Source organism: Caloenas nicobarica, chromosome 3, assembly GCF_036013445.1.
Source record: "Caloenas nicobarica isolate bCalNic1 chromosome 3, bCalNic1.hap1, whole genome shotgun sequence".
Taxonomy (NCBI): Eukaryota; Metazoa; Chordata; class Aves; order Columbiformes; family Columbidae; genus Caloenas; species Caloenas nicobarica.
Window position 1 is genome coordinate 101,028,479 of NC_088247.1, and position 72,089 is coordinate 101,100,567.

The window sequence follows — 72,089 nt, forward strand, 5'->3', positions numbered from 1 at the left end:
AAAGCAATCCTTGTTATTGCTGTCTTGATGGTGCTGATTTAAAAAATGTAGGTACCTTTCAGATATGACAGAACTGGGTCACAACTATTCTGCTGTTGCACAGCCATCACACTTCCATGAGAATTAGGAGATCCAAACTGAGGCACAATTAGACTTCTGAGAGGTATCATTGTCAGTGACCTGCTAATAATGGTGCAGCCATGACCTGGGATCCAACAACAAAAAAACAAAGCTGAGAATTAGGATGTGCTTAATCTCATCGAACTTGAGATGTCCAGACTTCAGATGGATACAGTTGAGTTCATCACCACAGGCATCCTTTACAGACCACAGAGAAGATCCATTGCCTCTATTGACTGCAGAAAAGGGCCAGTGTTACTGACCTAGAAAAAGATATCCATGCCCTTAAAGTCCCATTAAACAAATTAGTAAGGACAAACCCAGGACAAGAAATCCATGCCCTTAAAGATTAGTAAAGACCAACCATAGATTTTATCCTTAGCACATGAAAAAAAAAACAAAACCAAAAAAGTATTTATTGTAAAATCTAGAACTTAGAGATTACAGAACTACTATTTTGGGAAATATTCCCTTTAAGAAAAATTAATAAAACATAACAATTGCATACACAATAGTTACTCCACATATTGGTTTTATAGTAAATTATAAATTTTAACATAGGGAAAAGGTATCAATGTACTGTATGTCCTTATACTATACCTGATCTGTGATGAAAAGATACACCACAGTGTTTTATCTTAAGACATCACAAGAGTTATCTTAAAAGCTTGGAGTACAATATTGCACCATTCAGTTTACCTCGATATTAAGTATGTATGTGTGTGGGTATAAACAAGTTGGACACTCTCTTTTGGAAGAATTTGGTGCACTGACACTAAAATAATTTAAATTATAACATATTCAATTAAAAGAAATAGGGTTCCCATTAATCCATTGTCTGAAAGTGGAACTATATATCTTCAGGGCACCCTCTAATTTCCAGTCTTCCAAAGGCCTTGGTGGTTGCTCTTGGCAAATAATCACAACATTGTACTGGAAATGTGAACAAGATACTAATTTTCCCAAATGAAATGCTATAAATTTAGGCCAATATAAACCTGACAGAATTATCCGTCTCTAAGTTTCACACTGGGGTGTGGTGCTGCACAGCTGAAGAGCTGAGCTAATAAGTTAGCTAATAAGTTTCATAGAAAAATGAAAAATGCTGCTTTATGGCATCACATAAATTGGCATTAAAAATATGCTTGCATCTACGCCCCAGTTTTGACAAACAAATGCCAAAATGTGGAAGCCATACAAACAAAGTCCCACTGGTATGAAAGCAGGAGGAAAGCAACAAATAGGTCTGTCACGGAGTTCTGTATTAAATGTTTCCAGGGTTGATGTAAATTTCTACATTTTACCTGCTCAGGCTCAGAAGGGGTAAATTAACCAAAACCAATGCAAACACAGATACCTTCTACTTGCAGATTTTAAAAAAGTGATTTCTGCCATTTCCATGTTCTGATATCACTATAGGCTTGTAAGCCCAAAAGATTCTTTTGTTTGGTTCAACTTACCTTTGGGTCAACCAGAGGCAGTTACTCCAGACTGACAGTAAGGTAATTGAAACCAGATTTTAGCATTAAGAAAGCAAATTTAGATTTTGTTGTGACTGTATAAAGTCTTGCCAATATATTTATATGAGCAAAGCCCTCTTTCAGACTTCCAATTTATACCAGCAAAAGTACTCCACATTGCCACGAGGTACTTTGGTTGGAGAGATAGCATTTCTATGGAGAAAATGAGAGAGCTCGCTAGCTCGGATATGTTATTTGAGAGCGTGATATGTTTAACACTCCCCATTCACATACACATAAATGCAGAACAGGGCAGCACAGATCTGGGCACATTCATTTATGAATTCCAGTGCAGTAATCTCACTAGAGCACTCCTGTTAATTTCAAGAGTTCCTAATTCATAAATCAGAACTTCTCTTTTTAAAAAAAGTCAAAATTATGAGAGTTTTAAAATAAGAATCTAGGGGAGGAGGGAGAGGGTGGTTCTTGTATGTCTGGATTTTAAGGTTCATGTTTTCACAGATTTTTCCTCAATTCAAAAGCATTTGTCCTTTTAAAGTAACAAGAACCTGAGATTCTTATTCAGTAACATATATGCAAGAACACTGGTCCTCAAGGGAAATAACGGAACACAACAAAATCACAAGGTGCAACAAACTTGCCAGATACACAGTTTACATTGATGAAGGACCCTTCATTCCGAGTCCAGAAATTTTACCAAAGATTGTGATAATATTGTGGTCCTGGTACCAACATCCTCCCACAGGTGAAGCTCCAGTGGAGCCAAACCCTCCTGCGGCACTTCAAAATTCCCCTAAAAGTCCTGAACTCAATCTCCCATGGCTAAGGTGAGCCTCTCCCCATGGTAAGCATCTCTGAAATACTGTCTGATACATAAAGCAGCTCTGCCAGCAACTGTTAAGTCAATCTAAAACCAGTCACACCAGTTAGCAGTTGAAGCTCTAAACACCAACGTATTAAACAAAAGGCAGACAGACACCACCAGTACACTTATTAATAGAAAGCAGCTTCGCTATTTGCTGAGAATACTGTTAATGTGTTTTTGGTAAGCCCCGAGCACATCTGCGAGATTCCTTGGGGAATTCTGGTTGAACATCCCTTCAGGCTCCAGCAGGCCATAAGCTGAACAAGTTGGGCCAAGGAGCTTGCCGGGGAGATGCCTGCAGATGCAGCAGCTGAGTGGACATCCCAATGACTCAGAAGCAGCAAACTCGCTGCAAAGTATGAGCAGAAGAAACACACAGGCACCAGTAACGTCGCCAAGCCTGGATTTGTTTTGGCAGGATGTTGGCTTAGCTGCAGGCTTAGATTTCTGAAGAAGGGAAGGAACTGCCTCCTGTTGTCCCTGGGACCGTGCCCTCCTTTGTTTTTAAATAAATTGGATGGCATGCAGTAAATATCTGACTCCTGCTAGCAAAATTATCTCACAAGACCCTAAATACCAATTATCTCTGGGGCCAAAAAGAACACAATTTGTTTATTTATTACTTGTTTACCTTGCTGTGGTAACTAGAAACACTGGGTCAAGATCCCATCATGCCAGATGCAGAATGCAACTTGCTTTTCTTTTTCTGGCCTGAATTCCCCCACTCAACTCTACAGTAAATCATATCTGTGGTGCACAGTATTAGGGATGTAGCTTAGCCAGGGAGCATTTTTTCTAGTAAGGAACAGAACTCAGCATCAAAATATACTTCTCACCGGACAGAAAAAACAACTTTTCAAAATCTACATGTTTTGAACATTGACCATTTGCTAAAAACTCAATTTTTAATTAAGAAATAGGAATGGAAATACATTTTTTGTTTGGCTTGGTGAGAGTACGAATAGTTTAGCATGATAAATGAACCACTAGGTCGTGTGCTTGAGTATCAGTCCCTCTGGTACATCTACCTCTCCTAGAATCATAGAATGTCCTGAGTTGGAAGGGAACCACAAGGATCATCGAGTCCAACTCCTGTCCCTGCACATGACAACCCCACAGTTCACACCATGTGTCTGAGGGTGTTGTCCAGTCTCTTCTTGAGCACTGTCAGGCTTGGGGCCGTGACACCTCCCTGGGGAGCCTGTTCCAGTGCTCCACCACCCTCTGGGGGAAGAACCTTTTCCTGATGTCCAACCTAAACCTCCCCTGGCACATCTTCCTGTCATTCCCTCGGGTTCTGTCATTGGTCATTAAAGAGAAGAGTTCCGTGCCTACCCTTCCTCCTCCCCTTGTGAGGAAGCTGTAGCTGTCATGAGGTCTCCCCTCAGTCTCCTCTTCTCCAGGCTGAACCAGTGACTTTAGCTGCTCCTCATACGGCTTCCCCTCCAAACCCTTCACCAACTCCATAGCCCTGTTCTGGACACTCTCCAGTAGCTTTATATCCTTTTTATCCTGTGGCACCCAGACCTGCACCCAGTGCTCCAGGTGAGGCCGCACCGGTGCAGAGCAGAGCGGGACAATCCCCTCCCTGCCCGGCTGGCGATGCTGTGCTGGATGCACCCAGGACACAGTTGGCCTCTTGGCTGCCAGGGACACTGTTGGCTCATGCTCAACTTGCCGTCGACCAGAACCCCCAGATCCTTCTCCGCGGAGCTGCTTTCCAGCATCTCATCTCCCAGTCTGCGTGTACAGCCAGGGTTGCTGTGTCCCAGGTGCAAAATCCAGCACTTGCTCTTGTTGAAGTTCATGTGGTTGGTGACTGCCCAGTTCTCCAATTTGTTCAGATCCCTCTGCAGGGCCTCTCTGCCCTCGAGAGTGTCAACAGCTCCTCCCAATTTTGTGTCATCGGCAAACATGCTAAGCAATTCCTCAAGTCCTGTGTCCAAGTCATTTATGAAGATGTTGAAAAGTGCTGGGCCTAAGATGGATCCCTGCAGATCCCCGCTAGTGACTGGTCACCAGCCCAACATAACCACTTTCACTAGAATCCTTTGAGCCCAGCCCATCAGCCAGTTGCTCACCCACTGCACTGTGTGTTTATCCAGCTGTGTGCTGGACATCTTGTCCAGGAGGATACTGTGAGAGACAGTATCGAAGGCTGTGCTGAAATCCAAAAAGATCATGTCGACAGTCTTCCCTTGGTCAACAAGGTGGGTAACCTTGTCGTAGAATAAAATTAATTGGTCAGGCAAATGTGGCAGATGTGCCTAAAAAATCTCCATGCTATATAAATCCTATGTCAAAGTACTGCCCTTGATTTCCAGTGAATGAAACCACCAGCAAATCTGAGGATAGTTGCTTATTTTTATCAGATTACAGTAACTGGCATGGTGGTCTTAAAATCAGTGGACAGACCCTTCAGCCTGTAAAAAACTGGGAGAAGGCCAGGAGAGGGAAGGAATGTGCAAAAGATTCAAAGAAATTCAGTGTTAAATTTTAATGCCTTAATAACGAAGAATGCAAGTATAGGAGAGGTATCATGCAAGCAATAAAGACTAGATATTAATGATGTGATCTTCTGATATAATGATGATAATGATACTAAGAAATAAAGGTGTGTGCAAAGATCCAAAGACTTGATATTTTTATTTACATATCAAAATCTCTGCTTCTGTCAAAATCATCTAAATGTAAATATAGTCAGCTAGAAATCAGATATACTTCTTTATAGTCACTGATGAAGCACCTGCAGATTAACTCACCTGCTAAAAAAACCAATAGTAATTGTACAATTTATACAAGCTATTTTTCAATGTGAGGTGCAAGAGTTTTCCTTCTGCATATACAGTTAGAATAGTGTTTCTGGATGTTATATACGTACACATGCTGGACATAAAAATTACTCTGCAACATACTGTTTTCAGCGAAAGTTAACTTTAAAGTGCAAAGCCATTCTAAATGATAAAAATACCAAAATGGTTGCAAGCAAATTAAATTCTTCTGGTTTCTTCTGAATAGAGTCAGTGTGAGAGAACAGTCAGAACAGAGAGGTCTGTGAGCAAGAGCCTATCCTAAGGAACAAAACGCAGCTCACACTTAACATTTACTTTCTTTAGAAAACTTAAATAAGGCCACATATTTACATTTCAATATTTATTTAAGTCAAAATTTAATCCATTCATTTCATTAAGCCCAGAAATAAATTAAAAAGACAAGCAATTGCAACAGAATATGTTTTTAAGGGTGCAGGAAGAGCTTTTATTGACACTGTGAAAGGTAATAAATTCCTTTTGGAGATGTTACATGTCAGCAGTGAAAGACTTGTGAAAAACCACAAGCATCAGAACTTTAAGCATATGTTAGTTTAACAAAATTTGCAAGCTATTTTCATACTGCCTATAATTTTCTACAGTTATTAACATACTGTTAATTCAGGATAGTCTTTTCAGTTAGTAAGGCTAGGTTTTAGCAGCAGGCATGATTTTCATAGTTTCCATGGGTTACATCTGTCTGCTTCATAGGCTTCATAGCTTTGGCCCAGGGAAATAGTTATAACCCTTTTCTAGCTCTTAGTCCAAGCATGTTCCCTCCTTCTTCTTTGGGCAGAAGGCAAAACTGGCAGGGACAGGGACACTGTCATCTCTCTAACAACAGAAAACTCCCAGAAACAACAGAATCATCTCCTGGCCCTTTCTGAGCACTTGATTCAGACCTATCACAGTTAGAAGTTGGTGGGTTTGTTTGTTTTTTCTGTGTGTTTTTTAATTTTTATTTTTAATGTCATTAAATTATAATTTTAATGTCCTTAACATTCTATATAATTAATATACTTTAAAATACTCCAAGAAAATATTTTCCTCTGGTATAAATAACAAGTTATTACAGTAAATTTGTTGTCATCAGAATTATAACTCAGCTCTTTCCCATTTAGGTTTGTTCAGGGCTCCTATTCTCTCACAAGTTTCTATTTAGTTGTCTATTTTGTCTTTAATTTTTAAAAAATATTGGTCTTTCCCCTGAAGCCCCTGGAGTCCTCTCCACTCAGGGAAAGATAAATATAGCCCTTTGCTTGTTTTTTAATGGAAAGGAAAGAATAAGTCTTATGCCTTGACCGTTTCTCTTTAACAAAACAACACACAGAATCCTCCAAACCTAGAGTACTATTTTTGCATGGTCTGATATTTTATCCTTTGTTTTGTTCCTGGCATCAGGCTTTACTTGTTGGCACAAAGAAATCTTGTACCTCCAAGCTTGTAACTCAGAGGCAGGGAATGACGAACCATGAGCTTTAAAAAGGCCTGTTCATGGTTTGTTGCCGTAACTGTGCAGAAGAGTTCGTCCAAAGCCACACACCACCTTTGTACAGTGATTCTTCACATTTAATATCCATCAAAAAATTACAATGCTCATGAAAAATCTCAAGATAAATTAAAATATTACAAATAAGTACAATTAAATGAGAGATTACTTCCTATTATCATCATTAAACTTTCCTGCTAAGCTATTTTTTTTTAAAGGAGCCTTGATGTCTCAGTTACTATGATTCTGTCTGTATATGGCAAGGTGTGTCTCGGCTATTAGGTACTGGCAATACTGACTTGTTCATGGTGGCACTACTTTGCTGAAATTTTGTACTTTCAAACTGAGCAGCAGAGACTGTAGAAATTTTTAGATATATCTTTCATCACTCCTCACCATGTAATTTTCTCATTTCACCAACTATTAGATGTTTTCCCTCTATTTCCTTCTTGGACCTGCTGCAGAATGCTGCTGGATATGTTAAACGGACAGCTGTGTATGTTTTGAAGAGGCATCATAACACACCTTTTGTCCGACTACATTTAACTGGTTCCCTAAGATTTCATAGCCTAAATATATAGGAAAATAGTAGTCAGGACAGTAATTTGAACAGAAACGCAAGCACAGCATGCTCTTCATATTACACACATGCTGATGTTTCATCTACTTAACCCGCAGGCCATTCTGAAGGTAATAACATGCTACCTCAAGAGGCTAAGGTTTCATTACATTTTTAAGGACTAACAGGTGTGCCCCTATGGCTTGCCAAAATACTTCATGACGAACTGCAAAACTAATCTGTAAACTTGCTCCTCGCCCCCTGGGCTCACACTGCACCTGGCCAGTGAAACGGCAGTCGCGGAGCTTATGCCTGGTCATCTTTGTTCCACTGCCGCAGACCTCAAAGCACCAAGGCAGGTGGTTAATCGACACATTACTAGGGGAAAAAAAAAAAAAAAAAAAAAAAAAAGTCTTATGACTTTGACAGTGTGTTAAGTCACTCAAAAATGCAAAAGAAAGCTCCTATCGCCCTACTGCTCCTTGTGCTCCTACATCAGTGTGGCAGGAAGATGTGCCAGGGGAGGTTTAGGTTGGGCATGAGGAAAGGGTTCTTCACCCAGAGGGTGCTGGACACTGGAACAGGCTCCCCAGGGAGGTGTCAGGGCCCCAAGCCTGACAGTGTTCAAGAAGGGACTGAACAACACCCTCAGACACATGGTGTGAACTGTGGGGTTGTCATGTGCAGGGACAGGAGTTGGACTCGGTGATCCTTGTGGGTCCCTTCCAACCCAGGACATTCTGTGATTCCACGATCAGTTCAGCAAAAGCCACCAAGGCCGCGGTGACAGGGCCACAGCTCCACGGCCACCACAACGCAACGCACCGGGCAAGCCGCCGCGGCCCTCCCGGCCCGGCAGCGGAGCCGCCTCTGCGCCGGCGCGGTGGCCGCGCTGCCGGCAGCGCCGGGCGGGGAGGAGGCGGCGGCGGAGGAGATCGGCGGGCATGGCTGCACCCGCAGCGCTGCGGAGGAGCGTGGTGTCCCCCGCGGGCAGGCACACCGCCTCCCTCATCTTCCTGCACGGCTCAGGTGGCTGCTTTCCCCCCGCTTCTCTCCCCTGCTACCCCGGGGCGCGGGGCAGGGGCTCGGCGGGCGTCGCTGCCCGCTGGGAAAGGCCACAGGGGCGCTGCCCAGGGGAGGCCGCCCTCCTTCCCTCCGACCGCGGGGCCGGGGTGGCTGCCGCCGCCTCGCCGCCTCCTCCTGCGCGGCGGGGCCCTCCCGGGAGCGCGGCGGAGGACGGGGCAGGGCCGGTCCCCTCAGTCCGCGGCGCCCCGGTGCTGCGTGGGGGCTCGGCGGGACGGGCCCGCCGCCACGGCAGCCGCCGGGCTGGAGGGCGAGGGTCAGGGTGTGAGGTGAAGGGGCGTGAGGTGTGTGTGTCCCCGCGGCTGCGGCCTCCCCTGGGGACAGCGCTGGCCGGGAAGGAGCAGCCCCCTGCGGGCACAGCGTGGGGCGTGTGCCTGGGCTGGGCTCTCCCGGGCCTGAGGTGGGTCCGTGGGACGTGTTTTGGGGCCGGTGCTGTTATACACCAGCCTGGTTTGCTTCGCCATGAGAGCAGACGTGTTCCAGAAGGTGTTGTCCTAATTCATCCACTCAAAGCGCAGCCGTGTGCAAAGGATGATTTTCGTGATTAAAACGGCGTTTTTGGGGTCAGACCGAGAGTATTGTTGACACCTTTTAAAAGCCGGTGTTAACAGAGTGACTTCTGTCGGTTCAGAAGGCTCCCAGCCGTGTCCGCGCTGGCTCCATGGCCAGCACCTGCAGCAGGGAGTGACCTGCCTTAGTGACCAGTCCGAGGGTGAGGGGGAGTGGGGGTGTGTTTTACTGGGCCTTTTCCTTCAAGGATATTTCTGACCTGCTAAATAACAACGACAAAGTCCACAGGACTTCACAAAAAAAGCAAAGAAACCAAACCGACCAAACAAAAAACCCCACACAGTAATCATAGGTCTTTACAAGATCAGGGCCTTGGGAATCGCTTGTATTGAGCTGTCCGTGTGGACGTTGCAACGTGCTCAACTCTTTCAGTGTCTTTCTCGTAGTTTTGCTTTTAGCCGATGCTTCTGTTTAGTTTAAAAAATATGTACATGCTTATTAAATTAGTTTCATTTTCATAATCTAGTTTAATTTTGCTTTTCTCAAATTCTGTGACTTAAAGAATGAAAGTGAGAGTTCATAACGTGTTCAGCCCTCTTGTTAACACTTAACGTTTTAATGCCTGAGGAAATAATTTTCTCCCATGGTGGAGAAGTAAGGGAAGATTATGGTTAGAGGTTGATTCCACATGTGGTTAAATAGTCTACAATTTTTCATTTTTTGATATGATTTTATTCATAATGTTTGCAGCAGGAAAGTACGAGCGTGCTTTTATTTGGTTTTGCTTAGCAGTTCCACAGAATACAATTTAAACCAGCAGTAGCCACAGTGCTGTTGCTGTGGGCTGGCCTGTAAACCTGAATTGGTACCTTCTGTACAGTGCTTATGATGGGAAGTGGCAGGCAAATGGCATGAATCCATTTTGTTCATAATGCTTGCTCCAGACAAATTGTAACAATCGGCTAATGTAAATGCAAAATACTATAGAAAAATACTAGAACGTTCCTGGTACTGTACATCACATTCAGGTAGACGATCTGTTTGGTAGCTCAACAGAGGAGGCAAATGGTTATAACAAATGTATAATAATTTTTTAGACTTAGGTTTACAGCTTTCACAGAATCACAGAATGTTAGGGATTGGAAGGGACCTCGAAAGATCATCTAGTCCAATCCCCCCGTCGGAGCAGGAACACCCAGAAGAGGTTACACAGGAAGGCGTCCAGACGAGTTTTGAATGTCTCCAGAGAAGGAGACTCCACAACCTCCCTGGGCAGCCTGTTCCGCTGTCCTGTCACCCTCACCGTGAATAAGTTTCTTCTCAAATTTAAGTGGAACCTCCTGTGTTCCAGTTTGTACCAATGTTGTAACATGCACGTTACATGTTTTTAAGTTTAAACTTTGCACAGAAAGAAAATTTGGAAATTCAAGCTATATTTGAAGGGAAAATAATTAATATTTTACTTGGTGAGGGGAAGATACTGTTTCTTCCATTGGTCTATTTCAGATTTGGAAACAGACGAAAAGCAGAACTATCTGTGCATTGTTTGCTGCTTTTTAGTAGTGTTCAGGAGAACATAAAATGCTAAAAATCTAAGAACAGCCTGAAATGCAAACCTTTCAGAAGGCCTTTGGGTTTTGTTTGGTGTCACAATCTTTTCTCTTTCTTCCTCCACCTCCAAAGTCTGTTCTTACCATGTCAAAATGTTACCTCTGTGTCCAAGTGCTCACAATGGTTGCAGAGCATTTGGACTGTGGAGATTCTGGACAGAAGGCCATAGTTAAATTTTCTCTTACTTAATGAGTTTTCTGTGAATTTTTCATGGATAAACTAGCTTCGTTAACTGCAAGTGCTTCTGCTGATCTTGGCAAAGCTTAAGAAATGCAAATAAATAATTAAATATGTGTCCTGTACCATTAAGGAGTTTGTAAAGACCTAAGTCAGTCCCAATTCTGTTAGCATTCAGATAGTTGCTTAGGTTGACCTACCTGAGGATTGGTCTTGTGCACGTACTTGAAAAGCCTAGGCTTCTGCTTTCTAATTGAAAGAGGAGTGTATAGAAAACCAAATATTTATTCAAGCCTCCTTAAGATGTGGTGTACATAAATTACGTGACAGCAACCCTGAGGAAACCCCGGAGCATCTGTTAAGAATCAGAGGTGTGTTTGGACTTCAGGCCTTGCTACTCACATAGGCAAGGTGCATGTGGGACTGTGTTCTGAAGTATCCAGTTAAAGATGTAGCTTTAACTTTAATGTAGCACAGAGTAAAATTTGTGTCAGTTTTGTGGCCCTGTTGCTTATTTGTCACTTCGACTGTTTAGGTCAAACAGAAGGAACTTCACAGTTATGCCACCCATGCTCAACAGAAAAAAAAAATGCTGGATTTGAATCCTTTTGCCTTCCATTTTAATTCTGAAGATGCATTAATTGTATGTGTAAATAAAAACCACTGATGTTTTTTTTGAGTGCTAAAGCAAGAACAAATCTTCTCTATTGGGGAATTATAATCATTGTAACAATAAATTGGTATATTCATGTGGCATTGTTCAGATGAACACACGTAATGTGGCAGTAAGCCTGGCTTAGGGCAGTGATATTTTTAGTTGTGGTTTGGCCATCTTACTATGAAGAATAGAGTGAGTTCTAAAGTTAACCTGACTGATTTGAGATAAAATAATAGAGAATACTGATAGCTCAGATTAGCAGTTTCAGTTGATAACATGTGGGAGCCTCAACTTCAAACAAGACTAAGGTGCTATGGCCTGAGTGGCAGCAGTGAAATTCCAGTTTGCTGAATCCCCAACAAATTTTTAGGTTGAACATTGTTATGTGTTGTATTACTGCCTACCACAAACTATACTCCTTGATGGGACAGTTTCCTCAAAATCAAAGTGTTTTTTCACTCTTACTGGAGAGCCGTGTGTGCATGCTGTTCAGAGAGGTAGCAATGAAGTTATGGTTGAAGATATCAGTGATGCAAAGACAAGCTCTAGAAACTGTCTGTTGTATATATGTATAATTGCTTGAAAGGAACATGTGCTGTCTACATAAGGATTCATTCCGAATATCTGTTTATAGCACTTCAGTCTGCAGGGGTTTTGACTGTAGGGTGAGTTGATGAGAGTAGGAAAAAACACATGGAGACTCGGATCTCAACCAGCTTTCCAACAGAACTGTGGGATTAAGGTTTTTGGGGAGCCTGCCAGATGTTTTAACCCAAACTCATCTCTTTAGTGCTTCTATAAAACATTGGTGGTGTCTCACTAATACTTCTCTTAAAGCCTATGTGTGATGTTAGCATAATTAAATGTGAAGACACTTTTTATTGCTCTTGACTAGGTTTTGAAGTGAGTTAACATAAAATTTTACAGTAAAAGCAGGTATCTTTTGTAAGGGTAGCAGGCACTTTATCTCACTTTTGAAGATGCTTATCAGTATTTTTTGTTTATCACTGTTATCAACAAATAAGGTAAGTTGCAAGTAAGAGGTAAGGCCTTGTGCCTGTTTAGGAGATACTTAAGCCATTGGATGTAGTAAAATATTTATTAAACTTATGCTGTGAGGTCTCTGAAGTGGTCTGTTTCTAGGAAGTTTTGAGTCCATCTTGCTTGGAAAGGGGATTGAGGTTATTCTAGAAGGTTCTTTTTTTAGCATTTTTGAGGATTAATTTTGTGATTTAGAAATTAGGGCAATCTGGTACAAATATATTGGACATTGTATAGTTTTCTTACTAAATGAACAGGATAATTTGTGTTGTAATCTTCTGTGTGATACAGGTGATACTGGCCAAGGAGCAAGAACATGGATAAAACAAATTTTAAATCAAGACATGGCTTTCCAACATATAAAAGTAATTTACCCAACGGCTCCTACCAGGTATTGTTTAAAATATTTTAACTGTAGGATTAAATTACTCTATTCCAATACTGTAAAACACATTTGTGAATATTAGTACAGACTTTCATAACACTTCCTCCTCCTTTCTCATGTATATGTTTTTTGGCAAAACTGGAGTTCAACAGTGTGTTGCTGCCCAGGGACTATGATTTTAAGTGGTTAAGGCTCTAAATGGTTAATACTTCACAGAAGTCACAGTCTGTAATTCAAATTCAGGTATTATCCTTATAGTATCTTTCCATCTCCTTGATAGAAGAAGAGACTCCAATGTGTGTTGTAATGACATTGTAGAGCCATGTTCTCAATCACAATCCTACCTATATTGACTTCCATAAATTAACAACTAAAATATTCTCTTGTATTTAATGACAAGTTTCAGTTCTGAAAGTGGTTAGTCTTTTTGGCAGGTAAGATGTGAAAGATCTTCAGCTGCTAGAGAAAGGACTGGGAGTTGAAAATTAACATTCCTTCTAGTTTGAATCCTGACTCAACTGTTTCAAAGAGAATCATGTTCAATATTCACTGTAGGCACAAATCTCGTTATTAAATGACACTGTGTGTTCAGTGGTAGACCAGAAATAAAAATATTTACCCCTCAGAATTTGGAAGTTAATGAAGTCAAACCTAAAGGCCAAAAGTTGGACACCTACTTCCGTATTTAGCTACATAAAGACATGGCCTTATATTTCAGAAATGTTTAATTTTTCATAATATAAATTCATTTTAAGGTGTCTGTGGCTCTAAGTTAGGAAAATGTTTCCTTGAACGGTAATGGGGCTTAAGTTTCTTTCTGAATTTGTACATAAGTGTAGATGAATGCTGAAAGGAAAAGGAAATTGTGACATTCTACACGGACTTTCGAGGTACAGAGGTTTGAAAGTCAGAAAAAAAAAATCTCGGAGGGTATAAACAAGTATAATAGCAGATTTTGTCTGGCACTCACTAATACGTGAAAAAAACTTTCCTTGACCATGTATTTTTATGATCTACTTAGGCAGGAAAACCAGTTGAGAGATTGCAGTGTGAATGTACTCACTGTGTTACAGAAAACTCAAGCCTGTGTGTGGAAGTCTTTGAAGCAGTGTGTTTTGGGTTAGTAGGTAGTGAATATGATTTTCTGTAAATAATGTACTCATTACTTCACTGGTGACAGGCTAAAGTGATGGCTAGAGTTATCAGTGGCACATCACACATGCTGATGGCTCCATTTCTTCCCTGTCAACACAGCAGGTACTGGAAAAATGCAGGAGTATTTGCTTCCTTATGGAACGATCTTTCTTCACATGTTACACGCAGCCAGAGCACCACAGACCACATCTGTTAGGCCAGTCCTTCACTCTTCCATTGCGCTGCTCTTCTGGGTCCAAATCCTTTTCTCAGTTGTTTTGGTTTCTTTGGCTAGTTGCAGATGTAAACTATGCATAATTATTAACCAGCAAGATCTCCTGACTCAAATGAGTGGTGTTTATGGGGCATTTGTTGTTGTCTTAAGACTTTGGATCTCAGTACTTTGGTAAACAGATGGGGAGCAAAATACCATTGTAATTAAGAGATGAGAGAAAACAGCTCCACTGTCTCTTACTTTTTTTAGTCGAGGTTACTCGTGTTCTTCTCTAGAGCATGTAGAGGTCATGCATGAGTTGATTCAAAAGTGGTTTTTAGCAAAACTGAAAAGCTGTAGATTCAAAGAATAAAAAATACCCACACTGTTTGTCTTTGACTGTCAATATAAAGTGTGCTTGGGAACATTAGTGTACAGCTGATAAGCACCATTAGCTGACATACTGAAATAAACCAGATGCCCTTAAGTACAATAATCTTTGCCACTGTTTGCAGCAATGCTGAAGTGAAGTTTGTGAAGATATATGTTATTGGTTGAAACTGAAATTACAGAAGCCTTTACAGACCTATTTTATGTTGTCGTGGTATTCAAGTCCAAAACACATTGTGCTTTTTGAAACATTTATAATAGTTGCTCTCCTTTCTTCCACAGAAAGGAAAAACAGGGCCTAGAACATCCAAACTTGAATGACAGACATTAAAATAATTATATCTGCATTAGGAACTGATATAGATGATCTGATTTTGTGTATGCGTGCATGTAGGTATGTTTTGTTAAGATTTCCAAATGCTTCTGGCACCAACAGGGGAATTCAGCATCCTTCATAATGAGACCTATAGGTAGATGGCTACAGGTGTGTAGATCTGCTGCTGAAGGTTCTGATCCAGTCTTTGATCAAATAGAGACAGAGTGATATTCTGGTGGAAAGCTGTGCTGATGGGAGCGAGAGCCTCTGTGGTGGCACAACCTGCCGCCGCGTTGTCGGTTACTGGAGCAGAGTGCAGAGCTTGCCAGCGGGTTTTTACACAGATGATGAAATCAAGGAAAAGCTTAAAGTTAGGCGAGACCATACTAGGATTGCTTGGCTAATATGCTCTTCTGGCAAAATACTGTTAATGTGGATGGAGTTCATACTCTGTAAACTCCTGTCCTTTCCAGCATAGCTTACCACATACACATTCAATGCTCTCTGGCAAAGTAGTTATGCCAGTAAAAGCAGGTTTGATGATATAACTGCAATGTTAGAGGCTTTGGCAGGATGAACTGCAGGTCAGGAACACCTCTTCACGTTTTTGATGGATATAATTCTGCGGATCTATAGATTCGGCCTTATACATTCTTCACGTCTATCAAACAGAGTTCTGAAAAGCAGAATTCACATTTTTGAACAAAGTGTTGAAAATTCTTCTTTTTTTCTTTGTGGAGGTTGAATGGAGTTTATGTTTAGGTTTTGTTTAGGTTTTATCTCAGGAACTAAAATATATGTATTTTTCATTTACTGCAATGTCAGAGGTTCAGAGATGTTTTGATTCAAGAGTCAATATGTTTGAAAATTATTTTGGAAAACCAGTGCAGCATATAATCTAGAAGAATTCTAAAACATGTTCTCTGGCTTCATTAGCCTTGATTTCAGCAAACACTAGAGAGGATACTTCCATTTTACAGGTAAAAGCATTAGAATGTTACTGAGCTACGTTTTGTAACACTTTTTTCTATTCTTTATAGGTCTCTGTAAAAAGTCACCCATTTTTAAAAAACATTTAATTATTTCTGTAATGTGGAGGGTCTGTGTAGAGCAGTGGTGTCAAACTCATTTTCACGTCCTTTTCTACTTCCTACATTTATACAGTCCTAAAATTACATTTGGCCCTTTGAAGGCAACTGTGAGGCTGATGTGGCCCCTGGTGAAAATGAGTTTGACACCCTTGGTCTACAGAATGATCGCCAGACATCCCCTGGACAGATAAGTGTTTGCAGCATTTTGTCACACTCATCCCCCATCACTTTGGAAAGTCCTATGAGTCTCATAAGTGTTTGGTACCTGAGCAAAAATAACAGAATTTAAATAGTGCAGTTTCCTACTAAAAAAGAAAAACTTGCAAAATTTCAAAGTAAAATGCTTGATAAAAAACATGCTTAGATAAAAAAGGGAAAAATGGATTTGAAGTCTCACTATGATGTAGTGAGAGTACTGGCACCTGAATTTGGAATATGTTTGGAAGTAAAATGCATGTAGCTGGGGCATGCAAGTTTTGCTTTACAAATGAAAATTTTTAGACTATGCTCAGAGAGGTTTTATTTTTTTCTCTGTAATGCATTCAACTGGGATACTTAAAAATGAGAACTTGTTTCTCGTAGGTTGTTCATTTATCTCGCTTTCTTTCAAGATTAGTGCTTCAGTACATAGATTCAACTTGCTAAACACAACAAAATTCTATTTCCCTTATAACACTAATTTATATATTTAATTAAAAAAAAAAAACCAGCTCAAATTGTAGCCCTAGTAGCTGATGCAATCCCTAAAGCCACGTCTACAGTAATAGTTTTAAAGGAATGGGTTTCCTTTTTCCTTTTTTATTTGGGTCAGGATGGCTACAGCTTTAAATACTGTTTCAGCTGCTACAACTGTGACTTAAACATTAGGTTTCTATTGAGTTTCTAAATCAGAACTGAATACCACCCAATTTAACCTTTTTTTTTTTTAATAGAAAGCGATAGTTTAAATTGGCATTGCAGGAGCTAACGTGGTGAAGTTAAAACCATTTAGGCTCCACTTGTTTTAATAAGTATACCTTACCTTCTATAATTCCCTTAAAAAATCTAGGTCAAAGATTCTTTGCGTTGTCTGGCATTCAATTCTGACAGTCCTTCTCTTTAGCAAGTTGAAGTAAACTATAAATACTTCTTGGGCTATTTCGTGGATCTTTCTGACATTCACTTAACATACCTTTCTGTGGCAAATAAGTCTCCATCCAGAATTTGTTGTCTGGTTTTGGTGGTGTTTGGGTTTTGTTTGGTTGGGGTTTTTTTGTTTTGTTTTGGTTTGGTTTTTTTGTTTCCCCCCCTCTTCCCCTTATCAATTTGTTCTAATTTCCCTTGTCTCTAAGTATGTGGCTGGGAAGGGCTGCTCACCGTTATATGGCCTGGTACTCCATCCTTTCCCCTCAATTCACATCTTTGCTGGGCTGGTGGTGGAAATGAGTTTCATCTCATCGTAGTCCCCCTTTGGCTCTCTCACAAAACCACCAGACGGTTTGGCACCATCCAGCTGCCTTGGCAGCCTCTCCTCACAAGAGACCTGGGACTAGAAAAAGCAGTGGGGGTACTGCAGCTCAGGCTAGAGGTGGATTGGCATCGGGGAGCGTGCGCGGTGCCTATCGGATGAGGTTTGGCTCAAGCAAACATTATTAATCCTTCACTTTTGTAAGCCCTAACCTCATTCATAAATTTAACACAAAGAGATCTTTTTAGAGGTTGAGGCTTGAGGTACCAATGGAAAGGGGCTTGGTTGGTGTCATGGGATGGTTCTTTCATCTCCTCCTGCAAGTAGAAATTTCAAGATATTTTGCATAATAATGACAGAAGCACGCTTGGATGAACTACTTATTTTCCTTTTATTTCTCCACTTGCACTAGGTGAGGAAAACATATCAATATGCATACATGCAATGCTTACATCATATACTAAATACCATGTGGAATGCAATAAATACTTGTCAGAGATACTTTAGTCATGCTTCGGGAAAACAAAGTAGAACATGGTGGCAATAACCTTGGATTTCTAATCCCTTTAACTACATGGCGCTCTTGGACATCCTCTCATTTTTCTTCTCTCAACTGTTTTCCAATACAGAAGAACTGGAGACAGTGGTTTTTATATGGCCCCTCCAGCAAGCAGTTGTGGGATTCTGTGTCATCCTGTGCTCTTGCTTTACAATCTTTTCAGGGGTGTCTCTGCTTAGCTGGTGCCTTTCATCCATCCTCAGTGTTATTTGCCACCAGCTTGTGAAAGGTACCACTGAATCCAAGAGTGTCTTTCAAACCCTGTAATGGAGAACTGCTTCAGATTTGACCCTGGTTTACCTCTTGCCATTTTCTTTCAGTGAATTAATGAAGTAGCCACTATTAGCTGGTTGCTGAGAAACCAGCAGTGTCTGTAAAAACTCATTTACAGTCTTCACAACCATAAAGTTATCGCCATTTCTCTGATTAGTACAAATCCCCACAACTTACACCCACACCCCCCACCAAAACCAAACCAAACCAAAAATAAAAATGCAACTCAACAAAACAACAGAAACAAACTCGGAATTTGACCTGCTGAGTTTTATGTCAGCTTCTATTGCAGCTTCGTCTTGAATGAGTAAGATTTGTCCAAAGTAAAAAAAGTTGTCAGCATATTATTTCCTCAGGTAACCATTGTGTACTGGCTTGGTTAGCTCCCATTTCAGGCAGGCTACATCCAGAACAACTCTTATCAAAAGCATTTGCATGTGTTTGAGTGAACAGGCGCAGCCTGAAATGACTCCTCATGGAGGTGACTCTTGCCTACCTTTTTTTATATTTATTTTTTAAGTATATTTCCAAGTTATTTATTTCTATTTAGATTTCTGACACATTTTATACTATGTTACCATACTGCTTCCTTGCTAAGACGTGTTGAACCTCAGTTTTAAGGCAGGATATACCTTGGACTAGAGATTTGAATTACACTTCTGATTTGAATAGGTAGATTTGGTGCCTTCTCCCACTCTTTCTTTTAAAATTCAGTTTCTGCTTCAAGCAGACAGTGGGAATTAAAAAGCAGAATTATGAACCAGATTTTCTATTGCAGTATACAAGTATCAGCAGTGAGATGCTAGTAGAGAATTTGGGACTGGAGAGTAACTTTGCTTTCATTGGAAAAACCTGACGTCAGCTTTAAGAGAGTCAAACTTGTTTCTAGAACTTAAGGAGTCTAGGAGTATTCTCTGTAGATTTTCTTGATGCGTAGACTTCCAAGAGACAACATTACAACGTCACATGTGACTCTGTGCCTCCTAACTGAGAAGAGATGGGTCCAGACTATATAATGTGCGCTCCAGGAAGGTGGAAAGAGATGGTGTTACTGCTTCCTGCTTTCATTTTATTTTCCTCATTGTTACACAACTCACATTAACAGAAGCTAACCTATCTTCACTTCATGAAAAATTACTTCTATTTGAATAAGTTTGAAGGATTGAAAGGATGAGAAATACAGAGATATTGCAGGATATATTTTTCTTGTAAGATGTACAAATATTATATGTAGGATCACCCTGAAACTGCAGTCTCGTGTAAGAAGTGTATGTGTGAGAAAACAACTGTCGATACATGCACACCCTAAAAAAATAAGACCTACAAAGTAATCGGAAAACATGGTCTAGAGTGATTTGAGGATGTTGGGAAGCATTTTAAAGATTCTTTTCTTCTAGGTGCCTGCAGTTTCCTAAATGCTGTTTGATATTAGCATGTCTTCTTTTGTCTTTATTTTTAAATGTTAAGAGTTAGTTCAATTTGTAGAAATTGTGTTTCAAATGTCTCTTAAAAATGAATACAAGTTTGGAAGTCCGATGTATTCAAGAGAGAGGGTTCTTGATTCTTCTTATACAGATTTGATCTTTTGAGTGCTCCAGAGCAAGCAAAACAAAAACATGCACTCCTTTTAAAACTAAACAAACAGAAACAAAAAAACCCCACATACAACTTGGACGGCTGTATATTTTCATTCCAAGTTTCAATAGCACACGTTTTAGAGGCATGGAGTTATATTTTTAGTATCATTGTTAAAAGACAATAAAGAAAGTGGAGCACAGAAGAAAGAATCATTGGGACTAATGTTAAAAGTTTTGTTTTCGCTTAGGAAAGCAAAAAATCCAAACTTAAAGCTGACCGTTGGATCTGACATTGTTCTTAACTGACCACGCTGATATTGCTGGATGGAATTCTCACTCCACTCTATATTTCTTTGCTCTTGTGTCACTGTAATGTACGGAATTTTTTAAAAATTTTTTTCTTTTGTGGTTTAATTGCACGAAAAAAATTTGTGCTGTATTCTTGGAGCTGTACAGATGGTTCCATGCCAAACATATTTGTTTACCGTGGTAATGTCTGAGTTGTAGTGTGCCAGCTAATAAAGGGATTTATTTAAGGAACAAGGTGAATGACTAAAACAGATGTGCCAGTTGGGTGAACCATTAGAAGAATCTTACTTCTCATCTTTATGTAAAGGTTATTTTTAATGCATTTCTGAGAAATCAAGAGTGGTTGCAAGGATGTTTTTGAGACAGCTGAAAGCACCTTGTCCATTTGCTTGGGGGTCTTCTGCTGTGGACTTAAAACACATTAGCCTTTCATCTATCTCATTGAAAAATTTCAAAGACAGCAGGTACAAGTCCTGAGTTTTGGCATTTGATCAAGTATTATAATCTCATAGTGGATTTTGGCCTGTTTATAAATTGTATGATTCTGTTTTTCAGTCGTGGGGAAGCCTGTTTTAGTATTTCTGTAATGTAGATGTAAATTTCTGTAATGTAATACAAATATGCATCTTCATTCCCTGGAAATCCTTCATCAATGTGCTGGAATAATCCTAAATCCTTACACATCTTTTCTCACACAAATACAAGGTAGTCTGGTTTTACTAGAAAATAAAGCATTCTGACTGCTAAGCATTTTAACCAGGGTTGATCTCAAAGTCCAAAAGATCTAAAGAAACTAAACCGTGAATTAAATGCTGCTTGCCCAAGTGACTTCCTGAAACTCCACTGGTTCACTTGTTGATATTTTTGAGCAGAATGTCTCCTCTTAGCATTTGGAAGACTTGCGAATTAGAGATTTGTAATCTTTTATTCTTAGGTGTTGATCAATTCATTTGGGAAAAATCCTGGAGACAGTGGTAGCACTAAGGAGAAGTTAAAGCAAGAAAACAAAAAAAATAGCAAAAGCATTTAAATATTTTTTAAACGTAGCTTTAGTTTGTTGAGTGTACAAAATATTTCCACTGAACTTCCTTTAATCTAGTAGGTGCCTTTTAATAGACAAGTAAGGGCTAATTAAAAAAAAAAGTTGATTCTGGTGCTTATATATGTGGTTTGTTTTGAATTAAGTAATGAAGAAAATCTGTTCTCTCATTTTCAACTTGTGTGAATAGAATATTGCTCTTGTATGCTCCTGGTAGTGGCAGCATTTCTGGTTTAGAAATAGCCATTTATGTATGTGAAGCCTCTCTGGTATTAATAAAGGCAGAATTTGTTCCTCCATTAAGAATAATTGAAATAGTGACTTTCTCATTTTAGGTTAGTTGTGTTTTTGTTTCATGCTAGTACTGAAAAAAAAAAATCCAGAGAGAGCACAGAAGTCAGTGTTAGCTTTTTCAGTGGATTCCCATCCAGCCAAATTTGTCAAAGCCTGTCTGTTTGTAAGCAATGATCGTAATCTGATGTGAGCCCATCTGAGCTTAAGTAAAATGAAAAATATGCCCCCTGATTAAACATTGCAATTTAGGATTTTAGGGGGCTTGCTTTTGAGATGAAGCATTGATCTCATAGCAGTATGTTTGGTGTTAAATTATAGAGCCATTGCAAGGCAATTAGATCACCTTTCTTGGGATTTCATGGCTCTATTCATCTTCTTTATTTAAAAACAAAGAAAAGGCTGCTTTGAATTGTAGCTTTCTTGCTTATCTGAGGTTTGGGCAGCATGTTAGACCATTGAAAATATTAATCTGACAACACAATTATGGCGGCGGGGGGGGAGTATCATGTCTCTAATTTGTGTCTGTGCACCATTTCTTTCAGTTATTTTTATGAGGTACCTGCCCCATTAAGGTGAGGATGGCTATATTTATTTAACAAAAGAAAAATCAACAGAAGGAATACCTAGAGGTTCATAATACCTATCTCCTGTCAATTTCGACAAGAATGAGACAACTAAATCCCATGAAGTCCTGCAAATCTGTCTTGTTTAGCAGTTACTTCAGTTTGTCATATTCCAAGGTGGACTTCATCCCTAACTTTGCTTAGGATTAAGAACATCTTGACAGGGTTAAGATTTGAAGTGTTTAGCTGACCTGACGAACCTTGACATTGAACTGACTGAAACTTGCATTTCACATAGCTTCCAAATACTGTCTTCATTCTCGAAGGCCAGTGTTTTGAATGCAAGGAAATGCAATGTGACTGGATGTAAATTGAGTTAGACCTGAAAGAGGTTCCTTCTCTCCTTTACTGGAGAGATACTGTATTGTTTTTATTTATCAGGTATGCTGAAGGCTTTTGATCTTACGTTTGGTTAATGATCTGTTTTCTTCCATTCCACCACTGCAGGCCATATACACCTCTGAAAGGTGCCATGTCCACTGTGTGGTTTGACAGGTATAAGATCTCTAATGACTGTCCAGAACACATTGAAAGTATTGATTCCATGTGCCGGGCTCTTACGGACGTGATCAATGAGGAGATTAAAAATGGCATTGCAAAGAATAGGATACTAGTAGGTAAGAGAGACTTACTAATGTGTTTATTTTAATGGTTTTTAATTGCTAAGAGATAATCTACTTTAATTTATTATACTCCATCTGCAAAGCTCATGAGTATGCCTTGCAACCGCTGAACAGCCTCTTCAGCAGCCAATCCTCAAGAATACGGAATCTTTATGAAAACTTGTATCAGGTGGGGAATGTGGGTAACTGTAAGCAGTGTCCTCAAAAATGTAACTTAAAACTGTTTTTATTGTAAATAGTCACTTGTAATCGTTATTTAAAATACAGAGTGAGCAGTGTTATACTTTCAAAAGTACAAATTTTTACTGTTTCCTTTTAGCGCTTTTCAAGAATGGAAAAGCATACTTTCCCAAAATTACTTGTATTTTAGAGAGTGGAGATGTGGCATATAAATAAGCATGAGCTTTTCCTTACTGCTCTAATCAGTTTGGGTTAAGTTAATTCATAGGGAAAAAAATTTGCCTGTTATCCATCACTAAAGATTTGCACTTGATAATAAATGAAATATTAGGTGTTGTAGCTCATATGTGTCTATCTTCCTGTCCTTCTTAGTTTCCACTAATCACCAGTAACTTTCACAGTACTTCTGTGACATAGTGGGATGTTGAGGCACAGGAGTTGAAGGCAATGGAGTAGCCTGTGTCAGAGAGAGAATGAGAATTCACAAGTCCTTGGCTCCCTGTCCCATTCCTAGACCACAAACTATTTCAGTTTGGGGGAAAACCTCTTAATGTGGGAACTTATAAATCTATGGCTGACTAAGTCATGCCATCAGAATCCTGCATGGTGGACCACTACCATTGAGCCTGCAGGTTTTCTTGGTCCAGCCCCATGTTGCTCTTTGAAGGCCTCTGTTTACTTTCTTTTTCTGGCTAGTTGCCCTGGCTGCAGAATGCATTGTTTTGGATGGCTGTCAGCACAGGCTCTTTGATCTGTCTCTCCTGTGTTATACCTGCTGGCTTGGAAACAGCTGAAGAAGCGCAGGTGCCTTTCTGTAGAGTGAGCTGGGAGATGTTCTGCGTACAGATCCGACTCGTTACTAGGATTTTCTCCTTTCTCTGTAGCCTTCAAAATTAGAGATAGTAAGACTGGAATATGAAATTTGTTTTACGAGTCATAAGCAGAGTAAGGAAGTTGGTATGTGCCGATTGTTTCAGCCTGTAGGTTCTTTGGAAGTCCCCATCTCTCTGTTTGCATTCCTCATCTGTAAATCAGAAATAATTGTACTTATTTTCTCACTCTTGAGAGCTTTGATTTCAGGCTTCCAGAGCAAGGCACTGTTTCCTTGCCTCTGTGACAGAGACTACATGTCTTTGTCCTCACAGCTGGATCTAATATTTGTGCAACAAGCAAAATAAGGCAGACCTGAATTAGCTCCATCCAAAGTGCAGAAGGGGACCCACATGGATGCATAAGAAATTTGCCAGTGGAAAATGAATTGTGTCACTTGTGGCTGCACAAGATTAACTATTATCCTAGAAGAACTTTGTGCCTTCTTTGCACTGGTTTTGATGATTAACCAGTGTGTGGTCCAGTGGAGAATGAAACTTATGGATCTTGCAGGGTTTCTGTGCATAAAGATGGGGTTTAGTATCAGTCAGAGTCAGCCTAATGTGACATTCTTAGTTGTTTTAGATGGGACTTTGTGCAAACAATTGTCCATCTTCTGGCATTGTTTCTTACAGGAAATTAGGAATTCTGTAAAGGCACCTGGTAGCTTCATAATATTTTTGATCAAAAGAGAAGAGGCTAAGGTTTGATTATGAAGATATAGTCAGTATGTCTGCACCAAACTCCAGCGTTCACTGAAAAAGGAAAAATGGGTGGCCTGAAATTTTTCTGAGTTTGGGAGAGATTGGTGTACAGGAGATAATGGAAGATATGGTCACTTGCTTAGAATGTCAAACTAAGTCCTATCAGATCTTTTTAGATTTCTCTTTGAAAATGTCAGGAATTTCCATCTGGTACAAGAAGAGGCTTGAGGTAACAGGTGGGGAGCAAACAGTGGATTTGTGACTGCTGCTATGATTGAGTTGGAGAAGGCACCTTTCTTGAGGTGAAGGGAAAAATAAGACAACTAGAGGAAACCATGGTGAAGTTTTGCTATGAATGTTTCCTCTGTGCATTCAGTTGTGTTGAGTCATGTTGGATATCCATAATGGGGATACTGGGATGTACCTTATTATGGGAAGTAGAGACAAAATAGTTGAGAGAAGAGACTGGATGACTTGGGAGTCTGTGAAGAGCAGTGGGGGCCTTTTCAGGTAGGTCACAGAAGCCAAGAGAGCAGAGCAGTTGCATGAAGAGATAGTTACAGGGAATGAAAAGGTTGTTAAAGGGTTAAGGAGAACTGAGTTGTGGGACTGTGTTTTGTAATGAGTGGGAGTTTTAATGAGTGGAAAGAAAACAAAATTACTATGAGGAGGGTAACAAGATTGAAGGTTATGGTTTTATATGGAATAACAGACTAGAAATTACAGGCTGAGGATGAGTGTCAGATATTGTTAGATGAGGGCAAGCGAGGTGTTGGGCAAGCAGGAAGGTGGGCAGCTGCTGACAGCTCAGAGGTGTGGGATGAGAAGGCAAGATCTGAGGGAGCACCGTGCAAAGGAGAGCGAGTGGGAAGAGAGGGGAGGCAGTGGAAAATGAGAAGCCGAACCAACACCTGGTGTTCTGGGGGATGATTCTCTTTCTGGAGCTATTCAAACTTTCCACAAGGCTTAAGATTGTGGGTACAGTAAGGTCATTACTTCTGAAAGAAATTATATCCTGTGCTGTTTGTTTCGGTAGCACGGTTAGCTCTAAAGTCCACAAGTAGCTGCTTGTGGGGCAGAATTCGCAAGCTGGGGATGGAGACAAGTTTGTGCAATTCCTCTTCTCTTTTTCTATATCAAGAAAAATAGGGGCGCAGCCATGTTTTTAACAGCTACTCTGTGAATCTACTGAAGAATTACTTAATTCACTGGAGGTAGAGTCTATTATTAAAACCTCCCTATCAGTTCAGTGTAACAACCAGCACACAGTAGTGCATGACTCATCCACCCATTACTGTTTCCTGATGAGTTGCTTTACTGCTTATACAGAAGTCTTTTGAAGGAAGTGGAGTTCTTGTTCATTACGGTTTATTTCCCCTGACCTTGAGGGAAGAAGGGGAGACTGAATGCAATATATAATTACTCAAAAATAGTTATATCATTCCCAGAATTTGATAATGGAAGTCACTTTTTAGCCAAACATTCCTGTTGAGTTACTCTGACTGGTCTTCCTGGCCAAAACACTTATTGCACATAATCCTGTAAGTAGGTTTATATTGACTTTGGAGATAAAAGAGGACGATAAAATTAGTCAAATTCTGACAATTGGAGCTTTGATAGCATCCCTTCTTAAAAAATGAATGTATTCCTTCTTTATAAATGCCTGCATTCATTGCTAAATTACCACAAGCCAACAGCCACATTTTAAGATGTGGGACAATAATTTCTTTTTCTATTTAAAGCTGAGTTGGTTTTTCAGGTGGTAGTGGTTTCGCTTTGTTTTCTTATGGTGTTTTTTTGTCTGGTGTTTGTTGGTTTTGTTGGTTTTTTATTAGCTGCTTCCATAGTGATAGTGCACTATAAAATAACTCCTCTTATGTGGAAATTGTAAAAGATTTCAACAATCTTCTTGAAAAATATGTTAGAAGCTCTTGAGAGAATAATCCGTGTCACGTTTAGAACATTCCGATAGTGCTCACTGTAGTCAGCTGTGCTTCAGTGAAAGGCAGTCTTTTTGTTCTCTTTTTTGTTCTTAATTTAGCACTACTTTCTTACTTTTACAGGTCACTTTTTGTGTATCACAGAAATGCTGATCCAAGCATATTGGTGTCTGCCACCTGTAGTCACTTGTGTAAGCAGCCAGTGAAAATAAACTTTCCATAACAGTCCTGTAGATTTGACTGTATGCCAAAAAACACATGCATGATTCCTGACCCCTTGTACTGTAACAATAACATAAGACACACAACCACTTTTTGTTTATTGCTAGACTTCTTACAAAGCTACTGAACCATGGTGGAAGTAACATGAAAGCTCTGTGCTTCTTGTAAATATTAGCATTTCCGTCTCTCTCAGTGTGTGTGAGAATGGGATGGGGAGGAAATATCTTGGCTTTGACATCCCGGAGAAAGAGGATTCTGCAAATATGGGAAGATAAACAAAAATCAACAATAAATTGTTAAAATGTTGGGCAGACTACTTCACCTACAATATTGGTATTTTATGTATTTGGCTTTTAAGCCTTTTGCTGTCACTCATCCTATCTAGTATCTTCTGTCTTTATTAGGAAAATGTTGCCTTTCATTTAGAGGCACTTACTGCCTTGCTCTGACAGAGTAAATTCATGGGTTTATATTGTCATTTATCACTGCAATTCAAATGAAATTTCTTTCTGCAGCACCTATTATGTGGCTTTGTGGTTTCTCTAAATTATGCCTATGAAATGCTGGGCTCAAAGCAGTACTGTTAGTCCATCTCCCCCATAATACCAGCAAACATATTAATTTTCAGTGCGTTTGCACCTGAATGGGCCATTTATTTTTCTTTTGGGTCTCTACTACTCTTTTTACCTCCTGGTGTGGAAGCAAGAGACACTTAACAAGACGTGTTCCATTTCATTCGAAAATCCTGAGTATGTCTTTGGCTTCTAAGTCTTTTGCTGTCACTCATTCAGTAGGAGGTACAAATGCTAATAACTTTAAGCAGAGAGTAGGATCCACCACTTGTCACTTTGTTTCCCTGCTGTTGATGGTGTCTGTATTAATGTATTTAGAAATGAAGGTCTTTGAGAGGTAGCATATTCTCGGTTTCAGTCTGCATAGTGATTGACAGGCTTAGCAAATGATAGTGAAGATTAGGAGTAAATAAGGCTCACAGCAGTAAAACCAAAAATAATTCAGTCGTGATATTGTCATCGCATATTATCATCAGATGATGTCTTTGGGAAGAAAAGAATTATAAAACTAATTGAATTCTGATCTTTTCAGCCTTAGTAGAAAATCTGTTGAAAACATGTGCTTACTCATCTTTAATAAATGCCTGAATTCAGTCCAAAATTGATGGGATGGGCTTTTAGCTTGAGAGTCATGTGTAGACTTGCCACAGGGTGCACATTAACCTGTATGTACTTCACAGTCATACCTACAGGATCATAGAAGAGTGAGGCGTAACAACATTCGCTAAACCATCTTCATGTGTCAGTGCAGGTTTAGTTCTACTTAGGCAAATTCTTACCATTGCTTTTCTGACTTGTTCTGGAGATTTCCATTAGTGGAAGGTTCACAGCTTTCAAAGGCAGCCTGGTTTTGTGCTTCAGTGTTCTTCACTTTGGAGAGCCTATATTCTAGTTTCTTTTCTGTGATTCAGTTTAAAATCATGAATGCCATGAGCATAAAGAGTAATTTATTCTCTTCCCTTTTCCACGTTTCGCGGTTATGCTGACTGTAAAAATGACAGGTAAGTGTTGCAGCAGGGCTGTGCTGTTGTCCTCAGAAATAAACAAGAAAATACATAGATAAGTAAAGCAAGCCATAGATTGGGTAGAGTAGCATCTTAGTAAAAATTGATTTGAGACTTTTCATGGTTTTTATTTTCCTTTTAGTACCAAAAATTATGATTCCTTAGGTACACACGTTGGGTTCCCCTCTGTTACCTGTATCAGTTGAAAATTGTAACTGGTTCTGATTTTACTGCGAGTTGATACATTAGAAACTATTGTATATTTGTTTTTACAAGAAAGCAGTAAAACTTGTACCATTTAAATATGCATTTCGAAATGTGTTTTGACTGGTTAGAAGGTTGGGCAGCAAATTGATTCATATTCCTAACAAGAGGAAGTGGCCAGTCAAGGGAAGTTGCCTTTGTTCTTGTGAAGGCTCTGGGTTACTGAGTAACAACAGAATAAAAAAGCTATTAAGGGTGGAAACCATGCAGTGCAGTTCTGCTGGTGTGTAGAGTTAGTGGTTAGTGAAGTTTCGTGGATAGATTAAAAGGAGAAAATCGCTGCTGTGAGGAAACTCACTTGGGAAAAAGTACATGTTTGAGCACTTGCACAGGAGCAATATTCAGGGAGTTCTGTGGAGAAGGGAATTTGCTGTTCCACTGGCATTTGTACTCTCCGCTGTTATTCATATATGAGCACTGTTAAATGTATGTAATACTTTCATTCATGTATGAAAAAGGAAGGTTGAAAGTCAGCTTCTTCACAGATGATATGTAGAACAAAGTTTAGCTGTTGCCTTTAACTGAAGGTAAATCACAGAAAGCCCTAGGGAGAGTGGAAAGTAAACTGAAATGTAGCTTTAGGGAAAAATTCCCGATAAAAACCAGATTAAAGTAACTCTCAGTTAAAATATCTAAAGAAAGGAGAAATTGAGAATTAAAAATGCTGAGAGAATGGAAAGAGAATGAGGCAAGAGTATGTAATGTATTGGGATTAAAACAGAATGGGCAAAGACAATTTCTAACTGTGATGGTGTAGCTTCATACAGCAGAAGAGTCTTTCTCTCTCCTTGCACTGTATGTGGAGCATTCATCTCTTGCCACTTTGTTAGCAAAGCTGTACTGACAAATTTGAAGAAATACAGGAAAGATTAAGAACAACTGCTAGAGAGAAACTAGTGAAGAAATATTGCTTAAAATAAGCACCCCCAAACCCATACCTACACACAAATCTGAATCTTTATCTCATCAAAGTCTGGGGCTTAGCTCCTCTTGTTCCTTTGTTGGTTCTGTGCTGTAATGAAGCAGTTTCTGCTTCTGCCACTCAAACTCATGTGAGAAGAGCTCAAGGTCTGTCTCTGCAAGGAGCAGAAGATCTGCACTCAGTGCAGATGGCAGGATTCTTGCAGTAAATGTGATTAATAACTAAAATTTGTTTTCTATGGCTGTGATTTTCTAGTGTGATTTCTAGTTTCAGCTTTGATCGCTTTTAAAAATTATACTGGAAAGACCAAAGAAGTGATCTGGTTCCTTGTTTCCTAAGTCCATAATGATTATCTATAACAAATTGACTATGGCATTTTACAGTCCGATCTGTATGACTCAGGAAGCAATCAGCAATGTCAAACATGTGTTTGTTAGAGAGGTATTTTTTTCTATAAAGAAGAATTAAAACCTAAAGAGCTTTCTGAACTCAGGAATAGGTCATTATGGGGATTAAATTGGAGCACGGAGGAGAAGGCAGAGTTTCTAGCATTCTGTCTTGTATACGGGGCATAAGAGAGAGACTAAATAAAGAAACCTTTGTGCTAGATAATAAAGTTTGTTATTTTCTTAGGTACAAACTCGAACATTCTTAGAACAAGTACAAAGAAATGAATAAAGCTGAAGATAGACAGTAGGTAAATATTTGGTTTCCTGAACTTGATATAATGTTGAAGTGTCATCATGGACCAGATTATCATTTCAGACAGATATAAATGAGGAGCAAATTAAAATAAATCAAGATCTTTAGTGGAAGTGAGCTTGAGCTTTTATACAAACATTTTGATATTTAGAAGGCTCCTAAGGCCATTTACGAGCTCTGGAAAGAAGGTTTTGTCCCTGAAAATTGTCAGCTGTGATGAGGGTTTCTGGTTTTTATTCAAGCAGGAATAAATTACATATGAGAAATTCCATCTTTGTTCACTGTGTTACATCTTCGTATGGCTGGGGTAACCTTAACATAGTTACAGAAGATATTCCCACAAAGCATGTTTTGTTTTTAGTAAAGTATTGCATGTGAGTTTCCTTCTGATTCAAATGCTTTAATTGGGAAGTGTGATGATCCTGGAATTTCAACAGATCTTTCTCAATTAGCAAAACAAGTTATAAGCAGCTTGTTTCTCACTGCAAAGAGGCCTTGCCTCAAAACCAGCACTACACAGAAGCAGATTTGAGGTCATAAATGCGTACTCGAGGGAAGTTTTTTTGCGATTGAAAGAAAAGTGCTTTACTTGAATCCATTTTCGATGTGCTTACCTTTTAGCCTGTTTGTAAACCTCCTTTGTAAGGCAGGAAAGTTAATGCAAGTAGTTAGATGCTTTCCTGAACTGATATCTTAATGATTGCAGTGCCAATACTTTTTAACCGTTTTTAAACATTAATCACAGATCTCTTAAAATAGGTGTAAGGGGAAAAGCGGAAAATGAACGTACTTGTTATGTGAAACCTATTGGCAAACTCTGCACTTTTAAGCACAGCATTTGTACTTCTTGGAAATAGACTGGTCTCAAGTGAAGGGCTTGCTATGTTCTGCCCATCTAAGGTTGAAATGTTGCTGTGTCATTTTTGATCTGGATTAACACTCATGACACAATCTGCTTAGCAATGCTGTGACATTTACGTATTCTTTATGCTGAGGTCATTGGTGTACATAAGCAAACTTGTGCTTTTCTGTTTTGCTTACATTCTGACTGTCACTTCATACATTTTTTTTGTGTAATATGTGTACCCGCCTCTTTTTTTTCCTTAATCCAAAATTTGAATTCTTATAAAAGTTCTTGACTGAGCATGTCTCTTACATGTTATGTCAAATTTACACTTATACCAAAATAATTCTTCTAACAGAAAAAAATTGTCTCCAACTACAAATGCTTATGCAAATTGTTCTGTTGGAAGCATTTACCATACAGCATTTACTCAGAGATGGTTGCGGTATTAAGTGGTAAACTTCAGGTTTTCCCCTGGAAAACCCAAATTGAAAGAACTAGTCCTTTGTATTACATTTTCTCATAGTAGTATGAGCCACATGAAAGAACCATTACCTAATAGTCTTCTAAACAGAAGGTGACTGCATTGTCAAAGACTGCTGGTGAGTAATTGCAGATAATGTTGCCAGATTGTGACTAACTGGGTACAAAATTTTAGATTAAATCATTTACAAACTAGTAATGATTTTTCAATGCAGCTTTTTTTTTCCCGTGTTCTAAAATACTTAAAACGGACTTCATTTTATATGTGGACAAAGTATAACTGTATTTATTCGTAAGCAAATGCACAATGGTCTCTTAGAGTATAAGTGCTACTTCTTTGGTTTGGAGGTGACAGCATCATTCAGAATGACCAAAAGGAAATGAAGAAGTAAATTGTCAGATGTCACAGAAGAGAATAAAGGAAACTTCAGCACAAAATGATGTTGTTTCCATAGCAACTTAGTGGAGCTGTTGTATTTTATATACTTTCTCAGAAGGCTGTATTTTTCTCTCTCTGTGAATGTGGGGTCAGTGGTGTTGAATTTTTGTGGTTACTATGACACTTGTGCAATGTATATTTTTGTTGTTGTTGTTGTAGAATTCTTTTCCATGTGATGAGAATCTGTCTGGTCGGAAGTATTGATGCATATGAGAGCCTTGCAGGACTATTCTCAATATTTTTATTTTTGTGAAGACAAGTTTATTCAAAATTTCAAGTCATGTGGGCTGTCTGAGGTTTTAAGGTGTGCTCTGAACCTGTTTACCCACATTAATTCCTAGTTTTGCTCAACTACCTTTGCTTCTGAAATGCCACTGGGCACTTAGGCATAGTACATTTAACTTTGAACTGGTTAAAGATTGATTTGTAGGGCAAACAGCAGGTCCTGGCTTTATTTACCAAAGATAAATATCAGGGTATTATCAGCCCTCTGGGTGCATACCTAGGGGATCCCAGGTATATCTTCTAGTTTGGGGACACAGCTCTCCTAATTTGATTAAGGACTGTGTTTGAAAAAGGAAAGCAAGACTCTGGTCTTCTATATTTTGTGGTCTTGCTCTTTCTCAGATCCAAGCTCTGTGAGTCAGGAACCTGCAGTTACCACCTTTGGTTATGATCATGTCTTAAGGCTACACGGTGACAGTAAAGTAGAAAGAATTCAGTTGAAATTCCAATCAGAGAGTCATGAGAAATAAATAATTTTAAAAAAAGTATGAGAGAAAGAAAGAGAAAGAAAGAGAAAAAAAGAAAAGGGAAGAAAAGGAAGGAATGAAGTCAGTCTTAGGAGGAGCAGCTGAGGGAACTGGGGCTGTTCAGCCTGGAGAAAAGAAGGCTGAGGGGAGACCTGATCGCTGTCTGCAACTACCTGAAAGGAGGTTGGAGCATGGAGGGTGTTGGGCTCTTCTCCCAAGTAGCAAGTGATGGGACAAGAGGAAATGGGCTCAAGTTGCACCAGGAGAGGTTTAGATTGGATATTAGGAAAAAATAATTCACGGAAGGGGTTGTCGGGCATTGGAACAGGCTGCCCAGGGAAGTGGTTGAGTCACCATCCCTGGAGGTGTTTAAAAGGGGTTTAGACAAGGTTCTTAGGGACACAGTTTAATGCTAGAGTTAGGTTAGGTTATGGTTGGACTTGATGATCCTGAGGTCTCTTCCAACCAAAATGCATCTATGATTCTATGATGGGAAGGAGGGAGGAAGGAAGGAAGGAAGGAAGGAAAATACTTCATGTCTAGATTAGTCTAGTGTTTTCAGGAGAATTTCCGACACAAATCCTACCAAATCTTCCAGTCATAACACAGGATGGAGCTAGAAGGGCCTCAGACCTGTTGGGACTTGCTGGAAGAGGATTCTCCATTTGGAACAGTCTCACTGTGACCAAACTAATGTTTATGACATGCAGCATAACATAAAAATACTTGAGTTTGTGTGGGCCAGGGATGTCCTGTGTGGCCCCAGGATCCAGCAAAGCACCGCAGTTGCAGAGTGTCACTGGGCTCAGTTTGGATGCTTCCTGGCATGGTTTTGTTCAGCAGCCGGGTCAAACTTCTGCAGCAACCCGGAGGGCTCACGTAGCCCTGGCAAAAGAGCTGTTCCCATTTTGGAGTCTCATTTTAGTTGCTTCAGAAGATAACAAGTTGAAATGGTTTGGTACATTGTTTGCTATTTTTGCGTTTCTTCTTCAATCTCTAATTTCATGTCTTTTTCGTGAAAAGGTCTGGGCTCAGAATTTTGCAACTAAGAAACACCAGTAAACTACCTGGCACAAACCAAAACTATCACTGGTACCCTGGATGCTAACGCTACTCTAGGCAGAGCTGCAGTCATGGCCTTTCTGCTGGTTGCCACCTCTGTGCCACAAGAGGTTTCAGCAGCCGGTCATTCTTCACTCTAGTCCTTATCTGGATAGAGTCGATATAACAGCCTATGTACTGTGTCCTTGTGAAGCGATGCGGTAGTCTGGGTTTCCTTCATAATGAACAAGCATTTGTTGTGAAAAATCACGCCTGAGGAATTATCTCACATAAGGAGTAAGTGCAGCTGAAGAGGTGTATGGAACACAAAAGGCCATTAGTTCAGAGTCCTGTTAGAGCTCAGGTGGGGTACGTTACGATTTTTCCATATTTATTATCTATCCTAAGGTGCAACTGTGTACTAGTCTAGTGTGGTGAATGTTCATTGATTATGTACAGTGGTGATACAGATCTTTTGCGTGCGAATGCTACTAGCCTAGCAGAAAAAATAAGTTGAATTAAAAAAAGTGAGAATTATCCATTCATAGAGTTTTGCTTTGTTAATGTCAGAGAATATATGGCCACAGTGTTCAGCTACCTGGTAGGGACCATAGATGAATGCCATCTGAAGTAATGGCATTTTGGCTCTTTTTTTTTTTTTCCTCAGTAATGAATGTTCAGCAGTACTTTAGCTCTGCAGCTTCTTAATTGAATCATGCTTTGCTTTAAGAACACTGTAACCTTTATGTTACTCGAGATTATTTTTATTGCATTATGTATAAAATGAACAAATCTGAACATGAAATTAAATTGTATGCTGGGTTACAAAGACATACAGCAAAATCCAATCTTTGTTTCTTTTGTTGCATCCTAGGAGGCTTTTCGATGGGAGGCGGAATGGCTATGCATTTAGCGTATAGGTTTCATCAAGATCTGGCAGGAGTCTTTGCTTTGTCTAGTTTTCTCAGTAAAGACTCTGCTGTTTACCAGGTGAGTGTGTGGTAGACTTTATAGAAAAACTGCTTAGCTAAAAGAAAAACATGATGATTAAAATTGAGTACAGCATGCTTATTCATCTGAGGCAACTGATTAATATTCTAAACTTATGACATTTCCTGGAAATTGGTAAGCAGAGTATTAGGGAAGTGAAGCTTTAAAGCTGTCCTTACATAATGTTTTGTTGATTTTTTGCACAGACAGTACAATTACTTTATTCAAAGTAACTCGGCCTAGAAGGCAGATTAACAAATGAAATGCTTTGCAAGTTGTCCTTGGTTGTTAGAGAGTTCATGTAAGTGTAGCTATTCTTTGAAAATTTGTGGTGAATTATAATACTCATGGGCTCCATCTGCTGTCATGACTTTTTATATTTCGCTTATTTGGAGAGGGATATAGACCTTAAAGTAAACCGTATCATTTGTCAAGTGTTAGCACATAGGAATTTGAAGTGCAGGTTTTTTCCAGTGATATTTCCTTGTTTGCTTTTGTAGAGATAGTACAATATCACCACTAAAAGGCAGGTTAATAAATTAAATGCTATGTAAATTGTCACCGTGTAATTGTAACTATTCTTTTAAAAGTCTTAGTGATGTGTCATGACTGTTTCTTTTCCATCTAGGCTTTGAAGAAAAATGAAAGTGTTCTTCCAGAATTATTTCAGTGTCACGGAACTGCTGATGAACTAGTTCTCTACTCATGGGGTGAAGAGACCAACAAGATGTTAAAGTCACTGGGAGTATCAGCATCACTTCATACTTTTCCAAACCTTCATCATGAGTTAAACAGAACTGAAATAGAAAAACTAAAAACCTGGATTGTAGAGAAATTACCTGTTGAAGCAGCAAATAAATAAAAGAAGATGCAACTTTTAATATGCTTTTTGATTTTTGTGCATTTAAGACCATGCGTGGCATGTATATGGGTGTCCCATGTACATTTTATAAGCACAGCTTCAGGTAGACACTTATATTCCATAAAGTTCATTTAAATGGTGAAATGGTGGTGCTATTAACACGCTCATTTTATCATATGGGTTTCTTTTTCTGTTTCCTTGTCCAGTTTTTAAATACACATTCATGTCAGTCTATGGAGAGTAATGACTGATAATATTAAAGCCATTCCTAAATAATCTAAACAGTATTCAGGAAGCATTGCTCTGCATTTCCCAGATACCTTTTTTTTGAAGTCTGTTCTAAGGTGGAAAAATGTACAGTGGTGTGGTTGTCTTTCTAATGGCACTAGAACTGAAAAAGGCCAGTTATTAAAATAATGCACTTTTTCCTGTAGAAATTTCACTGGCAGGAACTGTATTGGCTTCAGTTGGATTCTCAGCATGTGGGAATGAACCTGCATCAAAGCAGAGTTGTATGTCACCTCAAAAGATTGAGATTTGTGTTATATTTTTTAAAGTCCTAAATGGCTGTGTCTAGCTATACCACAGGCTCTTGTTATTACCGGTTCTCATTATATTGTTACTCAGAGATGTAGCTTTATGTGAATTGCTTGAGTCCTGTGTGCTTTACAGTATAGGTTTAAAAAAAAAAAGTGCTGTCATGATTTTTAAGATCTGTCCTGTTTTGAAGAAATCATTCTTTGGGCAGTGTTCCCATAGAAGTCCATTTTTGCCAACAGTTTTATTTGGGCCTGCAAGATCACATTTTAAATTAAATGATGAGGATACTTGACTCCTCTGGGGGTATTGAAGAGTGGTAAATAATGATTGTGATATAAAGAAAACTTGTATGCCATTATTTTAATGGTGGATGGTTAACCTCTGTGTCAGTCTGATAAATTAACTCAGAGTATAAATATCTATTCTTATGTAATTTTAATGCTTTTTTTTTTTTACATTTTCCCCCCTCTGCCCTGTTTTCTCCTCTCCAAATTCAGTAATTTTATTAGCATGACAAGGTATTCAGCCTTTTGCCAAAGTAAATAGATCCGAGTCTCTTGCTTAATCTTCTCCTTCCCCCTTTTCTGAAGAGTGGATCTAGGACACTGTTGTTTGCTCTGTCACAGCAGATCACTGCCAGTATTGGCCATGACTCCAGAAGTGTCGGCCGGCTCCAGGGGACTGAGAGTTTCATTCAGATTTTCATGCACCAAGTCTTAAGCCAGCTTTTACCTATCTTGAAGAATAAGCAAAGGGAAAAAAATGTCCCTGTTCAAGTACAGGGCATGTAATTGGCAGTAGCAAGTAACAACTTCCTACTGCTAAAAATATTTTGCTTTATTTCATTTTGCTAGCATTAGCAAGTCAGCAGTCTGTTCTGAAAAACAGGATTTTAAATGGCACATGAAAACTCAGCTATTTCAAACAGTAACTGAAAAGAGTTTTTTTCCTGGTGCCCTAGGCTTCCCAATTACTACAAATTAAATTGAAACAGGTGTGCTCAGAAGCAGCTGAGCTAACATTCCCTTGGCCCAACTCTAATTACAATTCCTGACAAGTGAAGTTGTAGCGTTTTAGTGATAATACATCATTTTGAGTTTCGCACCATTTTCTGCTCTTTGTGTAGTTCCTATCAGGAGGCTGTTTGAACCACTAATGCAAGGTGGCAATTCATTTTGGTGACAAGTGCATTCATACAGGAAAGTGGTGGGCTCCTGGCAAGGTGGCTTTTAACAAAGTCAGAGAGTAGCACAAACCACTTGAAATAAGATCATGGAGGGAATAGAAATTATTACCAGGCCAAATCCAGTTCCTTTGATTGTTTTTGCAGTCTCAATAATTGCAAATACGGTGGGTACGGAGTTAGGTTTTGTTCCCTGGATATAGACTGAGAAACAATTAAAGGTCTGCATTTCATGACGTTCGTAGAAAACAGAGAAGTCCCCAGTCTGCTGATTTCTTCCATCTTCCTCGGCTCGTGAGTGAAATGCCAAGTGATCAGGAGATGGATTGTCACTTAAGATTAGAAATCTGTCAGGTATGTGTGGTAAAGGTGTCCCAAATCTCAGAGTTTGGAGGTCACCTGAGATGTTAGCTTTTGGGGATGTTAGAAAGCTTCTTCGTAGTGTTTTCCTTCAGTCTGCAGGTAGCTGCAGTGGGGACAGCGTGACTTGCCCGCTTGCTGAGGATGGTGTGGCTCTGTGTCCCAGATGGTGCCTAGCTCAGGCTGGACAAACAGATTGAAGTTTAGCCCAGAAAAAGCTGGACTGCTGGTTGGTATTGAGAAGCAGCCAGAGGCAATATTAGTCCTTGAAGACAGTGGGCCTGCTGTTAGATCTCTAGTCAAATGAAAACTTTAGTAGTCAAAATTAGCCCAGCTGCTTGACAGCATGTTTCAGAAGTAATACAGGTAGGTTTTTGACTGACTGGGCTTTTTTGACCCGGCCCCTTTCTACTACATTTTACAAAAAATCAATTTTCAAATTGATACTGGAGCAGAGGGCAGGGGTTCCTTTGCCAAAAGGGTATCTCAACAATGCTTATGGCACCACAGCTACAGGATCTACCTGTTGGTTGCTGGGTGACATCTGAAGTACTTCGTGGAATGTTTAAGGGTCAAAAAGGATTCCCTATTGACTAACTGGTTGCATGTTGTTGGGACAGAGTTACAGTGGCAGGTGATAGGGCATACAGAGCCCTGAACTGGTATGTCTACCCATTTTATCTAGATTTAGATGAAGAGAATGGAAAAGAATGCAACTGTTTTCATGCATCTTTCACTCCTGATTGCATGTCATAGGAAGATGTTAAGGAGACAGATGCTGTGTACTTTTAGGAGGAGCGAACTCATGGCTGTGTCTTTTTGGTTTTTTCTTGTGCATTGGGTTTTTTCCTGTTTCTCTCTTATAGATTGAAGGAGAAAAACATGTTTATAGATACAGTCCTGTACATCATTTTGAGGAATAAATTGCCAAATTTCAGTGCCAAGCACGGATCTCTATCACTTGAGCTACTGAAGATATGAGAACATAAACTAGAAAGAAGGCGGCTCTGTGCTGATCCAGAGGAGGCAGGAGCAATTAGTTGGCATGCTGTTTGTGTTCCTACTATAACTCTTTCAAGATCTTTTTTTTTTTCAAACTTTGAAAAGAGTTTGACATTTAAGTACAAACTTTTAATACCATATAAAAATATAACCAAAATAACTTGAGTGAGTAAATCCATTGAGACTGATATTACTTCATTGGAGCTTGGTACTGTTTGGGTGAAAAACATAATTCGGTAAGCAAAAGGAAACTAGTTTAAATTAAATTTTAACTCTCCCGGGCTCAGCTAATGTGTTTCATACTACTTCAAAAACAAAGCACTGGTGTTTGGACTCTTTTTTTTCTTTCTCATTTTCTGATATTACACATTTGTATTTCAGAACTTTGAAATTTGTGACTAGCACATTGCTGTGAACTCGCCTTCTGAGTAATTAGTGTGCCAGTACAGATATATAGACCCAGAGAACAAATATAAATAAGGCAGAAATCAGCTGATAAATGTGGGAAGCCAGAAATCATTGGTAATATAATTTTGACATTAAAGTAAGAAGTTCTCAAATTACTCTCTTCTCATGTTAAATATTTAACTCTAGCTTAACAAGTCTCTACATGTGAAGTGAGCCAAGTGGGTGAATGTAACTTGTATTTATAAAGATGAGATCCAGATGGCAAAACACGGGAATGGGAACCTAGTGGATGATGTTAGAATGAAATTTGATAAGACGTAGATGGAGGAAAGCAATAGGAGTTTACTTTCCAGTTGACACACATTCTAGGACAGCTGAGAAGTTTCTTTGGGAGATTTCAGAAGAAAAACCCTATCCCATGAGTTTTCCAACTTGAGTCAGCCTTCGTTTGTGATGCAGCTGGTTAAAGGTGCTATAGAGAAATGAAATAATACCATTACATATTCATGTAGTTCCCTACTTCTTTATTTTTGTTTGGTTGTTTTTTTCCAAACCCCCTTCCATTGTGGGCACCTGATGCCGCTACTCAGAAGAAACAGCACCTGGTATTTCTGTTTTCAATAACAGATTGCTCAAATGTTTCTCTATATACTGCCATGGGACTTAACAGCATCCTGTTCATGTCTTAGTTACCCACCGATTAGTAGCTCTCACCCAGAATGTGGGAGACAAGTGCTTTTCCCGTACAGAGCTGTGAGTGAGAATATTTGTCTCTACAAATGAGAGCCAGAAGGAAAAAGGCAGTGGTCTCCTCCCCCGCTTCTGTACTTCAGTGGTTAATGTTAGCTAAAGATGGGAGACACCTGGATTTAATTCCTCTGCCCATCTTGGCACATTGACAGGTGTGCCAGGCCCTACAATGTAACATATATAGTCAATTTATCTGATGTCTTTTTAGTGTAGACTGTATCGTCGTTTACTAGAACAGAGAAGTTATCCCAGATTTTCATTTGCTTAGGTGAGTACCTGCAGAAAGAGTCATACTTGTTTGCCATCTCTCTCTTGAGGAGCGTTTAACTGTTGAAGTAAAGAAAAACCAGAGCGTCCTGCAGCAGTCTGCTGATCGCTGGTTGGGGAATTGCCTGTGAGTGTGGGATACCGACTTAGGGCACAGCAGTCAGCCAGACTACGTTAGCTAACCTGCCATCACTGAGATAGGTTTTGTGAGTTTGATTTAAATTACAGAAATTCCACTCTTTTTTTTTTTTTTTAAGCTGTGAGGGCTGTAGGTGCTGCTTTGGTGAGGAGGCATCCGAAATCTTTTGTGGGTTCATTGTGTAAACCTATAGGCACCTTCAAAAATGCGAGCAAAAGTTGGTTGCTCCTTATTAACCTAGGTTCTCAAAAACGCTTGTATAATGAGTGTTACGCATTATTCTTGGGTCATTAATTGCTAGTGACAGTGATGTTAGATTCTTGAGAACAAAGCCAGTGAGACTTCATAACCTGGGCCTTAAAACATGATGAAGACAGTCAAAATAGACCAGAGAGCATACTTGCAACTTTTCCACTACTTCACAGGGCCGGTATTTTGTGGTCAGAGGATATGTTGCTCAGCGTTCTTGAAAGCGCTTATTGTTTTAAATCAAATGTAACATGAAGGAATAATAATCTAATACTCTGATGCTCCGAATAAAACCGTAAAATAATTGGTTGGTTGTGCTCCCTTTGTGTAGTTAAAGGTGTTTGTCAGGATGTATACTGGTAGACATCAAGCACATCAGATTGTAGTTTGAATTAAAAAAAAAATCAAGAGATGTTACTGTTATGTATTCAGTAGGGAATTTATAAAAATATGACTTCTACTGTTTCTTGGCCTTTGAAATATGCAGAACTAAATCAGACTGCAAGGCTTACCTGCTGTCATAGTTGATCTTGATGTAAAAAATCCTTTCTGGAGCGTGTTTTGGCCATATCTAGTATCTTTTTAGCGTAGACAAGCATGTGAACAACGTCTGCTGCCTTAGAGCCTATGGTTCCCACTGATGGATCTGTGTAGAAAGTCTGGCTTCAAAGATGGAGTTTGTTTTGTTTCAGTTTGGAGGGTTTGGGGTGAAGTTCTTAATGTAGCCAAGGTCTTGTGGGGGGCAGCCAAAATAATTGTGAACCTTAGTTACAGTAGTATGCCAAAAATGCAAAGGCAGTGATTTAATACTTCCAGAGTAATAAGAATGGTTGAATGCTCAACCATCCTTCCCTTCCACGGCTGTGATTTTTAATTGCTAATCTATAGCCCAGTTAAGGTATGCTCATATCTGAGGAAGGTCTCTCTTTTTTACTTTTTAATGAAGTGTAAGTTAGAATAGTTTGCAGGTTAATGTGATACATCATTCTGGCAGCAAAAAGAAAATGGAGCTTCCCTTCATTCTCTTTGCACTGCAGAAATAGTAACGGCTAATTGATGACCTTCTGGGCAAGAACTATTTCATTACCATCAAGAGGATTTTTCCAAATATGTGATAATTTAAATCCGGTTTTATCCATAGACTCATCTTGACTTAAGCCTTGAATCTGTGCCTTTCAGAGAAATTAATTTTATTCAGTGTTTGCACTGAACAGGTTACAGTCTAAATCTGCTAAACAAATGCCCAATATGGAGTTCAGGGTTTGGAAATGGGATGAAACTTTTCATTGGTCTGCATCAGAGTATTTTCCAGTTAGGACTTACAGGTACTTTTGTGACCGTCATTGTTTCTTCCCCACTGGTTTGGGAAGGGAGAGGAAGCTTTCTTAGAAGTAGGTTCCCTCCGCTGTTCGGCAGCATGTGGAGGAGTGTTTGATCCCATGACACATCACATCAGATTTACACTTAGAACCATGCAGATTTTTCTTTACGGGAAGAGGTTTTTGTAGTATGGACACCTGCAGCACGTATGAAGGTGATGTGGAGCACCATGTGCTAATTTAAAATTATTTCCTCAGTAACGAACTGGATCAAAAATGAAGGATGGCGCTGCTAGTATTTTTAATAATATGTTGACATATTCTTTTGGAAACAATGCGGCCCATGCTTCCGTTTGTATTTTTAATTTAGTGTGACTCATAACCAGAAGTCAGAACTGTCCTGGTGAAAAGAAAAGAATGGATATGAAGATTACAAGTGCCAAGGCAGATTTTGTGTATCGAAAGCTGACAAAAAAGACAGTTTGCAGAGGTTTCAGTAAGTGCATCATTAAATCATCCTTGGCTTCTTCTCAGTTGTTTTTTTGTTTTTTTTTTTTTTAAAACGATGCTTCTCTAAGCAAAAACATAAACATGTGAAACACTGAAGGTGACTTTCTTGGAAGAACTGGTTTTTTCCCCACTAAGGAAATATATTTTTTCTGAAGATGTCCCACTGATTAATGCCAGACCGCATGGAATTACTAAGTGAAATCCTCAAGATGTTCTGTTGTTTTTATAGCACAACTCAGTTGCCAGTGTTTTTCTGTATGTGAAAATATTTGGCAGCTTTGCTGACCAGATAGGCAATGGTACGCGAATTTCCCATTTTATATAAAGGCCCGAGGTTTCACATTTAAAATTTAGGGGGTTGATGTTCAGCTGAACCAGCGAGTGAGCAACTGCCTTCATCATTTCTCTAGAGCGTCATGAGAAACGAGAGCCTTGTGTTGTGCTCTGCTCCACCAGAACTGGACATGCCTGTTTGGCTTTCCTGGAGACGTTTTGGAGCACAGCAAGCTGTCAAGCCTGGACCTGCCTGTTGTCCTGCTGGCCCCAGCAGCTCTCCCTGTGGCCCATGTGCAGATTTAGGGCTGCTCTCCCAGCCTTACAAGCAAGTTCCATCTTCCTAGCAGAACCCCCTTACTACATTTGGCTTGAGCAGTGTTAAGAAACATACGTGTTGTATAAATTCCCTTCTTGAAGCACTACCAGTACTTTGGTTAAGCCACTGTAAAACTACTGGTATGCATTTGTTCATAGTTTGGAAAATACTGCTTTCATTACAGTAAACCAATATAAACATCAGCAATATTCCTATCAAACAAATTAGTTCTCATGTGAAATGTATGGTAAGTAAATTTGTTGTGTAGCTGCATACAGTGTTATTTAATGGAACTTGATTTGGTGCCAACGAAACATATGGATCTTTAAATGCATTCCCCTTGTGGCTATGTTGAAATTATCCACCAATAACATGTGCAGAATTCCCTTCCAGATTTGCAGGCTGGCTGCCCTTATTGTATGAGGTTTTGAAATGCAACAAATAATATGGGGGGGGGGGGGCGTATACAGTGCAGCAATTTCTTCTCTCTCTCCCCCCCCCCACTTCCTTTCAGCCTGGAAAATAGTTTTGTTTTATCTTCAAAAGTCATAAAGGGTCTTTGTTCCTTTGAGGACTTTTGTCTCCATTTTTTTTCTACTTTTTTCCTTTTTACCAGGGGAAATTGATAGAAGGGGAAAAGGGGAGACAGGCAATACAGGAAATATAGGCAAATAATTTTTTCCTTGCCATTTTACAATGTTGAAATTTTTACTACAGCAACATATATTTCTGAAAAATAAATTTTTCAGAAAACACTACCTGTTATTTTTATCTTTCCTAGTTGTGACAGTCTGTGTTCTTTGACAGGAAGCAATATTGGGAAAGCTACTTTAGCCATTGCATTTCTAACTGCAGAACTTTAATGGGCCAGTACAATAGGTTACATTTGCAGCAGAAGTAATTGCATAAATCCTTGTCTACCAAACGCTTTTGTGTGTACTTACGTTGAGTGCAGTATGTAGTAGTATTTGAAATCAGTGTCATTCACTTCTTGCAGTGAAAACAGATACACAAGTGTCAGAAAGTTTAATACAATGTTCGTCCATAGCAGTCAGTGCATTAAGGTGGGCTTTAAAAATTACCGTACTATAATTACTTCAAGTAATTTAAATTTAACTCACTGCAATTTCTTTCAAACCTTCCCTTTGTACTTAATCAAATGCTCAAGTGATGCTACGAAGGATGGGCCCTGTATTACTTTGTCAAATTCCCGCTGGTGCTGTAACCACAAGCGACTTTGTTATAATGATTTACAATGTATAACATCTCCGTGTGCTGGTGTCTCTTGTAGTCGAAGTTATGTTTTGGCTTACTGAGGCAATCAAATGCCACAAATAGTGTTCCCAGATTTGTGCCCAGCATTATATTCAGAGTTTTGAATGCTTTTAACTTCTGGCTGGCTGGCCAAACCTGGTAAAGTTACCTGATGGTGGCATGCAAAACTTGCAGGCGTTCAAAACTAGCTTAACTTCCAGCAGCAGGCGCTGGATTGAGACCACCTTGGAGGGACTTGGCTTGAGAGAGCAGCAGGAAAATAAAACGTTCTTTCAATAAATAATTAGGAGGACCTGTTAATGCTATACAGAGAAGAGCGGAGTTGTCTGTGCCAGTTGCTTCTGTAAATTGGTGTAGCTCCTGTAGGTCCAGTCAAACTGTGCCAATATACATCAGCCGAGGACCTGACATGAGTGGAGTTACTGGGGGTTTGACCCTGTGCTAGCTGAGGGTGTCGAAGAGGCAATTCTGCAGTGTGAATTTTGTTGTTGTTGGGTTTTTTTTAAAGCCTCGAGAAAATGTAGTTGCAATGGTGGCATGATGCTGACAGCTTGAGTGGGGGCACTTGTGTTGCAGCAACCAGTGGCAAGCTGAAAGATGTTCTTACTCTCACAAAAACAAAGTTAGGGGCTAATTATAGATCGGCTGATGTAATGGGAACATTCTGACTGTCATAATCGTAGTTGTAAGTCTGGTAAATTAGAAGGTCTGTTTTCCTTGCTTTCTGCTTACAAATTCCATTTCATAACATTTTGGGCTATTTCAGGGAGGTTACAGGGTTCTGAAGGTGATTAAACTTAGTCATCAGCAGCTTGACTTGTAACCCACCCAAGGACTGCTTATAATAGTATTGCTTCATTTTGTTATTTCTCTTGAAAATTTCTTCGCCAAAGGTGAGACGTGGTCTAGGGAACCTCAAGTGCCAGATGGAAAAATGAGTTCTGTGCAGCTCATGCAATCTGCTGTCTGTTTTGTTAAAATCTTGGCGGGAAAGGGATAATGAGGGGCCATGGTTTTAAACTAATAGAGAGGAGATACAGGCTAGACATGAGGAAGAAATGTTTTACACTGAGGGTGGTGAGACCCTGGCCCAGGTTGCCCAGAGAGGTGGTGGATGCCCCATCCCTGGAGACATCCCAGGCCAGGCTGGACGGGGCTCTGAGCAACCTGATCTGGTTGAAGATGTCCCTGCTCATTGCAGGGGGGTTGGACTAGATGAGCTTTGAAGGTCCCTTCAACCCAAACTATCCATGATTCTATGAGGAGGGGAAGCAGTCTGAGGGACTGAGTCTTGTGTGTTCTACACCAACATTGTGGCATGGAGCAGCAATGCTCGGTGGGGCACCAGCCAGAGCCGGACCAAGAGTAGGGGAATCTGTGTGGTTCTGTGACTTCACTGGGTAAATCCAAGCTAAGTCGTCACACATTCGCTGACACACAAACTTTTTGTACTTTTTTTTGCCACGCGAGTGCACCAAGTCTATCTGCGAACTTACACTTAGGTCTGTGTTTCTGCAAGAAAACTGGATTGTCTAAGGCCATCTCTAGTGGCAATTGACTCCTGAACTCTTCCAAGGCAAACCCAGACTTTCAGGGTAGTCTGTACCATCACAGATCACTTAAGCTGATTTGGTCAACTTTCCCCTGAAATGATTTTGAGCTGCTTGCCCTGAGCTCTGTTTGGTCTTATCTGAGGAAAGCTATCTAGTCCCTCCCAAGGTTGTTTTTGGATTGGAGCCCAGCTCTCCACATCCACTTGGTGAGAGTGGTGGTATGGACCCAGTAGAAGAGGCAGGAGCCAAATGCTCAAGAAGTTTCTTCTGCCTGCAGAGGCATGTTTGGTGTATGGATGACAAGGGTATCATGTGTCCGGTCAGCATCAGAGCGGTGTGAGCCTGTCACTGTGCCATTAGCTTGGTGGGCTGCGAGCAGGTTTTGATCTTGCCCGTTCAGTCAGCCAGATGCAGAGACAAAACATCTGGGTCTTGAGTGTGTTTGGATCTGGTGTTGCAACCTGAGGTATACTGAGTGAGGTGCTGCCACAGCAGTATGCACGGATGAGAAACACGGTCCCAGAGGATTTGACCTTCTGAGAAGAAAAATTGCATGCACTACTGTTTTGGGGTTTGTTTTTGTTGTTTTGTTTGTTGTGTTTGTTGTGGTTTGGGAGGTTTTGTTTTGTTTTGGGGGTTTGTTGTTGTGTTGTTGTTGGGTTGGGGGGTTTTTTGTTTGGCTTTTTGGTGTGTGTGTGTCGGTTTTTTAGCACTGTATAATATGGTGAGCAAGGATAGTGTTTGAAATTGAGCGTCAGTACTTGAGAAGAAGATATCAGAGGTACAAGCATGATGCAGTCCAATGAGGCACAACTGGAGAGGGTGAGAGAGGACAGCAGAGATGGTGAACAACCTTCAGAGGAAAGACCTGGGGCCCATAATCTCAGTTCAGAGGAGATGTAATACTTACAGGGGCCAAATGGGGAGGAGAAAATGTCAGAAGCCTTTGAGAAGGCAGAAGGTTATGATCTATTCCCCAGCCACCACTTGGAGATAAGCTTCTCTTTAGGAAAGAATCAGCAGTATTTAAAATGTATGTGATGTGCATAAAATAAAATGCTTTATCAGCTGATCCCTCAGCCAAATGTAAAATGTAGTCAGAAGCTTTTCAAAGCGTCATAATCTTTTAAAATATAAATCAATATTTTTACACTATTGAAATTACTATAAACTCCCAGCCTTTGTGATAAGCTACCACAGAAAGAACTAGAAGCCAGCAAATATTTCGTGCTGATAATCTTATAAGAAATTCCTAATTCTTTTCCAAAATACGGAAAAAAATTGTGCCCAAATTCTATTCGAACTGGTGTAGATAACTCTGGCGCTTTGGTTATACAGGGAATAACTCTTTAGGCAAAGGTTAGAAGACTGCTAGGTAAAGACATTCAAAATTATGTTAGTTTAGCAAAGTGAAACAGAAGTCACACTGTAAATAAGAAAGTCTAGTTTCTCTGTCCCAAGTAAAAAGTAAACCAGCTGCATAAGGAAATAAATGCAGAGCTAAAATCTCTTGTGGTTTTCTTTCAAATTTCATTATTTTCCGATGTATTTCATAAAGCTGTAGCTCCTATAGAGTCATAGTTATGTGAGAGTTTTTGCTTATTAGCATATCAGGTTTTTAGTCTGAATTGCAGGGAAACTGAAAATATGTTCTAAAAATTCTAGAAATACAAAGCAAGGGGAAAAACCCTCCAAATGATCTTTAGTAAATAAGATAATGTGAGGTCTTTTAAGCTGGTCATACAGCTTGAGGTTATATATTAATATTTGAGTGTTATATTTGAGTAAACTGTATTTGAGTGCTAAGTTTCACCACCAACTTCAAAATGATTATCCAACCTCAAGAAATATTTGCTAAGTAATATGACCAGGTCAAGATGAGAGTGATTCTACTGCATGACTTCACTGCTGTGTAAATTTACAGGAATGTAACTTAAAACTTCATTCTTGCAGATAAAATTATTTCTTTCTTACTATTTATGAAGTAAAACTGGAAAGCATCCTACTTACAATTTTTTTTTCTTTTTTTTTTTTCATTGGGAAACTGTTGCCACTTATCCTTTAGTATTGTGTTCCTAGATGAAATCTAAGTTCTTCAGTCTTTCCTTATGTTTCATGTGTTGTAGATCTGTATAATTTTTATTGTTCTTCTGTGGCTTACTCCTTTTTAACATGTGATGCTCAAATTGGGAAGAGTACGCTGGATGAGACCTTGCCATTGCAAAATTGCACAGAATAAATACTGCCTATCTCTTAGGAATGAGGCTCACATTTTTCATGCGGAACAGAAAGACCTTTGCCCTGTTGCAGTGTAATGATATTGACAAGTATCTTTTTGTCATCTGCTAAAACCCCAGATCTTTTTAAGTTAATCTATGTCAGTATAGAAACTGACAAAAAATTCTCTCTTCTTTTTTTTTTTTTTTTTTTAATTGAGCTGGGTTAAAAATAAACAAAATCATTTTAACTCCTTCAAATAAAAAACATTAAAAAAAAAAAAAAAGGGAGGGGGGAGAATTGGTTTTGGGGTGGAGAGCTTTTCTTTCTAGTTTCATCCTAAGAAAATTTTTATGGCTGAGTTATAAACCCCTGAAAATTGCAGTTCATAATGGAAACATTGGCAGACCCTGAACAGCGCCGCTGTAAAGTTGTATGAAGCTTTACGTTTTTCCACTTTTAGACCTGGAATAAAACTAAATTACAACACTTTCCATACAGGCATTTGATTTTCCCCCCAGTAATTTCTTCTGGATCTGTCCAGTGTTTCCTGACTTCCTGTGTTGCCATTGGACTTTTTCCTATTGACGAGGCAGTTTGCTTCATTCAATTGGTGGATTTACCAGTGGAGATACTTGAACAAAGTGTTGTTTACTGGGGTAGAGGGTGCTAAGAAATGTAATGCTGGCTTGAGGAGAGTTACAGTGCAGATTCATGGAAGAAAATGGGGCTGAAACGAGTGTTATGGGACTCACAAAACACATGAAATAAGGGTCCCTACAATATTCTGCAGAATATTGTTCTTCCAGACTCCATCCAAACCCACTGTCAAAGCATATGCAAAGGCACTCTAAGAAGAGAATATCAGGACTGTTTTCCTTTTCCAAGGCAGGAGAAATAGAGCAGCAATGGGATTTTTCATAGCATTGCAGTATGCTAGGGTATTCCAACAGGAGCAATTTTATCTGGAAGTGGATATGGAAGCAAAAAGGCAGAAGGGAAGTCAGCAAGTGGACAGGGTTTTTTTCTGGAATTATTCCTGGAGTCATTTCGCACACTGGCGCAGGCTGCAGGAAGCCAAAGATCAACATGTGGGTTATTTATAGCCATTTTCTAAATTACTTCAGTGCAAATGATCTGTTTAGCTACTTCAGTCCTTAGGGGAAGAGTTGCAACGCCACTTATTTGGCCCCCATGGTATTTCTCTTGCAGATTATGGAACAAGGGCATAAGCAAATAGCGTACCCTTGCTTTTCTGGTTTCGGTCCCTCCTTGAGGATGCATTTATTTATTTACTGTTGTTGTTACATCCCAACGGACCTGTGGTGGTTCCTGGCATGAACAACTGAGGGCTATGATATATTCCTAGCTGGTTTGTATTTAACTGCCTTGTCCAGGCGGTTTTGCCTTCAGCCCTGTGGCAACTCCCCAAGCTGTCGAGGGAGCTGGGACTTTGGCATGTGAATGTGCTCACTGTTTCTGGAGTTCTCCATGGACAGAGGGTAAATGTCCTCAGGCCATAATGGGAATTATTCTAACAAGACATGGGAGACAGGTGCCTGAAAATTAGCCCTAAGGTCTCATTTCATTTTGAGATGAAAGTGACATCTACATGCCCTGGGTGACTGAGAATAATTTCTGAATAGTGAGTTATCTTAGGTCGGATTAGCATTCCTGCTGAAGGCTTTGTCAATGTCCATACTACTTTTGCATTTGCCTCTTCCCTGGACATAGGAGGAAAGCCTGCAATCCATTGTAGTGAAAATCTCAGTTGTTCTTTCCCAGTCAGCTGGAAAACTTTGTGCCTTTATGAAGGAATTATAGTAATGACCCTGAGCAACTAAGAAATGGGGCAACTCTGCTTTTCCTTCTTACTTTCCTCCTTTCTCTCTGTAAAATAAGTGGATTTCAGCATAAAGCATCTCCAAAATGGACCATTCTGAAAGGATTTTAGATCCAGACTGGAGATAATAAAACCTCACCCTGATGTAGCTGAAGATTTTTGCTTGTAATTTGCCAAAAGTTACAGTAATTGTAGCTCTTTACTGGATGGAAGCATACGCGAAGTCCATAATCTGCTGCAGGAAAAGATCGTTCTTTCGCTTTTACTGAGGAGCTGAGCTGTTTCAATTGACATTGTGGATTAATTCCAGTAGCTGTATCTGAAAAACTCTGTGTAATGTTGAGACCCCAGTAAACACAGCAATAAACTGCAACAGGTCCAGAGGAGAGCCACCACGATGGTGAGGCAGATAGAGCATGAGAGGCACTAAAAGTTGCTGAGGGAAAGGGGTTTCCTTATTCTGGAAAAAGCTATGGGCAATGGTGGGGATCCAGTTGCCACCTTCCGCTGTCCAGAGGAAGCTCTTGGGTTCAGGCTCTCTGAAGGACACCATGGCAAAGGGACAAGAGGTGATGATCACAAGTTGTAATGAGAGATATTGTGTTTGCATGTGAGGAATGTATTCTTCATCGTGAGAGTGGCTACGCACCACGAAAAGTCCCTCCTTGGAGGGTTTTGAACCTCGACTGGACCTGATCTCAGCTGTTACTGTTCCAAGGAGGTTGGAGCAGGTGACTTCCTGAGGTCCCTTCCAACCTAATTTTTTATGTCTGAATTCACTGTACCTGAGCTACAATCAGTACGTTAAAAACAACTAAATAAATAAAATAAAACCAAAACTAAGTATTGAAATTGCTGGGGATAGAGAAACAGGTATATCTATGCGACCAACTGAGAGAAATAGATTTCCAGCTATTTACTTTTGTGAGTTTAGTTTTCCGTTGGAAAATAAAATCAGGAATAAAATAGTCAGAAAGAAATCCAGATGGAAGAGTATAATATTTTCAGCTCCTGTTTTTCAAAAGTAAAACATCATTAGAAAATAGTATATTTCCATTGTAAAGCAGAGAATGACCATAATGTTTCTTAATGTATATCTAAATGTATCAGTCACATTCTTCAAATGTTTGTGTATATGCATCTGTGTATAAACTTTGATTCATAGATTTTCAGCCACTTCACGTACATAATTTGGCATTTTAAAAATAATGAGCATGGAGTTGCATATAGGATGTATGTTTTAGAAAACAGCACACTCAGAAAATGATATAACATTATAAAAAGCTAAGGTGGTTTACACTTACTACTGATCTTTTGTTTTGTGTTTTTCCTTCAGCTGAAACACAATTGTGTCAGGCAAGAAATGTGAAGAACTGGCCTTTTGCTCATATATCACCTGTAGAGCAATCAAAGTCTTATCACTTGGCATTGGCTTTACTTTAAAGCTTAACAGAAGGATTGCCTGCCCTCTAAAAGTCTGACTCGACCAGATGAATAATCAGCCAGAGACACGATAATCTGTGCTTGTTGTGGAACTGCTGTTGTGCAGGAAGCCGGGAGGCAGATTTGGGATCAGAAATCAGGTCTTCTGTGTTATGCTCACTTTTCTCTGTCCTGCTCAGTGCATTTGTTGTTAATACAAGAACCAAAACCGACCTTGTATTATAGGATCCTGATTGTTTTTAAACACTGATAAGGGCACTTTGCAAGATCGGCTTTTGATTTGTAGCTGTTTACATTTGGAAGAGACTGAGAGATGCTGATGTCCCTTCTGGCATTTTTTAGCTATTTTGCTTTCTGAAGATTTGTGGGTTTTAGATGGCATAAGATCAAGCAATAACAAAGCTGCGACAGACAGGATTGCTGTTGAGGTACAGAATGAGTCTTTCGGCTCCAAACATGTTGCTTACTTTGCAAGTCAGTGTCTGCTCGCTCCAGTGACTCCTTCTGTGTAAGGGTCATCACTTCAGATGTGAGATTTTTTTTAAAAAAAAAAAAAACAAACCCCCAAAACCCCCACCACAACCAGTTGGGTTGCAGTGAGGGGATGAAAGAAGGCTCTCAGCTGGGATTTCTTTTCTGCTCAGGTAGGCTTTTTCCTGCGCCATAATTGTCCTCACAAGACAAGCAAACATAGTCTCTGTTATTAAGCCAAAAGGAGCAGATAAATCTCACAAATTTTGCTTTTCTGCTGTTTTTCTCTTCTTAGTTTATAAAAGGTCACAGTGTGAACCACTTCAATGCCTTCCACTGTTTTCTTTTACATTTTATAGTGCTTGCATGATCTCAGTAAGGGAGCATATTTATTGTGCATGCCATTCAATTTAGATCCAACTGCAGCACATGATTACAGCAACTTAGAGGAAAAAACTGGAAAATAAGTCCCTGATGTAAAACTGGTGACTGAGCCAAAACAGTAGTGCCAGTTATTTCAGTGCCTCACACAGTGATTTACGAATTCACTGCAAACACATTTAATGATTTATTGGGACAACTGTGCATGTTAACTAGCTCTCTCGAAGCCTTGGATGCAAACTTCTTTTGATAATAATTTTTCCTTTTAATATTTTACAGAGAGGCATTAGAAGGTACAGTAGGGAAAGCTTGTGTTTGCATCATACTTTTCAGTGCCACCCGTGGGTTTATCCCTTCAGTCTCCTCTGTATTATTTTATTTAGGGTAAATATATGCAATGTCTCATGGAAGAATGAATGCCTACAAGACTGACCTGAATCCTATAGATACTCAGTAAGCTGACACATAACCTGTTTTTTTCTCACTCGTGCATTGCACGTGCATGTGCCTACGTGTCTCTTTTAGGCTGCTGAAGAGCATGAGAAGCAGTTCGTAGCTGGCATCACTGGTTGTCTTCCAGCCTTTACCTGTTGTTTCCTAATTTGCACAGATTTAGCCTGCAAGACTGGCAAGGAAGGGCACAGCTGGACAGAGGATTGCAAGTAAGGACAAAATAATTTTTAGGACGTGTCTGCCAACTTCCTGACCTTATAGCATCTTACACACCGATAGGTTCCTTTCATTTTAGGCATGTATTTACTTAACTTTGTAATAGTTTCTGACACAAGTCCCTTGTCCAAGAAAGATATTCCCAAATTGTGCTGCTGTTTATGGGAAATGCAGAGGCTCCGACAAACCTTTAAAACCACGTATAAGTCACCAAAATACTTTTTTACTAGAGAACAATACAGCTGCTGCTTTCCTACTAAACCTGCAGTGAGGAATGACTACATGCTGCCTACAAAAAGTTTTAAAGGTAAATGGAATTAATGAAAGCTCCAGTTTATTTCTTTATGTTCAGTTTAGAGACTGAGATTCAATAGCTCAGATTTTTTTTATCCAACAAGATCCAACCCCACAGCCTTGGTTATATGATGGTAAGGTAATGCAGAGCAAAGTGCCAGCACAAGGGAGATAGTAAGAGCTGTCTAAGGATTGTAGGAGGAGGTTGGAAGTAAACGTCTGTTTTTCACACAATATGGAAGCTTGATCTTTGTCATCCCATCTGGCTGGTTACCTGCAAATAAGGTAGATAGCATTACAAACACTTTGAAAGATATTTTTTGTAAATGTTCAGTGGGGCTTGGGTAGTAATGACAATGGAAAAGATCCCTTTACTCTCACTGCAAACGTGCTCGGTGTGTCTCGGGCTCAAGCGTCTCAGTCCTGTTGCATATCTTTCTTTAAAAGCTGTATTTTTTATAACTTACATATAGAGTCTCCAATGCACTTTTATGTGCTACAATGAGGTCATTTTTCTGGATAACTGGGTAAGTTAAGTAATTGCTTGAAAAAGTAAACATTTCTTTTAATGTCCATGAAGCAAGTCTTAGAGCTGTTTGATACCTATACTCCTGAAATTAAACAGTGGTTTACATCAACATGAAATCCATCTTGAGCTATCCTATGATGTCATGTGGCACTGCCATGGCACGTGCAGGTGACTTCAATGCCCTTCATTCATGACAGGGAGCCTCACTCTGATTTCACTTTTCCCTTAGACAGCGAAAGGCCACATATAAAATGTGGTATCCATATGATTTGTGTGTATTTGTAGTGTACCTGTTGACAGCTTAAGACACCAGTGGGACAGACTGGCAGTGTGTTCTCTCTATCTTTTGTTGCCTTTATGCTCTCCAAAGCATGACCTTGTGGCTTTAAAGTAATTTGTTGTATTTACTCAAGACCAAACAGAACCATCTTGGTCTGTGTCTAGGCTTCCTTATTTTATGTGGTTTGGGGTCAAAATTTCCCATTTCAGCCCTGCTGGTGATTGAAGCTTCTATGCTGATTTGCCCAGCTTTCTGTGGGGCACTTGAGTACCTTCTGCAGTAGAACTTCCTGTAAGAGTTTCCTAATTCACCCACCTCTGGAGGGGATTTAACTATAAGATAAAGATTTGTCTTTGCATGTCAGAAACATTGATTCAGGGATTACTGCTTCTAATGTAGCATCACAATCTAACTGCTCTTTAGCTTTTACTACCTTATATCATTTGCTAAACTCTTAGACTTAAGCTCCATCAGGCAAGACTCGTCTTTTTGTCATCTGACAGTTTGATGACCCAAACTCTGGCTGGGGTGTCAGTTATTTCTACTCTCGTTATTCCCAGTAATCAGTAGTATTCAGGTCACTGAGACAGGAATGAATTTGGGTAGCAAAAAGGCAAATGCCAGTTTGATAAGAGAATGCTGAATTTATTATATAAACTTTAAAAGAAAGGAACAGATTTTAAATTTTGTTGCAATAAAGAAGAGTGCGTGACATAGGAAAAAGGGAAATAATCTGGTCTCAGAGGCTAATTCTGCATAATGGAGTAGACAGTGGAGCCCTCAGTTAAAGGATGAAGGCTGAGAACAAATAAACAGTTGGGGGGTTTGACAGTGTGGAAAAGTAAGAAATCCAAGACGACTTGCCGCAAAAGCCAGGGAAGAAGAACCACAGCAGCTGAGTTTGAGTAGTCACTGGTGACAATAGGGAGCAAAATGCAAGAGAAGAAACAGAAAACAAATGCCAGAAGTGGATCCTCAGCAGAAGTCACTGATAAACTCAGCCCTCTAATGGGTGGTTAGATATCCTGTAATACTTCAGAAGCTGCTGACATGCCCATCAGCTCCTTAATCTCTTTGATCGGTTCTGAATACTTCTTAGGTTAATATTTGGAATCTTTGACTACATTTGAGTTCTTCTTGAGAAGCCTGGATGTAATAGACAGTCGTCGATTTGTATGCTTGATGCAGCTTCAGTTACTTTCTCCAAGGGAATCAGCCTCCCAGGATTTCGATAAGTCTGGGTGGATCTCTCTGCTGGTAATAGAAATCAGTCACTTTTGTTGTTGTTGTTATCTGAAAGACCCGCTATAGACTAAAAAAATCTGTTGCCCTTGGAAATAGCAGGTAGCACACATTGCATTACAACCCCTGCATAGGTTTGTCTTTCAAACACACACATTCCCTCAAAAACATTAATTAGATTTGCCACTTTACCTTACCATAGTTCTGTAATTATTTGGTATGTTGCAGAGGGAAAAAAAAAATAGTTTCTAGCTCATTGCCTCAGAAAATGAGTGCATAATAAGCTCACAGCTGTTAAACTATGGTTGCCTTAATTCTGACACTCAGTGGCACCATCTACATTATTACAAGTTGGAACTGGGCAGTACAGAAAATAAAATTCTATGATTGCTAAGGGCTCTGTTTTTGAAACAGATTTACATATAAGGAGTGCAAGTTACCAAATAGCATCTTAAGTGTAAGTTTACCAAAAAATATTTATAATGAGAGAGTTAGAAAACAACACCATGAACATATTACAATTTCTCGGAGAGTTGTAGAAAAGTAGAAACTACAAGTGCCGCAATTTTCCACAATGGAGTTACACAGCCTTGAAAGCCTCCGGGGTGAATCCACAAAAAGCAATAATTAAGACTGATTCTGAATTGCGTTTAGAGGTTGAGCTGCGCAACATCTATGAATCCTGCATCCTACTTCCAGAAAACAGTTAGGTTTCTCAGTTTGTAAGAGTGACCTGTCATCAGATAAAGAGTGAAACCTTCAAAGTGTCGCCAGGCCCTGAACCCCAGCTGTTAGCCTACCCATGTGAAAGTGCTGTCTTTGGTGCATATCAAGAAATGGGGCAATGAGGCTATACATAGCAATGTTCTCATTAGTTCGGGAGTTTTATTTACATACTAAGAGGAAAAATGAAACTTATTTTGCACAGTAAAATGTGTAATGAGAGAAAGCATTAAAACTAATTATATTGGGGGGGGGGGGTGTTTCACTGAGAGCCTTGGAAAAGAAAGTCCTCCAGTTTATTCACAAATTAGCCACTATAAATGCACTATAAATTTATGTGTGCTCTCTGCACCTGCATCAATTTCTTACTATTGGAATATCATTTTTATATAGCTTTGGATCAGCATGAGGCAATTTGTTGTTCTCTTTGTCATCAGTCTTACAAACATAAGCCAAAGGCATTGTTTAAATGTAGGGCTTATCTAGCAAAGAAAGAAATTAAAATTAGTTCCAATTAGTTTCAATTAATTCCAACAGCCATGTTACCAACAGGTCTACAGGGCTGAGATCTTTTACCAGCAGCTAGGACTACTGGGGTAACTCTCCGAGTTGGATGTTTCCTTCATTGCTTGACCAAAACCAATTTTAATTTTGACGTATTGAATAGTTTCACTGGAGAACAATATTTTAAAACCAAAACACACTCGTCCACTTACAATAAACCTTCAAAGCAGTAAGGATTGTGGAACGGGATCTTTTTTCTTCTAGGTTAACTAGTCATACTCCCTTCTATCATTACATTATGGTGCAATATATATATATATTTTAAAAAAGCATTGGTGAACATAGAAGCATCACCCTAGACCATTATAGTGGTGATTTTCATCATACTGAATGTGCATCTCATCAGTTTCCCCTTGTTCCTGGGATGATTAGGGCCTGCATTTTAAAAACAACCAGAGAAGGCTTACTTTAATTTAGTACATGTCCTTTCACCTCCTTATTTCATCCAGGGGCAGGTTCAGACATGGGCTTAGCCATGTTTGATTTTGACTTTCATTCCTCTTCCATTTCAGTCTGTGATGGTCTGTTTTGTGTTAAAGTTTATGATGAAAAGTCTATGTTTTGTGCTTTCCTCGAGGACAAATTGAAGTCACAATGGAATCTTTAGCAAGTACTTCGATATCTTGGTGGGAGATGTGAAGTTTTGAAACTTACGAAGAGTTTCCTGTGTTGAAATGCTTCTCTCTAGGAAAACAATGGAGGTCTAAACAGCAGAGTAGAAATCCATGGCTCTTGAGGCTTTGATGCAGTAAATCAGGAAAGAGCTTAACAAAGGGCAAGAGGCTTTAAAAAGTTACAAATGATCAAGAAAAAATAATTCAATCTATTTTCAAGCCTCCTCTGTGATGCATAGATCCAAGAGGATAAAGATGAACCAGGACTGATAAATATGTTTAAAATCTTTTTTTGCACAGTAATAACTGCAATTACAAGTAGTGCCTGTGTGTATTTTACATTTCTACACATGTAAAAGTGTATCATAATCCAGTTCATTCAGACACCGATCAAACCTGACTTACATGCTGACCAAGCAGTTTTCATAAACCCTGCGTGCATGAGCACCAGAGAGACAAATACAAAATTTACTATTTGGTTTTAACAGGTTAGGGGTTTTGTTCGTTTGTTTTTAATCCTACAGCACTTAGAAGAGTGTTAACAAAGCGTTTATTACCACACTTGACTTAGAGACAATATGTATTTTTTTTTCAAAAGAAATCACAGAACAAATTAATCTTCCAGATAATGTTCTAGCTGATTTCTACTCAGAACCCTCCAAATATTTATACAGTTCATTTAAAGACCCAGAAATAACCAAATCTTGAGAGAAACCACTCTAGCCCTGTCAGCACAGAATAGAGATTGCTCTCTGACAATTACAGTCTTTGAAGAGCAGCCATATCCTGGCTCAGAGCAGTCCATTCCGTGATCAAAATATGGATGTTTCTCCCATGCTCTCTGGGTAACCCCCAGCTGTGCAGGCTGCCTGCAGAAGCAGCTGCCTCAGGTGCTTTGTGATCACATTTACAACCTTCTCAAACTGCAGAGATCTTGGTACAGGAGGGAAGGGCCTGAAGTCAGTTGCAGAATGCCATTACCTTGAAGTTTGGTTGCTTTGCCCTGCCCTCCTTTTACAAAAGTGATTGGATTTTTTGCACATGCTTTTGATCCCAAAGAAGATAGGAATGATTTAGAAAACATCCAAGTACTTCACTACGAAAATTTTTAAATGCAGGATTTCCTTTCAGAAATACCTTTGTTTTTCTGTCACTTTCTGAAGTGCAGGTTATTTTTACATTCCTCTTTAAGTTGCTAGCCACTTTTAATGACTAGCTCATTATCAGGGTTCAGATTAAAATTTACCTCAGCTCTTACAGGAAAATAACGTCTTAAAAACTTAGCCAAAGAGTGAAGCAATGCACCTTGCTTTTTGTGTGAACAAAATGTTCTCAGTTGAACTTGGATTATTTTTATGAGTCTTATTTTTTATTTAAACAAATTTAAGAAAGATATTAATGTTTACTTGGAATCTGTTTGCCTTTTAACTCTTTTTTTCTTAAGTTCAGCTGCTGACATATGAGGAGAGCTGGATGCAGAATGGATCTATTATTGTGTAACTGACTCAACTCGGATGAATCCCTGAACTCGTTCCAAACAATGCTGCTTTTGGAGCACCGCAGAATCAGTAAGCAAAACTTGCCTTCCAACTCCTGGCTCCAGCTAGACAATAGGTAAAACTGAAAATAAGTATTAATTTGCTCAGAATGGAAGAAGTTAATCTGTTAAATGCAGGTCTGATTAGGACCATGCCCTTTTCATCTAATGCAAATAGTTGTTAATAAAGTAGAAAATCACGTTTCTAAAATTCCCTAGAATGTAAGGGACTGGTTGATATCCTTTAAAATGTTTTGGGAAGTTTTCAACCTTACTTGCTTCACTAGATTTCAGTAAGAGAAGGAACACCACCATTGTGAAGGGTGCTGGTAACCTAGCATCGAAGCTGCACTACACAGCTCTGGTCATCTCTGTTCTGGAAAGATTAGCTAAATTAAAGTGCGTGTCTCTTGTGAAGGGAGGGTAAACCTTCAGTTGTCCAACAGAGAAGAATGAGAAAGATGACTGGTCTGTGTGAGCCAGTCAAGGGGATTAAGCGGAAAGGAAAGAATTACTTAAACTAAAGGATACACTTGGCCCGTGAACAAATGAGCTTGAACAATTCATGAATAAATGAATCTTTCAGAAGAAGCTTAAGTACAGGATCTGGAACAGTCTTGTACTCGGGAGAAATGGGTGAAACACTGACCTACTTTCAGCTGGAGTATGGTTGGTTACGAAAGGAGCTTGGATAATGCAGTTATTGAGAGGCCCAAGGAGCCCAGGAGGTCCCTCCCCAGCCTGTGGTCCTGTGTTACAGGGAGCACAAAAACAACAGCAGCGTCCTAACAGGGATGTTGTCGACTATGGCTTTCCTCAGTGTTCTCGTAGCTTTTCATACATATCTTTATTCATCTTTGATTAAACAAAACATCAAATTAAAATACCTGTGCTTCAAAGATTTTGACTGTAAAATATTTGAACAAGAGAGCAAGAAACAAATCTATTTGTTGAAAGAACAAAGAAAATACAGTAGTGCTGTCTCTTTCTTTTCCCTCTTAAGTTTTTGTGTTCCTTGTGCATGTTTGTTATTTTGCTAAGAGCCTATGTTGTTGGCCAGTTTTTCTCAGTTTTTAGTAAGGTGAAATAAAAGAAAAATAAGGAATCAAAAACATTTGCATGATCTAGCTTTTTTAGAGATGCTAATTTTTTGATAGTGTGAAATCAAAACTTTCTTCTCTGATTATGATGACTGAAATTAAATTTGCATTGTGGCTGACGATCATTTTTGCAGGTGCATTCTGTCTAATGCCCCTAATCCACTTTCTCATTGGATAAACGGCAGGATCACAAATTCAGTTCTCTGCAAAGTGCTAATTAACATCCTTCAAAGCAATTTTAGCCAAAGCCAAGCATTCGGGGGCGGGGGGGGGGCGGGGGAGGCACAGGCAAGCATTAATAGGCACAGCTTTTTGTCTATAGCAATAAAGTCATTCCGGGGAGATCAGAAGTACAGTAGATTAGCGTCTCCATTATGTGCCTGCCTCCCTTCTGAAAACCCCTCCAGTCAAGGCAATAAAGCAGCCTTCAGTCCCCATCACTGTTCAGCTGAAGGCCATGTCAGGGCACATATATCAGCTTCCCAAAGCACTAACAACACATTAGCTCATTAGTAGCTTCATACAAAACAGATCCAGAGTGCCTCAGTGAATAGTTTACAGCTGCCTTTGTGTAGCCGGGATTTTGTGAAAGCACTAAAGAGTGTTTCTTCAGCTCTAAGGAGGAGACAATGACAAAGAAGAAACAATAAAACATGTGGCAGATATCCAGTTAGGTTATTGCCATGAGCTTTCTTCCCTGATTAAATCTCTAAAAAGAAAAAAAATCTATGTCTTAAGACAGGCATCTGTATGTTTAATTCAATGATTTGAAGTAAAAAGAAAAAAAAATTAGAAGCGCCACATCTCACTTTTCTAATTCTCTTAGGCCCTAGGGGCTGAAATCAGAGTAGTTTTCTGTGAGTCTGAGGTTTTTAAGTGCCACTGTCTTTTTGAAAAAACAAATAAACAAAAACAAAAAAAACCCAAAACAAACAAACAAAACCAAAAACCCCCACCAAACAGAAACAAACAGAAGCTTTAACACAGTCAATTTAAAATTAATAAAAGGTGAAAATCATTTTCAGCTCAAAATTTTGCCCTGCTGTCCACAAAAGGTAGGAAATTCTGGTTGAGGCAGAGACACAGGGCATTTCGCTTATTACATAATATTTTGAGATCTTTTATGTGAAGAACCAGTTCATTCAGATTTTATGGATTAAATTTTATGTTTAATCACCTAAAGAGAGAAATAGTGGGATCCTAATTAAACTTTCTTTCAGAGAAATAATTCATATAGTCCTGGGCACTTTTGAAACCTACTGAGGCTTGTCTTCATCTTTCAAAAAGCATCTAAAAACCTTTGAAATTTACCTCCAATATATTTGAAATCTAGTTCCCATCAGATACAATATATTTCCATGAAAATGAAGCATGAATTTTCTGTATGACCAGAAAGACAGATACTTGCCATCTTCCTCAGAAGACATGCCTCCTTTCGGCACAAAACGTATTTGCTGCAAGCATGTACATGTACAACAAATGTTGTTGCTGTCGCGAGTGTGATAAAAAAAAGCAACATCACTTTCATGGAAATCTGACAGACTTTGCAGGAGCTTAATTCTAAAATGCTGCCGGTAAAGAAAAAAAAAATTGGCAATACATATTGTAAACGATCCACCTCATGGAGGACTCTCAAAACGAAAAGGCTGAAACTGATCAGGATCACACAGAACTATAAGTTCTCTTACAATAAAAAGAGGTTTAAAAAACAGCATTAATTTACTTTGGTTTGCCCTGTCTTCTCAGCTGTGCTTTTTAATGATAGTGACTTAAAGGAATCAGTTTCCTGTGAACAGATACAATGTTGACAAAAGATAGATTAATGAAAATTTTAAAAAATGCATTATCTATACTGGAATTAACTGGACTTTCCTGTTCTCTCTGAACACATTACAGAAACTCAGGGTGACATTTGAAGATATTCAGTCCCCAACTATGTGAATGAATTCCTGCTGTCTTTGGACTGCATTGAGGGTTGGAATTTCTGGTAAAGGCTCTGAACCTATTTTTTAATTTATTTATTGCTTGCCACGGGATATTTTGAAAGCAAGCGGTGAATGCAATGGAAAACAACCTAAAGTGACCACAGCCAGTCATCCAAAACCCAGGAGGTTTGCCCACGGACTTCTCTCCCCATTGCCAGTGTCTGTGAGCACGAACATTGGGCTTTAGTCATTTCCTGAGCGTTTGTCTCATCTGCAAGGCAAGCTCTGTGTCTCAGTTTAATTATTCATTGCAGACCTGCCCATTAGGTTAAAGAGGATAGCTAAGCTGTATTTAATATTGCTTTATCAGTTTCAAATCTCCATAGAGTCCTCAGTTGTGAGAGGGAAATATATATATAACTTTAATACTGATCATAACATAGTAATGATAAAACATGAATAGCACCTTCCACCTCGTGTGTGGTAGCTTTCATCTGACCTTCACTTAGAATTGTTTGCTTCTCTGTTGGGTCATTAGCGTTAGGGTCATTAGGGTTAGGGTCATAAGGGCTGGGGTTCGGGTTAGGGTATTAGGGTTAGGGTTTAGGATTAGGGTTAGGGGTAAGGAGTTAGGGGTAAGGATTAGGGTTCAGGGTTAGGGTTAGGTTTGAGGTTAGGGTTAGGGTTGGGGTTAGGGTTGGAGTTGGTGTTAGGGTTAGGGGTTAGAGTTGGGGTTAGGGTTGGGGTTAGGGTTAGGCATTAGGGTTAGTGTTAGGGTTAAGGCTAGAGTCATTAGGGTTAGGGTCATTAGGGTTAGGGTTAGGGTCAGGGGATAGGGTTAGAATTAAGGTTAGGGTTAGGGTCGTTAGGGTTAGGGTATAGGGTTAGGGTGAGGGTTAGGGTTAGGGTTGGATTAGGGTTAGGGTCAGGGTTAGGGTTTAGAGTTAGGGTTAGGGATAAGGGGTTAGGGGTAATGGTTAGGGTTAGGGCTGAGAGCGAGGGTTGGGGTTGGGGTTGGGGTTAGGATTAGGGTTACGGGTTAGGGCTGGGTTTGGGGTTGGGTTTACAGTTAGGGTTAGGGTTTAGGGTTAGGGGTTTGGGTTAGGTGTTACGGTTAGGGGTTAAGGTTAGTGTTAAGGTTGGGTTTGGGGTTAAGGTTAGGTTTAGGAGTGTAGAGTTAGGGGTTAGCATTAGGATTAGAGTTACGGTTAGGATTATGGTCAGGGTCAGGATCATTAGGGTTAGGGTTTAGACTTAGGGTTAGGTTTAGGGTCAGGGTTTAGGGTCTGGGATAGGATTAGGGTTAGAGTTAGGGTTAGGGGTTAGGGTTAGGAGGTAGTGTTAGGGTTGGGGTTTGGGTTAGGGTTAGGTTTTGGGTTATGGATTAGGGGTAGGGTTAGGTTTTAGGGTTAGGGTTAGGGTCAGAGTTAGGGTCATTAGGGTTAGGGTTAGGGGTTAGTGTTCGTTTTTACGGTTTAGGGTTAGCGTTACTGTTAGAGGTTAGGGTTTGGGTCATTAGCATTTGGATTAGGGTTAGGCTTAGTGTAAGGGTCATTATGGTTAGGGTTAGGATTATGGTTAGTGTTAGGGGTGTAGGGTTAGGGGTTAGGGTTAGGATTAGGGTTAGGTTTAGGGTCAGGGTCAGGGTCAGAGTTATTAGGTTTAGGGTTAGCGTCATTAGGGTTAGGGTTAGCAGTTAGGGATTAGGGTTAGGATTAGGGTTAGGGTTACTTTCAGAGTCATTAGGGTTAGGTTTAGAGTTAGGGTTAGTATTAGGGATAGGTTTTAGGGTTAGGCTTAGGGGTTAGGGTTTAGGATTAGGGCTAGGGTGGGGGTTGGGTTTAGATTTAGGATTAGGGTTAGGGTGAGGGTCATTAGGGTTAGCATTGGGGGTTAGGGGTTAGGGTTAGAGTTAGGGGTTACGGGTTAGGGCTAAGGTTGGGGTTGGGTTTGGGATTAGGAGTTAGGGTTACGCATTAGGGTTAGGGTTAAGGTTAGGGTCATTAGGTTAGGGTTAGGGTCAGGGTCAGGGTCAGAGTCATTCAGGTTAGGGTTAGGGTCATTAGGGTTAGCGTTAGCATTAGGGATTAGAGTTAGGTTTAGGGTTAGGGTTAGGGTTGGGGTTTAGGGTTAGGGTTAGACTTTAGGACTTAGGGTTAGGGTTAGGTTTTACGGTTAGGGCTTAAGGTTAGGGTTAAGGTTAGGGTTAGGGGTTAGGGTTGGAGTTAGGGTTAGGGTTAGTGTTAGGGTTTACGGTTGGGGTTAGGGTTAGGTTTAGGGTTAGGGCTTATGGTTAGGGGTTAGGTGTTAGGGTTAGGGTTAGGCTTAGGGGATAGGGGTTAGGGTTTGGGTTAGGTTTGGGCATCATGGTTAGGGGTTATGGGTTTGGGTTAGGGTTAGGGATTAGTGGTTAGGGTTAAAGTTAGGGTTGGGTTTAATGGTTAGGATTAGTTTTAGAGTTAGGGTTGGGGTTTAGGGTTATGATTAGGGTTAGGGTTCGGGTTAGGGTTTAGGGGTTACAGTTAAGGTTAGGGTTAGGAGTTAGGGGTTAGGTTTAGGGTTAGGGATTAGGAGTTAGAGTTATGGTTAGGATTGGCGTTTGGGTTGATGTAGGGTTAGGGTTAGATTTTAGGTTTAGGGTTATGTTAAGTGTTAGTAGTTAGTGTTAGGTTTAGGGTTTAGTGTCAGGGTCAGTGTTAGGGTCAGGTTTAAGGTTAGGGTCATTAGGGTTAGGGTTAATATTAGGGTTAGGGTCATTAGGGTTAGGGTTAGGGGTTAGAGGTTAGGGCTAGTATTAGGGTTAGCATTAGAGTTAGGGTTAGGGGTTAGGGTTCGGAGTTAGAGGTTAGGGTTAGAGGTTAGGATTAGGGTTAGGATTTGGCTCCTCTGTTGAGTTTTTCAGCTTTTTCACATAGTAGATGATATTATTGATAATTTGCAGACAACAAAAATATAATACGGATGCTGCGTCTCCTCTTGGGAAATACCAGTAATTTGACTACCAGTGCTGCTATTATTAATGGAAGTTTCAAAAAAATTCCCGAGGGAATAAAGACACTAACTTGTCCATGAGTCAGTGGAAGAATTAGAAATTTTAACCAGGAACCTTGTTACAGCATAAATATTAACCTTAGACATCGCCTACCACCACACTTATTTGATAAATTGCTCAAATCAAATGATGATTCTTTTCCAAAATAAATATTATATGGATTATTTTTAAGTGCTGCTGTAATCACTTTACTTCTTCCAACACAGAAATTGAAGAAAAAAAAAAAAAAAAGACAAACAAGAAAACCAAAACACCATATAGGAAAATATTAATTCTTTAACATATTTTAGGTCTCAATAGTGATAAGTAATCCTCAGGAACTCTTTTCTAGGTCAACCTACAAAATATTTTAATGTCAAAAAATGTGCTTATTTTTAATATTTTACCCCTACTAGCCTGAAGTGTCCATCACATAAGCCATCTGGTCTGTCATCCCTTTATAACTTCTTTTACCTCAGGTCTTCTGGAAGTGCCTTCTGAAAGGGTCTCTAAAAACTGCACAACTTGCATCATCAGCGAAGTCTATATGTATTAATTGAGCTAGAAATAGTATATGACAATTTTTGGTAGCTTCCCTTGCCTAAAATACCTTGAAATTAGTTTTTAAATGCTGTAATGGCATTTTTCATCCTGAATATAGACAGAAACCAAGGGTGAAAACAGTCTGACGTTTCAGAAATTGTTAAAACAGGATCTGCCTCCCCTTAAGCATCATCAGTATTCAGAATGAAGCTGGAGCACAGTCATCACCTTACTACCATTTCAATGCCATAACTTGCCTGGTGTGTTCAGATTGTTTTACAAAAATTTTCACCAGTTGATTCAGAGTGATGTTGAACAATATGGGACTGTACAACAACCACCACTCTTTATTAAGATGTAAATACAAAGAAAAAACCTGATTCACCTTCTAGTACAGCTGGTAACAGAGCGAGAGCACAGAGAAATGAGGAATGAAAAGGACAGGGTGTTGAGAACTGATTGAGCATAGAAAAAACAGAATCAAACTGTAGTGACTTCTCTTAATCCTACAGCCCTCTTTCAAAAAATTTTAATATAAAAGAAAAAAGTCTTCTCATCCTCACTCATTCCCCAACAAAGAAATAGTTCCACTTTCAGTGAAGTACAAATCAAGTCCTAAAAGCTGCTTCCTGAAAGCAAAAGTTGGAATATCTGGTGGGAGCTGTAATTTGCTCATCACATCCTGGTTCCCTTCCATCAGGATCTGCAACTGGATTATATCACCTATAAAAAAAAAAAGCCACCTTGGTCAGAGTTTCTAGGGTAAACATCTCTCCCCTCATGCTGAGTGCTGAGAGCACTTTGGTAGTAAATAAATACAGAATACAGGTTGTTCAGCTGACTCCCCAGCTTTCTGCTGAAAGGCAGGTACAAATGTCAAAGTTGCTGTGGAGAGTGGGAGGCCAGCACAGGAAGGGAGAGTTAAGAGTTCAGTGTATTTTTGCAGCAGTCAAGACAGGGAATGAAGAAAGCATCCTCTCCTCTCAGGAACTGCGGAAATCCCCTATATGATCATTCAGAACTTGTGGCAGTGAGAATCTGTTTGGCACAGGTCCCCAAACTGCGTTTGCCTGCCCGAGGAACCGCATTGCCTCTGTCAGCTCGCACCAGGGTACGGGTCAGGCACCACGGGCCATGAGAGCTCAGGCTGAAGATCAGGACCTAACCCCACAGTCGTAGCATCTACGAAGATCCTCCAAAGGTCTCTAGTCATGACTGGACTCTTCATTTAACCTCTTAGAAGGGCAACTGGTACTAAACCCACCCAATTGCCGTATACTAGGAAATTCAAACTGGCTTTTCTCAGTTATATTATGACAGGTTTTTAGTCCCTTGATCAGAATGATTCCAAGGAGACTGAATGCAGTTTCAACTGAAGGATTTAAAAAAAAAAAAAAAAAAAGATTACAAGAGTAATGGGGAGAACCATGGTGGCAAAGTACCCTTCAAAGAATGAAGGGCAAAGGACGAGTTGGAAAGTCATTCAGGAAAGAGCAGTCTGCCACGACACCAGTGATGCCTCTCTCCTTCCTGACAGTGGATGCAAAGACAAGCCATCCTCTTTCCAGCAGTTCAGGGTGTCTCTACTAGGAGGATCACCAGCCAAGAAATTACTTACAAAGCCATCCTTTGCAGGACAAGTGTCTAGATGGACTTGGCCCTGATACCCTCTAACACTTCTGAGGTTATGACTGTGTCAGAGCTCTAATAGGGGTAGGCAGGTAGACACCTTCTGCTCAAACAAGTTTTGTTCCCAGCAGCATTGGTTTACCTATTAAATTTAATGCCAATGTATCTTTAAAGCTTACTTCTTCTCAATAGCTGTATTATTTTGTCAAATATTCATCATCACTGCAATTATTCTTATGAAGAGAATAAGAGATGATTGTTACAAAGGCCTAGATACTGACGGTAGGTATAGTTAGAGAGCTGGGAATGAAGAAATCACTGTGTAAGGAAGTTTTTTTTTTTTGAGATAGTTAAGAGTTATTTGATTTGATTAGCAGGAGTTAAATAATCTGTTTATTTGACAGCATATTTTAAAAGACCTTTGAGAGCAGATCACTGAATTAGTTGGATGGAGGCCACCCCTTGTCTCTCAGGCAGATGGATGGAAGGAAATACATTTAAGACAAGTTTCCTGTGCCTCCATTTGGGAGGAAGGGGACTCCCAGTGGACACAGATTTCAACCCCATAAGTATACTTTTGCCTAAGTAGGACAAATCTGAGCATGAGTCAGAGGTGTAAAATGAGATTAAGGTCTCTGAAAGAAATGTATGAATAACTTTTCTTATTCATTGACCTTTTCTTTTTCCATTGTTTCAAATTCACATTTTTTCATTTTAATAAAAGTAGCTGATATTTTTAATTATAAGCAAAGGTGCTTTTCAAATCCTAAAGTATTTTCTTTCAAAAATTCAGAAAAGAAATATAGCAACTTGGTAAAAAAAAAAAATAAGCAAGACCAATTTCATAAAGCCATGACAAATTAGAGGAATACTGTCATATTGAACCTCTGCTTTCTTCTGAAAATACCTCTCCCAAAATTTGGCATCCAACTCTAAAGAAAAATTACAGATTGCTTATTTCCCAGCACCAGCAGAGTGCTCTAACTTTCAAACACCTAAATATACAAGTGAAAATCCTTTTACTCAGTTAATAGGTCTGTCAATTCCTTCCCATCCTCTGTCTCTTCAGAGAAACGACCATCACTCCACTGCAGTCACTTTGTGCTTGTCCAGGGATGAATCCTGATTCCTACTTGACTCCCCTTATTAAGGATGGGTTTAGCTGGTCATTGCAGACAAGTCCATCTATTTTCTGCTTTGGAGTCCTCCTCTGGGGATATCTGACTTCATCCAACTATTTGTTCTGTTCTCCATAAACCAAATACTTTGTGACACAGGGGTTTTCCATTGCTGTGTCCAATGGTCAGCTATCTGCCTTAACATCAGAAATAGCCCATATCACTGATCTGGATTTCCAAAAGGGGGATATCCCTTGAAGGAAAGTCAAGTCATTGGATAATAGCCTGGTTTATGTCTGGAATTTTCTCTGCCACAGAAACCCCTCAGTCTGGTGAGGAGTCTGACCAGGAAGTCCTCACCTGGTACTACACAACATGGTACTCCTCATATACATGACTATCACAGGCGAGTGCTTTTTCTTGATTTATTTAAGAGTAACCGATTTGGACTTTTCATGATTGTTTTTATGCAACCTACATGAAACTGTATTTATTTGCTTAATTGGAGAAGGATTCCAAGAGCCTACAGACGCAAACCTACAGAGTTGTCTGCTAGCCAATCGCAGATGCAGAACTCTAGTTTGGGAGGAGTTAAACTGCCTGACACTCACCCAGGTTTGTCTCGCTCACTAAGTCTTTATTTGCATTGTTCATAACCGGTTTTGTGTACACCTCCCTGTTCCCCCTCCAAGTAGCTTCAACTGTGAGCCTATGAGGGATCTGATTACATCTTTTAATTCCTTCTCTTCAAAATGCATCACAGAGTCAGTACATTTTCAGTCTGGAAATGCACACTAATGACCTAAGAAACCAAAATATCACTCGGAACAGTTAAGGAGAATTTGCAGGAATTCCTTCATGCAAAGCCGGGCACCCTAAAAGAAAAATGCTTTCGAGTTCAAACCGTTGTTTATTTTGGAGCACATTTCTCTCTCTGCTTTCAATGGTGACCTAGGAATGAGCTCACCATTGGAAGCAAATCTGTCTTCTGTTTCCACTCCTAAAGGATTACCTACTCTCTGAAGCACACAGGGTTATTGATGGGCTTACACCAAAATTATGATTTGGAATTCTGTGGAAAAAAATAAATACACACACACATACATGTGTGTATGACACTGACAGATTTAAGTTAAAAAACTTGTTGAAACATTACAATAAAAAGAGATTGAATTGGTAATAAATAGAAGGCTTCCTATATCTGCAAGTGTTCTGCTTTGTGCTTGAACAGGAAAATAATCTAGCATGACTATGGGGGAGAACAGCAAAAACATATTGTTTTGTACTGTGCACATGAGCCGTGTAGCATTTGGCAGCATCTCAGACTGAGATCCAATGTAACAACCTCACTCTGTCTTTGCGCGGCACCGTTTAACATGGTTTTGTACAAGGACATCACAGGAACTGGTTCTGCTGGGGGCTGATTAGTGCTGCAGCCATGCGGCTGATGACAAACCAAGCAGAGGCTGCTCTGCCCATCACTCCGCGCTGTCCTGCAGAAGATGGTTAACATCAAACATCAGATCTCACCAATATAACTTTCGACAGAGTTTAGTCCCTGGCACATCGAAGGCAAGCACTGTCTGCCAGCAGGGCCGGCACACAAAGAAGGCACATGACGGCCACCTAAGGTGTCACTGCCAAAGATACCCTCATCTTGATTTCATACCACCTTCTGCTTTTCTGACCTTGCGAGTGCACACTCCTTTGAATCCCGTTCGTACACGGGGACATCTGCATGCGGGATCCACTCTGTGCATGCATTAGCAGCTTTGCCATTTCAACCTCTGCCTGGTGGCATAGGCAAGAGTTTGAGAGCCTGTGAGTGACAAGTAGCCCACCAGCATGCAGAGATTGAAATTTCTTTAAGCTGAGTTAGAGAGATGGCTTTATTTTTCCTGTTGCAGCAGTTACCTGTTAGACTGAATATTGACAGAAAGCCAGATACAGTAGTGACAGATGTGGTGTAACGCCACAAGCAGAGCAAAAAGAAGGAATAGGCTCTAGCATCTCTGGTGGAGTGCCATCCTGCTTTGAAGTCACTTATTCTGAAAACCCTGGTGAATTACCTGGCAGCTGATTTCTTAAATTTGCTTTGATTGCTCCTCATGCATTCCTCCTTCTCCCTTTCCTGCCTTTTTGTCTCTGTCCTTCACACATTTCAGGAGGAAGGATTATAAAAAAAAACCACCATAAAACCCCAAATCTACAGATGCAGGAGAGACGTCTCTTAAGTCATTCTTTCTCTCTTTTCACTGATGTATTCTCTCATGAGTGATAATCATCTTTTTTGAAATGCAGGTCTAAGATGGAAGGAATTTTTATCTGGAAGAGTAATATAAATTAGCTTTGACTGCCAGTTTCCACTGATTATTACTTTCCAGGCGGAATTCCTACAAATTCTTGAGGCATGACCTCTGATGAAAAAATAAACCCTTTTAAAACTTGTTTGAGAAATTCCAGATAACTTTCACAAGAGATTTAATTTTAGAGCATTAACACAATCTTGGTTGGAAAGATAAAACTACAATGCAGTTATTTGGTAGGAGTCATTACTGAACAGTGAAGTCATTTGAGCTTATTTTACTGTGCTTATCTTTTTGCTCTCTTTCCTCCTCCCTGCTCCCCTCCCCCCCAGCTAGTTTTATTATGCATTACTCAGTGCACTCTGGATTCACCCTCATAAAAGGATAAAGTATCTCAGCAGATATCCAGGCTTAGGCAGTCAGCTTGAGAGTAAATTCACAAGCCTTAGTTATCTACACCAAACAGCCGGCGCACAGGGTATCGTCTACATATTGTCAGTTAGTGTTCATTAGCTTGTAAATCTTGGGTTTGTGAGGCTTAAGCAAAGGTAAAAGCTGCCACAGATAGAAAAGAGATGTTTTAAATACCAGTGCCAAGCACTTAGTAATGGCAAATGCATCTTTGAATCAGATTTCACCTCTACTAAGCAAATAAATTAGAAAAAAGAAATGCACCAGCAAATCAAGAAAGCCACTCTCCTGCACCTACTTGATCTGCAGATGTGTGAGAAAGAGAAAAAACACATGTTGGAAGATATTAGCTTATATTTCACTCATTTTCATACTTCTTCTTGAATGTTTAGGGCCAGATTCCTTGGTTGTTTACTTGTAAAGTGTGCAGACACTGCGATAAGATGCCCTGACTCTAGAGACACGCAAGCTCCTGCTCAAGGAGCTGTGTCAGTGTCTCTGTGGTTCTGCAAAATCATCTGCCCGCTCACGCCCAGGTGCTTGAGCAGAGCCCTACAGAGTGGCTGCCCTTCTTTAACTGGACATGTACCACCAAGAGGCGGAGCAGCGACACTGCCCAACAAAGTGTTCACAATTACATCTACTGCCAGGTCAGCACATCTGCTTCAGGGCCAGGGGATGAGGACTGCAGTGCTGCGAAGGCAACAAGATCCAAATACACGGAGACCTTGGGGGAAATGGTTTCTGTGTCCTCACGTGTGACTTCAACCCTCTCAGCTGCATTATAGCTGGCCGAGACTTTCCAAAGCAGAACAGAAAGATCAGGCACTGATTTCCGCTCACTCCAAGCAGGAATTCGTAACTGGCTCCAGTCCCATGGAGAAGTCCAGCTGTGCTCTCACCTGTACCTGAGGCAAAGAGTATATATTTTATTTTCAGACCAGCTGCTGTCTTCTAAACTGCTTCTCTTCCCACACAAGCATTAACAGCAAGTACTCCTCAAGGCCTGCCGAGAGATGACACTGGCTGCCTACGCATAGGAGCCTGCCCAGTATCAGTGTGCTGGTCTGTCTTATGTCTCTGTGAGAGTAGGTACCAGCTGAGGATAGGAAGCTATGTAGGCCATTAGAAGCTTCTCTTATGTGTGAAGACCAACGTAAAATAAAGCCTAACCTTTTCTTCCTGACAGCTGCTTGCAACACTCTACTTCAGAAATTCACTACCATGCATGAAAGGAGCATGATCACTTTTTGGCTAGAGAAATAGCCTTTTGGGAAACATCTTTCCATTTGGAAGAAGTCCCTATTTTCCTGCAGAAACATCAAATTTAGTCCTCCCTCATCCCATTTGTTTTGTCATTTTCTAGTCCCTTCTTTTCCATTAGCCCACTCTGTTCATCTCACCAGAAAAATGGAAGAACAGAGGAGGGAAGGAAGGAAGAATGCAACCCAGAATTTCATAAACAAAAAGTCCTTTATTTCTATTCAATTTTTTTATAGTCATCAATCTTTCAGCTATACTTCTCTGCTTCTGGCTACACTGGTTCAAAAGTACATTATGCCTTGATCTTCTCCTCTTGTCAGTGCTTCCCTACCAGCAATTG

The 72,089-nt window shown here is 39.8% G+C and overlaps 1 protein-coding gene across 1 annotated transcript; it reads left to right on the forward strand.

Moving 5' to 3' along the window:
- Positions 1-8,202: 8,202 nt before the first annotated feature.
- Positions 8,203-35,488, forward strand: LYPLAL1 (lysophospholipase like 1). The gene is made up of 5 exons (XM_065631895.1): positions 8,203-8,353; positions 12,696-12,795; positions 22,503-22,672; positions 34,492-34,607; positions 35,236-35,488. The coding sequence occupies exons 1-5, from the start codon at positions 8,269-8,271 to the stop codon at positions 35,467-35,469; spliced, it is 705 nt and encodes a 234-aa protein (XP_065487967.1). The 5' UTR covers positions 8,203-8,268; the 3' UTR covers positions 35,470-35,488.
- Positions 35,489-72,089: the final 36,601 nt, after the last annotated feature.

Excerpts from the sequence above, each read along its gene's own strand:
- LYPLAL1 (XM_065631895.1), top strand. The coding sequence starts at position 8,269 with ATGGCTGCACCCGCAGCGCTGCGGAGGAGCGTGGTGTCCCCCGCGGGC. Across the intron at positions 8,354-12,695 it reads CATCTTCCTGCACGGCTCAG|GTGATACTGGCCAAGGAGCA; the intron begins GTGGCTGCTTTC and ends TGTGTGATACAG. Across the intron at positions 34,608-35,235 it reads AAGACTCTGCTGTTTACCAG|GCTTTGAAGAAAAATGAAAG; the intron begins GTGAGTGTGTGG and ends TTTTCCATCTAG.